This window comes from Salarias fasciatus, chromosome 7 (genome assembly GCF_902148845.1).
Source record: "Salarias fasciatus chromosome 7, fSalaFa1.1, whole genome shotgun sequence".
NCBI classification, from domain to species: domain Eukaryota; kingdom Metazoa; phylum Chordata; class Actinopteri; order Blenniiformes; family Blenniidae; genus Salarias; species Salarias fasciatus.
In genome coordinates this window covers 6,502,020-6,572,259 of record NC_043751.1, presented here as the reverse complement: position 1 = coordinate 6,572,259, position 70,240 = coordinate 6,502,020, and the positions used below count along the sequence as shown (strand labels likewise).

Below are 70,240 nucleotides of genomic sequence, written 5' to 3'. Positions count from 1 at the left end.
AGTCACCCGCACATTGGGAGTTCTACGACAGAGGTTTTGGTGGCCATCGATGGACAAGGACACGCGGGAGTTTGTGGCGGCCTGCGTTGTCTGCGCCCGGAATAAGACATCCACTCGGCCCTGTTCTGGCCTCCTTCAACCCTTGCCAGTGCCCAGTCGGCCGTGGTCCCATATTGCACTGGACTTCGTCACTGGCCTGCCTCCCTCCAACGGTAAAACCACAATCCTCTCTATTGTGGACAGGTTTTCCAAGGCTGCCCACTTTGTCGCCCTCTGTAAGTTGCCATCGGCCAAGGAGACAGCAGACCTGCTCGTCACTGAAGTGTTCCGCGTTCATGGCATCCCTGTGGATATCGTGTCCGACCGGGGACCACAGTTCACATCGGAGGTTTGGAGGGCATTTTGTTCGGCGTTGGGAGCCAAGGTGAGCCTGTCTTCTGGTTTCCATCCCCAGTCTAATGGTCAGACGGAGCGCCTAAATCAGGAGATGGAGGCCCTGCTCCGGTGTGTTTCTGCGGAGGATCCTGCGGCCTGGAGCACTCACCTGCCGTGGGTGGAATACGCGCATAACTCGCTGGTTAGCTCCTCCTCAGGCTTGTCCCCGTTTCAGTGCTCCCTGGGGTACCAGCCCCCTCTGTTCCCATCCCAGGAACAGGAGTTGGCGGTTCCTTCCGTTCAAGCTGCGATGAGGAGATGTGAACGGGTCTGGAAGAGGGCGCGGACCGCCCTGCTCAGGTCTTCCCACAGAATGGAGCAGCAGGCCAACCGCAAGCGGACTGCCGCTCCCACCTATTCCCCTGGACAGAAGGTCTGGTTGAGGGCCAAGGACCTGCCCCTTCGGGTTGAATCTCGGAAGCTGTCCCCTCGCTTTGTGGGACCGTTTGAAGTGGAGAGGATCATCAATCCCTGCGCGGTGCGTCTCAAGCTTCCCTCGTCCATGCGCATCCACCCCACTTTCCACGTCTCTCAGATCAAGCCTGTGGCCGAGAGTGACCTGGTCCCCCCTGTCCGTGCCCCGCCTCCGCCCAGGATGTTGGATGGCGGCCTGGTTTATACGGTGCGGCGGCTTCTGGATGTGCGCCGCCGGGGTCGAGGGGTTCAGTACCTGGTGGACTGGGAGGGTTACGGACCTGAGGAGCGTTCCTGGGTCCCCCGGGGCCGCATTATGGACCCCAGTCTCGTCCGGGAGTTTCATCGCCGCCATCCTGGGCGATTGGTGCGTGTGCCTGGAGGCACACGTAGGAGGGGGGGTACTGTCATGGCCAGCCCCCCGGCCTCCTCATAGGGAGGCCGTTTGTTTGTTTTTCAGGTGGGCGGCACTGGAGCGGGTTTTCGGAGGCGTGGTTCCAGCTCATCAGCCAGATGAGGGTCAGCTGCTCTCGTCCCTATTTAAGTGGCGTCCTTGGCTGGAATCGGCGCTGGATCTTAACCTCTGCTACAGTGTGTTAGACGTGCCTGCTTCGACCTGCTCTCGTGATCTGTGAATTCACCTTTTTTTCCCTCTGCTCGCAGTCTGGGGATCCGCTCCGCCTGCCGCTCCTGCCGCCTGCCTGCTCCTAGTTCCTCCGGACTCGGATCCAACCTTGGACTGAGAATTGCCGAGAGTCATCCCGGACCCAGCTTGGTCCGGCTCTGCTTCTGGGCTCACCTTTTGTTAAAATAAATCCATTTTTGCCCGCCATCTGTTCTCCCGTGTCGTCTGCGCCTGAGCCTCCGACCCCACCCGTAACAATATGTATATAATCAAACATTGTCATCTGTTTTATTTTGAAGAAATAAAGTCGCCAAGTTGGCAACACTGGGTAGATGTTACAAACCAGACAAAAAGCTGTGTTAGACCTTTAATGAGTCTGATTCAAACACTCACTGCCACTAACAGCAGCAGCAGGACATGCCAAAGGAAGTCGGTCACCAGGTTAAAAAGGAAAGCAGTTCATTTGTAACACCGTATTGACCGCTTTAACAGAGCAATGGAACACACACACACACACACGCACACGCTCACGCACACACACACACACACACCATAAAATGCTCAGTCAAAGGCCATGTACACACAATGTAATGTGTGTCAGAAAAATATCTCTTAAATCTGGGTCATCAAACAAATTAAACCACCAGGTGAGAACTCATAATCATCAGTAACCGTGTCAGAGGTCAGAAAATAACAGTTTGACTCTACACTAATGAGGTTGATGTCTCGAATAAGGTCATGTAGCGTTCGGTAAGGAGCCAGACTTTTAGGATACTGTTTTAGATTGTTTGGGTAAATGGCTGTGTTGCGTTGGACATCTCTGCTCCAGTCTCTTTGCACCGGTTGCCAAAGAAAAGTTAATTAAAGAGATGGACCTCCACGAGTCTTTCGTCTGGGAACTCACACAGACTGGATTTATTTCCGTATATTAAAAAAAGCGTCTCAGTGCACGCAGGCACACGTGATGATGTCACTGCGTAAGCTATAACGTGGCTTTGCTGCATGTATTTTCAAAATAAACTTAACAGGCTGAACTGTGAACTTCCCAGATTTATCAAGATTGTCTCCTAGGGGACAAAACTATGGTACCTCATTTAAAGAAATATATCAAAGCTAACAAATAAATAAATAAATAAATCCCAGCTCTACTAGAGCTTTGACGTTCAATGACCGAGTTGCTTGTTTGAACGGCTCTTCCCAATGAACGATGAGAGCTGGTTCACAGCTGTCTGAGAGCCCTTTAAATCTGCCAAAATATCCCATTGTTGGTTGATTACATCAGTTTAATTGTTCAATCACCCCATTATCTTCTCACATGTTGCTGCTTCCATCATCTGAGTCTTCCACATATTCAGCCTGGGGATTTGGGGATCGCTCCAACACTTCAGAATTGTTCTTGCACAGGTTATTAGGCCAGTTTGTAATATTCTAATCAGATATTTGTTTAAGTGAGGTACCATAGTTTTGTGCCCTAGGAGACAGTCTTGGTAATAAATTCACTGTTCAGCCTTTTACCACAAAAATCAAAAATAGTTTCCCAAAAGTCTGGCTCCTTAACGAATGCCACATGACTCTATTCGAGACATCAACCTCATTAGTGTAGAGTCAGACTGTTATTTTCTGACCTCTGACACGGTTACTGACGATTATGAGTTCTCACCTGGTGTTTTAATTTGTTTGATGACCCAGATTTAAGAGATACTTTTCTGACACACATTACGTTGTGTGTACGTGGCCTTTGACTGAGCATTTTATGATGTGTGTGTGTGTGTGTGTGTGTGTGTGTGTGTGTGTGTGTGTGTGTGTGTGTGTGTGTGTGTGCGTGTGCGTGTGCGTGTGCGTTCTTGTATTTCTATCCTTGTCGGGGCCAAATGTCCCCACAAGGATAGCAAAACGTGGAACGACGTGCCTTGTGGGGACCTTTTTCCGGTCCTAAGTAGGAGAAACAGTGTTTTCTTGACCATGTTGTTGTTACTGAAAAAAGTAAAAGTGCAAAAACATTTCTTTAGGGTTAGGCTTTGTTGTGGTGTGGGTTAGGGTTAGGGTAAGGGTCAGGGTTAGGGGCTAGACATGAATGGGAGTCAATGGACGGTCCCCACAAGGATAGAAATACAAGACTGTGCGTGTGCATGTGTGTGTGTGTGTGTTCCATTGCTCTGTTAAAGCGGTCAATACGGTGTTACAAATGAACTGCTTTCCTTTTTAACCTGGTGACCGACTTCCTTTGGCATGTCCTGCTGCTGCTGTTAGTGGCAGTGAGTGTTTGAATCAGACTCATTAAAGGTCTAACACAGCTTTTTGTCTGGTTTGTAACATCTACCCAGTGTTGCCAACTTGTTGACTTTCTCGCTAAATCTGGAGACTTTCCAAAGCCTCTTGGCAACTTTTTTTGTCAAAAGCTACTAACGACAAATCTAGCGACTTCTGATAGTGCTCTGGAGACTGACGTGACAGGACGTCTCGTTCTCAACGGGCAGCGGGTGCTGCCGTGAGCCCCTCCACCGTCCCAAAGCACTCACAAGCGGTCAGTCTCAGGCTGCGTTCACACCACCAAATGATTTCCGCGTTGTGTCCAAATTTAGTTGAAAACAACGGGGAACGCGTGTTCAATGGGCGACGAAACACAACGTGTCAGACAAGTTGTCGCGGCGCGTCGGGGCGTTTTCACGTCGGCGGCTCGATTTGGTGGCCGTCGCTGAAGTTGGGAAATCTGAACTTTTGACGCGTCGCGATTTTGCGGCAAACCAATTGTGGCATGGTGGGGAGTTGCACTCCCCTCCACTAGAGGCAGTGTGGCCGCTAATTACCGGGCGTCTACGAATACCCCTGCTCCACCCTTCCTCTTCCCCTTCCTCTTTCTCCCTCTTCTTCCACAAAGCTGTGTGAATTGACTGGGAGCTGGACTGCCCTGGAGTCTGTGTGGGTGCGGTGTGTTTCCTGCAGCCGCTGCTGTTGATTGGGCTGTGTGTGTGTGCTCCTTCATGCTGCCAGGTGTGTCAACCCCTCCTCAGTAGGAAGGTGTGATTTATTGATTCGATTAATTTCATTAATTTTGGTATGATTTCTTGATTTGTGTTACAGTTGTGCAGTCACCAGCTGTTGCTGCTCCCGGGCTTTACTGCTGTTTTGGCTCCCCTTCTCTGGATGTGCTTGGCACCTGCTCGTCGCACGGCGGCCTCCTCAGTGCACCCTGCTGCCCTAGGGGCCTGATGGACAGTCCTGGCTCCTTAAGAAGTGCGGCTCAGCTGCATCGAGCCTCGGAGCTTGGGCATGCGCCGTGCTCGGGCATTTTTATGAATGCAGACTCACCCTTTCTTTTGATTTTCTTTCTTTTTTTCTTTCTTCTGTTGGATTGCGTTTATTAGTGATTACTTTGTTTCATTGTTTTCTATCCAATTCAGTTCCTTTGGTTTCGTTATTTTGTTCAGTATTTTGTAATGATTTCTGTTTTGTCATGTTGTATAAATTACTTTGTTCTTTTTTCCTTTGAATATCGTTTAGGTATTGGATTTTTGTTTTGGGTTATGAGGGCTGCCATCATTGTGTGAGTTTAATTGTTGATTTTCTTTTCTTTTGGCAGGTGCTGGGGGCCCCGGAGCGGCAGCGGTTCCCTGGTGGTGGTCCTTTTTTCACTTTTTGTTTGCTGTATCACGGGTGCTGTGTGTTTTTGGATCCTTTCCCCTTTCTGTTACCGCTGTCGTGGTAAGCCCCAGCCATGTCCAGTTCAGTTTTGTTTTGCAGGCCTCAAAACCCATTTATTTTGAGCTAGTCTGCTCATTTTAATATTGGAATTTAATAAAGTTTGTTTTTATATTTGAAATCAGCAGAAACCATAGAGCACGTTCTGATTAGATGCAGAACCTTTGAAAGGGAGAGAAGAGTCTTTAAAAGCAAGGTTGAGGACAGGAATGTGATCTTCAGAGTGAAGGAAATTTTAGACAAGCCATCAGATCATGCAGTTGTTAAGTATTTATTTTGAATGTCTTAGGAGGACGGGACTAATGAATAGAATCTAGGTTTTGGTTTTTTTGGTTTTTTTCTTATGTAGCTTGCATGCTACAATTTTTCACTGTTACGTTTGTGAGCCATAACTGTGAAAGTTCATTCACTCATACATCAGGAGGATGGCAGTAATGTGCTTTTATAACCCATGTTTGCCGTATAACAGCTAAAGAAGAAGAAGAAGAAGAAGACGCGAGGTGTGCCCCAGAGACTCTGCAGCAGGTGGAAGCTGCAAGGGAGGACGACACGCACGCACATTGGAGACCAGGAACACGCTGGGACTGCGAGTGCTACAACGCGACGTACACGCAGAGGCAGGGCACTTGTCGTACGAGCTGCACTGAGAGCGTGGGCATTTAGATCAGTTAGACTACCACAGAACGTTAGCTGGAAACAGGAAAAGAGAAACACTCCAATATAACGACTGTAGAAACTCAGGTATACACTAGGAATCACTGCAGAAATCAAAAGTCAACAATAACATTTGCCACTGGCTAACACATTAAAAAAAAAAAAAAACAATACATGAAAATGCAGTTCACATCTTCAATAGCGACAAAGCGTGGCGTCCCGGCGGTGATGGGATGGGCTGGATGAAGACACCAGCACGACTACCAGAGCAGCACGCCACCGCAGGTCACACGGGAACAGCCGTGACGCACATTTCAGGAGGAACCAAGGAGGTGCAGAGGCTCTGATATCGATCTGATATCCATAGGTGAAAGTAAGCCGGAACGCACCGGAACGCCGTGCCGGTAAGAAATATACTGGCCTCTTCTACTGGAACGCCCCGGAACGCCTCTGAAAAGCAACTTTCACTCATGCATACAAAGCGAGCCCTTTCTTTTTTCAAGCAAATTTTACCGAAATAAGTGTAAAATTGATGAATACATAAAACTCATCTCCAGACTACATCTTCTGTGACGTGTTGAACAAGGTTAATGCGCCTGAGGAGCACTGGAGCACTCGCTTACCGTGACAGGTTGCAGCTTGTAGCGGCAGTCTCTCGCTGTAGCGTAACGTTAATCCAATGTCCACTGTGGTGTGTGTTTTGCAGACAACAGGGTCGTCATTTTTGCAAAATAAACAAAACATAAATCCACAAGTAATAAATTGTGAGGGTTCACGCGTCGTAAAATATTCTCCTCTCTCTGTCATGCGAGCAGCATCACTCCTTCCGCAAACAAGCACACGTGGAAGTGAGGTAAACTCAATGCGTTCTTTTCATTGGATGGCTGGTTGCCTAGGTAATGTAAGGACCCCGCCCCCCGTCCCCGCCTCAAGAGACAACCAGGACGGGTCAAAATGCAAAGAAAAATTTAAAAAACATTTAACTTAAAACAACAAATAATATATATTGTATATATTGTTGTGGCGGCAGGCGCCGCCGGGGGCCACCATACTGTTTGGTACCGCAAGGCATCAGGGATTGTTTGGGCCGTTTCAAGATGTATTTCGTGTTAAAATGTGTTAAAATGTACTTTGTTTTGTTATAAGTGTGTTAAGTTATTGTTTTTCTATGTGTTGATGCCTTTTTTCCGGTCTTTTTATGTTAAGTTTCATTTACGTTATGTTGGACCAACAGTGAGAAGGGTCGGTGTGAGAGTGAGGTGGCCTCTGTGCCAGCATTGTTTGCTGTGAGTGACATGCTCCCAGTATACACTAGTTGTTACAACAATAAAAGTTTTGGATGAACTAATGAGTGGCAGTCCTTGTCAAACATTGTCTCCATTGTGAAGAGGTCACCGCCGCCGTCACAATATGCATTGTATTTAAACATTCAAACCATTAAAAAAAGCATCATGCTTTCAAGGATGTCAAAAAAGAGCAGGATTTATCAATATCTGTCTTGTACGATGCCCGCACGCTTTGCACACATACTAAAACATTCTTTTGAGTTGCACAGCTCCTGCAAGAATCTTATCTTAATATCTTAATATCTTAATCTCATCTATGATGCGGAACTGGTACCTGGCATCCACGACAGCAAGGAGAACAATGGAGTGGTCCCCCTTGTGATTGAAGAAGAGAGAGCCAGAGTTGGGAGGTGCTCTCAGCTTCACATGCTTCCCATCCAGAGCACCACAGCACAGTGGGAAGTTCCAACGCTCCTCAAACTCCTCAGCAATGGACCTCCACTCTGCTGCTCCAGGCACGACCATAAACTCCTCCACTAGGCAATCCCAAATGGCTGTCACCACATCTGGGATGATAGTGGAGACTGTGGAGACGCCGACCCTGAAGCTGTTGGCAATGGTCGGGTAGGAATCCCCAGTGGCAAGAAACCTGAAGAGATAATACAACAATAAAGTAGCTACTTTTATTCTGATTCAAAACAGTTCAAAACTTCATATGAACATCGACACCAAAATGTGTCTTATTGGTTGGGTAAAAAAATGATAGAGCCTGTGTGACTTCTCCAAAAAAGGTTTCACAATATTTGATTTCATCACATTTCAGTCTATGACTGAATGTATCCACAAATGAAAGCATTTTGAAGAATGATTCCAAGACAGTTTTTAAACAAATAAATATGAATTGACCAAATGGTTGATTATTATCACTATGCAAGTGCAGTGTAGAACAGTTTAGCCTAGTTTATTCCCAGTATTGTGCTGGTTTGGACAAAAATTAGCCCTGGTTTAAACCCATTGTGGTCCACGACTAGGCCCGATTACGGTCCAGTTTAATCTCGTTTTAACTTTGGTTTCATCATGATTCAGTCCCTGTTTACCAGCGGTGCACAAATTAGATAAGCAAATGTGTTTAAACCCTGTACTTTAGTGCAACTTACCGCAAACAAATGGACAGACGCTCGTCTGCTGTAATGGAGCGCCTGTAGTTGGTGTCCTGGTAGGTGATGCGGGCGCCGACGCGGGCCAGGAGGTCATCGAACTGGGCAAGACTGTCCTCCCCTAGTAAACGACCACAGTGGTCGTTAATTCATGCCTCAAATTACGACCACGGGGTACGTTTTAAAATCAAGCGCCCTCTATTGACCGTATAAATAATGTCACAGACACCACGGATTGGAGTTTGTTTTTTTTTTTGAGCGGAACAGAGCGGAGCGGAGTGAGTTGTACTTAATAATAATAATTACATTTGACTGCAAATACAATTCTCTGCATTGAATGACTTCAATTTTATTTTCAAAACAGAACAAAACCTTTGAAATTGTTTCTGAAACAGATCAGAAGCCACAATATGAACCACAATAACAAACAAAAAGCAAATCTATAGAATGGAGAAAAATTTGTATTGTAATTTACACAGTGCTTCTCTTGAGTCAAATATACTCTTTGTCTTCAAGGTTTCCACTCCATTTATGGATGTGATCTGCAGTTTTTTTCGTTCCTACGTGCCTTCTGACAGCGTTCTCTGAAGAGCTCGCTCCGCTGCGTCCTTGACAACCAGTCGCGGTTGTTAAGGACTCTGACCTCCGACCCGGAAGCAGATGTGCGTCACGGACTGCATTTTTTTTTCTTAAAGATTTAAGTTTTGCTTTTAACTAATAATGATTGCCCACAAATACTCCTCTTTGCATTAAATAACAGACTGTGTGATTATGGTAGCTACAAGCAATCGGAGGTGCGCTCATGTGACCAGGCCGCAAAGAATCATGGGAATTCTATACGTCATTGCTGCAGACGGTCCCCGGACATTTCCGGACATTTCCGACTTCACCAAGATGGCGGAGTGAGCACACGCTTTTGTGGGAGCTGAGCACCAACTAACTGATAACTAAGTGATTCATATTTTATATTACAAACTACTCAGGGTCACTTAGAGCAGTGGTGAGTACAACGTGCTGAACTGGCAAACAACCTTATTCTGTGGAGAACTGTTACCATAATACGTCGAGGGGAGACTCCTGCTAACTTTTTCAAGAAGCTACAAGCAACAACAACATATGGATGCGCCGTTAGCAAAAGAAAACCCGCTTATGCACAACCTACACGACTATTGCATGGCAGATGTACCTGTGTTTTCCATTGTGGACGACGAATTTCCTCCGCTTTCTATTACTCCATCATCTACACCCTCCAAACCCCCTGCATCGAAGAAATTGAAGACACACCGATCGCTGAATATGAATGAAGGGGACTTGGTGAAAAAGATATCTGACATCTTTAGCGCTAGACTGGACAGCCTGGAAAAAAACATGGAGAAGCTCATTTCTGATAATACTCTGAAAATCGAGGGTCTGAAAAAAACAGTTGACTTTGCTTGTGCTGAGATTCAGGAGATAAAAGGAAAGGTGACACAAGTTGATGCTCGAGCTGCAGAGACGGAGAAGAAAATGTCTGTTATGGACCAACGAGTCTCCGATCTGGAGAACTACTCACGACGCTGGAATTTGCGCCTGTTGGGAATGCCTGAAAATAAGGAGCAAGATGTCCGTACGGAGGTATTAGGCATCTGCCAGGCGATCCTGCCGGATTACAAAACAAAACTCCCAGACAAAACAAAACTCCCAGACGCGATTGATACAGTGCATTGGCGCGGTCAACCACGGAAAGATATCACCAAGCCACGAGGAATTAGGGCTGCACGATTATGGCCAAAATGATAATCACGATTATTCATTATGTTATGTAAAACATACCTTTTTATTGCACTTTTTTTTTAAACAAACAAGTGTCAAATTGAAGATGTGTGTCTTCAGCACTTCAGCGAAGTCCGGTGTGCATGCGCACATAATTGAAGATGTTTTAATTAGAATCTAAACAACTATTTAGAACCATGTCAATGTTGTGAACGATCGCTTTCCCTTAGAAACGAACATATAGACGCGCCGACTGTGAGTTTTTACAAACGTTTGACCAGACCTCTGTTCTGAAAAGAGCCGGATTATGACTTTGGAACCTGAACGCCTCACAGCTGAGCGACCGTCACTTGCTGCATTCTAACCCCTGAGAGCAACACGATGATCACTGAACAACAAGATGAAGATAAAACAACAAGAGAACAGTAAACAGCCACGCTAAACCCAGAAATGAAACCTACCAGAACAATGATTCCCTCTTTCTCTCCAAGCCGCCGCTACGCCGCTCACATCCTGAACTGTCCGTCAATAACAGCTTTTCCCGTTCCGTCCCAGACGCTCAGTGTTTACATCTTCTTTCCACCGGTACAGAAGTTGAGATGCGTTCCATCGACTGATGTTTGAGCATGAAGGAATCGTTCAAAGCCAGCTAGTTCATCGGTGGCTAACAGCTAAGCTAACAGCTGACTGAGACACCAGTGGAGTCCATCAGCAGCTACTTTTACGGAGTGTCCCTGAAGGCAGCAGGAGCTACACGGCTCAGGTCGCCCCCTGGTGGTTGGCTGATTGTTGGATTAAAAAAGTGCTTGATTTGACGCAACAGAGCCCGTTTTTTCCATTTAAAAATTTCGACGATCATCTAAATTTAATCGCAGCAGCCAAAATCGTGATCATGATCAAAATTCGATTAATTGTGCAGCCCTACGAGGAATTATCATACAGTTTGCCACCCGCTTCTACCGTGACAAAATCTGGAAGGCTGCAAAGAAGTCAGCATATCTGCAGTCCAAGAACCTGCGCTTCGCTGAGGATTTGTCTCCAGCCTGCAGGGAGAGACGAAGGCAGCTGTGGCCTCTGGTGGCCAAAGCACGCGAACAAGGGAAAACTGCCTACTACATCGGAGGGCGAGCCTTTGCTGAAGGAACTGAACTGATTCCAACTACTTGAAGGTGATAACTACATCGTTGTTTGTAAGGCTTATGCCAAGGAATGTTAGGACATGATTTTCATGGTCCATTTTTTTTTTTTTTTTTTTTGCAGAGTGACTGTTTAAATTGAAAGTTACACCCTATCAGACTGTAGGACTGAACACAGACAACTTTACTCAGGAGTTCTTTTATTTTCATTGCCTTATAATTAATGTGATGTGAAGATAAGCCTGAAAATCTAGGTGCCTTTCTTTGTTTACAGCTTATATGTTTCACTGAATATAGAACCTAAGGTGGATCAGCTCCTGATAAGGAAGTTAATTCTCTTAAAGTTTATCCTATCTCTATACACATTTTGTTATCTCAATTCTTGTTATTATTATGTCTTTATCCGTTGTTACCTTTAATGCTTGGGGGTTGCGAAATAGTATTAAGCGCAAGGCGTTGTTTCTGTTTGCTAAGAAGCACAAAACTGATTTCTGTTTTATTCAAGAGTCACATTCAGTTCCTGATGATGCTAAATTTTGGAGGTCCCAATGGGGTAATGAGCTGTGGCTGGCTCATGGATCTGAACGCTCTGCCAGTGTTGCCACTCTAAAGCATAACTTTTCAGGATCCTTGTTGTTAACTACTTGTGACCCCTCAGGCCATTTTATCCTCCAAGTGATAGATATTGAAAACACCATAATTGCAATTGTTAATATCTATGGTTATAACTCACAAAATGACAATGATGACCTGTTGGAAACTTTAGAGAATCATATTCAAACGGCTTCTAATAACTTTCCTGTCTCAGGTATTGTAATAGGGGGTGACTTTAACATGATACTTGACCATAATCTGGACTGTTGGCCTCCTCCTAACTCAGCTGCGGTCAATGAAAATCTGAAAGTCTTTATGCAGAAATTTAATTTAATTGATGTTTGGAGAAACCAACATTGTAAATCCAGTGTCTATACATGGAGTAATAGAACTGCTACTAGGAAGTCGCGGCTTGATTTTTGGTTAGTTTCTAGTAACTTGAATCCTGATAAAATATTAGTTAATATTATTACAACGCCATTAACTGATCATAATGCAGTCGCCATATCTATTCCTTTACATTCTGCTTCCACAAAGGTAAATAGGAATACTTATTGGAAGCTTAACAGTTCTCTTTTAAAACATGAGACAGTTAAATCAGGCATAAAGAGGATAATAGCTCAATTCTGGAATAAGGCAAATGCTGATGATTTTTACGGTAGCAATTGGGAACTTATGAAATTTAAAACTGCTCAATATTTGAGAAACTATGGCAGTACCTTGTCCAAAAACCAAAGAATAGAAGAAGAAAAAGTAATCTCTAATATAATTTTATTATCTCAGAAAAACCCCGCTGATATGTCACAAAAGGAGCGCTCTGATCTTATTTCTGAACAAACTAAACTTAATGAAATCTATTTGCAAAAGGCAAAAGGTGCCTTTGTAAGATCAAGAAAGAAGTGGATAGAAGCAGGAGAACAAAATTCAGCCTATTTTTTTAGCCTAGAAAAACATCACGGAAAGATTAATTTAATCCAGCAACTCAATATTAATGGTGATCTAACTGACGATCCTAAAAGAATTGCTGACTTTTGCTCCAGCTTTTACAGGGATCTGTACAAGACCAACTACTGTCATCAGTCAGCAACTTCATTCTTTAGTTCTTTGAGTAACACCACTAAAATTACTGAGGATGACAAAGTTATGTGTGATGGAGCTATAACTGTACAGGAAGTCACTTATGCAATAGAACACCTCAAAACAAACAAGTCTCCTGGAGTTGATGGTCTTTCCGCTGAATTCTATCAAACATTTATTGAAGATTTATCTCCCTTCTTACTTAAAGTAATAGTAGAAAGCGTGGAACAAGGAACCTTACCCCCTACATTAACACAAGGCCTGATTACACTAATTCCAAAGTCAAAAAAAGACCACCTACTTATTGATAATTGGCGACCCATCTCATTATTAAACAGTGATTATAAGGTATTTGCATCTGTACTTGCTAAACGGCTTAAGAATGTCCTGGACCCAGTAATTGATGAGACCCAATCGGGATTTATGGGAGGAAGACATATCTCCAATAATATTCGCCTTGTTTTAGACTTAATAGACTACTCTTCTCTGTGCTCTGATGATAGTTTTATCTTTTTCTTAGACTTTTACAAGGCGTTTGATACCATAGAACATAACTTTATCTTTCAAACAATTAAACATTTTGGATTTGGTGATTTCTTTTGTAAAGCAGTTAAAACTATGTATTCAAGAGGCAACAGTTCCATTAGACTAAAAAATGGGATTTCCCCAAGGTTTGATTTACAGCGGGGCATACGCCAGGGCCCACGCCTGCTTCCCCTTACTTATTCATCCTATGTACTCAATTACTTGCAACTCATATAAAAAATAGCTTGTTAAAAGGTATCCCTATTGCAGAAAGAGAAATTGTAATAAGTCAACTGGCTGATGACACTACGCTCTTCTTAAAAAATGCCTCCCAGGTTCCCATTGCTATCCATACAATAGATTTATTTTCTGCAGCGTCTGGGCTTTGTTTAAATCTCAAGAAATGTGAGTTATTTCCTCTCAAAGACTGTGATGAGTCTACAATTTACAATATTCCTATTAGAAACAAACTCACCTACCTTGGAATTACTATTGTTAAAAATCAGAGAGATAGATGTTACGAAAATTTTAATGTGATCATAGACAAGACAAGGAAAAAGCTGAACCAGTGGCTTCAAAGAGATCTATCTTTGAAAGGTAGAGTTCTACTAACGAAGGCAGAAGGGCTATCTCGACTTACTTACGCAGCTACCCCTCTTGCTGTTGAAAAACAGGTATGCAATGCCATCGACAAATTGTTATTTAATTTTATGTGGAAGAATAAGACGCATTATGTTAAAAAAATCTGTTATTATGAACACTTACGACTCTGGCGGCCTAAATTTTCTTGATTTCACTACTCTTAACAATACCTTTAAAGTTAACTGGATTAAGCAGTTTTTTCATAACCCTACATCCACTTGGAACTTTATACCCAAATATGTTTTTTCTGCCATTGGAGGCCTTGAATTTGTTTTATTGTGTGATTATAAAATAGATAAACTTCCCCTGGCTCTCTCGAACTTCCACCGGCAGATGTTGTTGGCATGGTCATTAATCTATAAGCACAACTTCTCTCCTCACAGATGCTTCATTTGGAATAATCAGTTTATTAAATACAAAAACAAATCTTTATTTCTCAACTCTTGGTTCAAGAATAATATAGTTTTGGTTACCCAGCTTCTTAGTGATGAGGGAAGTTTGCTTAATTACACAGAATTTCTTCAAACATTCGGTATTCCTGTTACCCCAAAGGATTTTGCAATTGTAATGGATGCCATTCCTTCCGGTATCCTAACTCTGTTAAGAGGTGCGGGAAAACCAATCTGTCCTTCACTGGACCCCACATTAACACCAGTTGGACATTTGTGTTTTTCTACCACAACGAAGAAAAAAAATTGTCTCATTAGATCTTTATTTCAGACTGATATTACGACTACCGCATGTGTTGTTCAGTACTGGTCCAATCATTTCAATGGGTTAAACTGGGTCCATATTTGGAATCTTCCATACAAATATTTAATTACAAATAAAGTGAGAGAAATATCTTACAAAATAATTCATAAATACTATCCTACCAAACATTACTTGTTGAGGTTTGGGAGAGATATGTGTGTGGACTGTTCTTTTTGTGGTTGTGAGCCTGAAACTTTAATGCACCTGTTTTGGGACTGTCATTATACTGCCACCTTCTGGAGAGAGGTGCTGCACTTTATTACTCTGAAAATTGACAAAGACTTTCTTTTGAAACGGGACAATGTGCTTTTTGGTGTTCATGATGTTAGAAGTAAAAAACAAAAAGAACTGTATGTCATAAATCTAATAATTATATTGAGTAAATATCATATACACAAAGCGAAGTTTAGCCATTCGAATCCCAGTTTTTTTGGATTTCAAAAGGAAACAGAAAAGTACCTGGAAAGTATATGTGACTCTAACAATAAGAAAGCCATTTGTGCTCTTTATTTTCTGTGTTTATTTAGCAGCCTTCCCCCCTGGCTGTTTTGTTGTCTGTATTTTTATACATTGTAATAATTACTGTTATTTGTTGTAATAACTACACTGTAAGAACATTACCGTAAAATGTACAGCAACTTGCTGGCAGCAATTGGCAAGTAAGTTGCTGTAGAATGTTTTACAGTAAGCTTACTGTAAACTTATTCACAGTATCTATGTTGACCTTTACAGTATGATAATTCTCACTGTAAATGTTGCTACAGTAGAAATGATCTTACTGTAAATGCAATCACAGTAATATGGTATTGTATTTGTTGTCACAGCAAGAATGAGATTACTGTAACAAGCATTACTGTTATTTTAATACTGTAAATTAGTTGTAAAAGACACTTGTAAAAAAATTTCATTTATTTTATCAATTCATTCAACTTCCAACATTTTCAATTTTAAATTCATACACATATATACAGATCCATACATTTTGTAAACATCTTTCATTTACTAAACATCTTTCAATTACTGAACATCTTTCATTTCATAAACATTTTTTCATTTCATGAACATTTCTTTCATTCATAAACATTTTTTCATTTAATGAACATTTTTTTTCATTCAATGAACATTTTTTTTCATTCATAAACATTTTTTCATTTAATGAACATTTTTTCATTTCCTCAACATTTTTTAATTTCATGAACATTTTTTCCATTCATAAACATTTTTTCATTTAATGAACTTTTTTTTCATTCATAAACATTTTTTCATTTAATGAACATTTTTTCATTTCCTCAACATTTTTTAATTTCATGAACATTTTTTCCATTCATAAACATTTTTTCATTTAATGAACTTTTTTTTCATTCATAAACATTTTTTAATTTCATGAACATTTTTTTCCATTCATAAACATTTTTTCATTTCCTCAACATTTTTTCATTTCATGAACATTTTTGCCATTCATAAACATTTTTTCATTTAATGAACTTTTTTTTTCATTCATAAACATTTTTTCATTTAATTTTTTTTTCATTCATAAACATTTTTTCATTTCCTCAACATTTTTTCATTTCATGAACATTTTTGCCATTCATAAACATTTTTTCATTTAATTTTTTTTTTCATTCATAAACATTTTTTTTCATTTCATGAACATTTTTCATTTTGTAGACATTTTTCATTTACGAAACATCTTGGAAACAACAATAACACTCTATTTATTAACATACAAAGCCATTCAGTTCCTGGGCTAGATTCCACATCTGTGCAGCAGAAGAATGAAAGTAACTCATGTAGAAATTTTTAGGTGAGATTAATAATCGTATGGACATTTTAGTTGACTTCAATACTTTCTATTAGAATACCACAATATGTTTCTACCATTATAACACTGCATGAAACGGTAGTAGCATAGTATAACAGTAACACAGCAAAAATGTATTCAAAGTCTCACCTAGTTGTTTTGCCAGTCATAGTCAATGAAGTCCCTGATGAAAGATACCACATGGGGATTGAGGGACTCATTTCTCCGCTGGACCATTTTGCCGGTCTTTCTGCTCACTTGGACCTTGGAGCCACACTTGCTCTGTTCAGGGTTGATTCTCACAAAAAACCTTTAAATACAACAGACATCATGCATCAGCTAAGGAGAAACCATTGGTAAAGTGACCTATACTCATTCCCATGAAGAAACATGTAAAGGTGCTTACCGCTGGATAAATTCCAGTGATGTGGCTGCTTCCTCTGGATACTCAATGTTGAAGACATAGTAAGATCCAAAGAGAACAGACAGGGCAGAGGTGAAATCTGAGTGGTCACTCAGCTGGAGAACGACTTTGCCCTCAATAGAGAGCATCCATTTCTTGGCTTCCAGAATGGACTCTCCTGAAAATTAAGTTGACATTGCACGGATTCAACCTCAGTGTTCAACATTTCACATTTCAAAGCAGAATAACACTAAAAAAAACAACCCTAATGACATGGCATGACATAATAAAAAAACAAAATTAGGTCACCTCTCAAACCTTGACTATAGGTCTATCTAAATATCCAGCAGCTGGTGCAGTGGTTGGTTTAGCACTTGACCGCAGGAGCTTCAGTAAAAATCAGCTGGACTTCTCTTGTAGGGTTTTGAAGACACCTTCAAGACGTCTTCAAAAACCTACAAGAGAAGTCCAACTGATTTTTACTGAAGCTCCTACGATTACCATGACCTGTATTCCTGAGACTCTACATTTAGTCCAAGACATCTGTAACATTTCCATAGTTATTGATGAGATTATGACATTCATATTATAGAATATAGTGCTTACTGCTAGTGTTAGACTCAGTGTATGTGCTAGTGTGTTAGTTTTTAAAGACATGACTTACCTGATTATATTAGAATACTCTTACAGGGTTAGTACACACATAAAACTCACCTGTATATAGCAGTCACTGCATGTTGTGTTGAATCCTTGATAAAGACTGTATGGAGCACTTGTGGTAAACTCACAAATCTCAAATTATACAGTCATATCCTCAGGACTTAAAGGCTACGCTGGTTTTTTGACACCTGGACCTTATTTATAGGTGTGTGCATGTTCATATACTCACTCAGACAAACATGGTGCAGCACGGAGTCCTTCACAAGTTATTTAGATCCAACCGATTTAGCGGGGGCCACGGCAAGGGAACTTCACCGTGGGACGTAATCTCTGCAAAATCACTCATTTCGGCTACATTTTTTCATCCATCGCCAGTGTTATCATAAAGTCAGCTTGTCTACTGTCTTGAGGTGGGTCAGCTGACAGGTTTCGCTAACTTAGCCACAATTAGCTCGGATGGCAACATTGCGGAGCTCCTCTCCTCAGCAGAGAAGCACTTTGAGTCGGCCTCGGCTGTCGGGTGGCCGGCGCGTGGGTCCAGTCGCCCTCCTGCAGAGCCCGACCGGGCCTGGAGGCTGGGCCGCTGTGTCGGGGGAACCGTCCACCACGGCGGCAGCGCTGGGCGCCGTGCTGGGTGGGGGGCCCCCGTGGCGGCCCCGGGTTGCCTTTCGGTCTGGGGTTGGATGCTCAAAGCTCTGCTCTGATGGGATCTGCTGCGCTTCGCTCTTCTCTGACACCGTGCTAACTTTGCCACAATTAGCTCGGATGCTGGAGCCTCTCCCATCAGCTGCGCCTGCGCACGTGCCCCGCGGCGCTCCTCGCCCGGCTTGGAGACCTCCAGAGACTCTCGGTGAGGAGAGACTTCCAGAAACGCCCCGCAGCCCGCGCGCAGTGTGCCTCCGCTGGGCACCAGAGCTACGCAGCCTCCCAGCGAGTCAGACGCCCAGGTGCTTTGACAGCCGAGGCCGACTCAGAGTGCTTTTCTGCTGGGGAGAGGAGCTCCGAAACGTTAGCATCCCAGCTAATTGTGGCTAAGTTAGCACGGTGTCAAAGAAGAGCAAAGCGCAGCAGGTCCCATCAGAGCAGAGCTTTGAGCAGGCAACCCGGGGCCGCCACGGGGGCCCCCCACCCAGCACGGCACCCAGCGCCGCCGCCGTGGTGGACGGTTCCCCCGACCCAGCGGCCCAGCCTCCAGGCCCGATCGGGCTCTGCAGGCGGGCGACTGGACCCATGCGCCGGCCACCCGACAGCCGAGGCCGACTCAAAGTGCTTCTCTGCTGAGGAGAGGAGCTCCGCAATGTTGCCATCCGAGCTAATTGTGGCTAAGTTAGCGAAACCTGTCAGCTGACCCACCTCAAGACAGTAGACAAGCTGACTTTATGATAACACTGGCGATGGATGAAAAAATGTAGCCGAAATGAGTGATTTTGCAGAGATTATGTCCCACGGTGAAGTTCCCTTGCCGTGGCCCCCGCTAAATCGGTTGGATCTAAATAACTTGTGAAGGACTCCGAGCTGCACCATGTTTGTCTGAGTGAGTATATGAACATGCACACACCTATAAATAAGGTCCAGGTGTCAAAAAACCAGCGTAGCCCTTTAAGTCCTGAGGATACAACTACAAAATGACACTTGTATTATACTGTGTAACAAGTGTGAGTATTTTAAACATTCATTCAACCTTTGTTTAAATCTTGAGGCAACAATGGAGGCCGGTAAATTTTGGAATCTAAATTTACCATGCCATTTGTAAATACGAATTTCTTTGCCAAAGATTCAAGGCAGCACTGCTTAATACAAACAGTCTTTATAAGTGAAGCAACCCTTTCAGGTGAAGTAACCCTTTAAGCCAGTGTGTGTTGTGTATTGTCTAGTGCTGGAATCTTACCGAGCATGATAAGCCTTGGAGTGCTCGGCAGAGAAAGCTGGGCCTCAGCATCTGCCCGGGTAGAAGTTTCCTGCAACACAATGTAAACAAAAAGCACAATTACAAATTACAGGCCTAAAAAAAAAATCCCCCCAAAATCTGATGTGGTGGTAATACAAAAAAATTACTTACATCAGCCAAGAGGAAAAGGGAATCTTCCTTTTCTTTGAAGTGTGCAATCATGACCAGTATTGAAGCAAGTCCAAGATCCACGTCCTCCATCTGTCTTTGAAGGTGTTGAAGGACTGTCTTCACTTCCTTTTTCCATTTAAGAAGCTGACTTTTGAAATACTTCAGCACTCTGCTCCCTTTTGCAGCAAGTGATTCTCGTAGTCTTAATTCAATATCAATTCCCGTCAGTGTGCAAAAGTGCTGTAGTAAAAACTTCTGTACAAACAGGAATGGCCATTCTTTCTGTAAGTCTGACATATTCGGTGGAGGAGTTGCATTAATATCACGACGCTGTTGCTCATACAATAATGTCATGAGCTCACTGACTCGCCTGTGATCTGCACCTCTTTGTCCTTCTTGGGAATAAATAGTCAATAGCTCTCTTTTTTTTTCAAGAAGAGAGACTCTATTTTCTCCTTCTGGTAGCTCTGAGGGCTGCCAGTTCACACATCCATAGCTATCCATTTTGGCACATTTTTTTGACGGTCCTGGTAGGTCTTCATCCAAGGCATGAACCAGTTGTTTTGGTTTTCGAAGTCTGGCTAGTGTGTTGTCTCGGTTTAAAAACTCAATCCTTGTTCTCAGTTGTTTACTTAAGGTGTAATATCCATTGCCCATTCGTTCTCCCTCTTCTGTTCTGTCTTCAAAAGACTCGGGGTATTTATCTACAATGATCTTAGCCAGTTCAGCACACTGCCTAAATGGGGGGTTCAAACAAATTTCTCTTATTGCTTCTGCAATAACTCTCACCATATGCCGTCTATCTGCTGCTTCAGGTCTCTTCCCCTGTGCAAGACAGTGTCTCAAACTCTCATGTGTTTTCTCCCATGGCACACAAAATGTTGATACCCAGGTGCTGTTCTGCACAGAAACAGGGCTTGTAGGTCCCAATGAAAACTCTGAATTGGATGTGGTCTTAGGATCCAGTACAGGCACAAGAGTCAAAATTACATCATGTTGAGAAGTCCCATTGGTACAGTCAGTTTGTTGAGTGTTGTGTTGTGCATCTGAAAAAGAAAGAAAGCACACACCAGCTGCTGCCATAATCCAAGGCTACATAGTTAAGAAAGCATATACATCTTATTTTGATTCACGGGTATGAAATTCAAATTTGGAGACAGCTGTATTTTGTTAAATAGCTTTGGGTACTCAACTGATATTCTTAGTACAACATAGTTTACCTCTTCTCTTGAATGAACGCAATAGTTTCCTGCAATCCACTGGTGACAGGAGATGTGTCAACTCATCTTCATTTATGAATTCCATGTCATCAGCTGTTCTCACCCCCATCTCTGACAAATGTTGCAGAATCATCTCGAGTGTTTCATTTTCCAGATAGGGGAGGATACTTTTAATGGCAGCGTCCATTATACTTCCCCTGAAAAAACAGCATGATGCAGTACAATTACATCAAGCTGACACAGTTTATACAGGGGCAGTGGGTAATAGTCAACAAGGGCATCCACATCAACACAAGCATAATGAGCCTGTGTGTTATTCTGCAGAATGTGAACACCAAGATCCAATGCTGGCACTGACTGACATTTTTCACAAACAAAATAAACTTTCTCATGGCTGACCAGCAGCAGAACAATCCTACCAAGCTCATAACCACTGTCATTAACACCGAGGACTACAGCCATTCCTTTCCGGTATGTAGTACCTTTGTATGTGACAGAACCTGTTTCTACTGCATTTTGTTTTTGAACCCCTCTTAGTCTAACAGCTTCTTGAATGGCTGCATTGTAGACTTGATCATCAAATTCAGTGCCATGGCTCACTTGAAGAATCGGGGGGAACAAGCTCCCTGTGTGTAAATAGGCTTGTAGCAATTGATGCCTCTCTGCCAAAGTGCTACAGGGGTTTTTGAAATTATGGAGTTTCCGTACACACTGTTTAAAATATGTGTGTTTACTTTCAAAGCGTAGAGTCCAGAGGCGAATGAGCGGGCCAAACTTTAGTATGAGGTCTGGGTAGTGGAGGAGGAAGTGATGCTTTGGCCTTAACGGTTGGTCTGGAAAAGCTGCTGCTCTCGACTCCAAATATTCCTCAACAAGTAACTTCAGATAGGCTACTTGGTTGGTGCTGATCTTGGGAGCACACACAATTTCAGCTATCTCCCTTAGCTTGAGACACAACTGCCAAACTTGGTCTTCAAGAGGATTCTTGATACGAGTACCGACAAGGACAGGGAGAAGACGTAGCAAGCACCAATTCTGTGCTGCACTTCCTGCCAACTTTTTTCCATCAGCTCTAACCACACAAGGGCGGTTATTAGCATCACGACCCTTGAATTTTACCTGAGAGATCCTCCTGTTTAACTGCACAAATGTAAAGTGATTCCCAATGGACACAAGATGTTTGAGATACAGTTGAAGATCTACAGACACAACACCCTCAAAGAGATCATGTCCGACACATGGTGGAAGCCCTGGTTGACAGACATGGTAATGTTCCAAAGAATTAAAAATGGAGTCAAATTTTACTCCGTCTACACTGTTTTCAGATCCCTCAGACAACTTCTCCACACTGCGCCTGTAGTTTTCGACTGTCCTTGCTGGGCCTAGCTTTGTAGGTTCATGTGTAAATCTGTCCCTGGTTATAAGGCAGTATCTGCAAAAGTTTACACTCCTGCTAAAGTTCTCTGTGAAGCCTCCAAGTGAATGTGATCCCAGGTTGTCACCTACAATGGCAATTACAACCCCCTTCACAGTCTCACCTGTTTGCAAGGGAATGCCAGACTGCTCAATATCTTTTAAATCTCTCACAAGGGAGGAGAACACTTTTTCTTGTCCAAAAAACTGATAATCAGACTCCCTGCAAAGCAGGACTAGCTGCATTGGGTCAGTGGATGACCGGTTGTGAGGCAATATCTCACCCAATGTCATGTACACAGCTAAGAGTTTGTGTTTCTTTTTGCCAGATCCAAGAGGATTCACAACTTCAAAGGCATCTTGATACAATATAACTGATATTGGGGAAGGCAACTCTTTTAAAAGGGTGTTTTCTTTGAAAGTCTTACCATCCCTCACATCCTCCAGCACATTTGGATCTTCTGGTATGTGCTTTTTTGAGACATTATATTGGTCTCTCACTGATGGAAGGCTCATCAAAGCTTTTAAAGTCTCTTTAACTGGGACATACTGGAAAAACTGCTCTTTACCAGCAGCATCCAAACCTAGACGAACTTGTATGGGTTCAATATAACAGAAATTTTTCTTAAAATATGTCTTTCTTGTTGTATCTGATCTGAACAAACCTTCATTGTACATTTTCAATAGGTTCTCTTTCGACAGTCCATCTATGATATGAGAGACCGTTTCAACAGGTATTTCAAGCTTTAGCAGCTCTTCCCGAAGTCTAACAAACATTTGTGACATTGTATTTGTGCATACTTCTTGAAACTCTTCTATCAGAGTGGATATTGTGGATGCAGGTAAAAGCATTTTTGACTGCATTCTCATGTAAAAGAGTGCCAAATTGGTAAGAAAAACATCTCTGTCTTTCTCAACATCACCTAAAGAATCCCAAGCCTCAGGACATTCTGCAGTCTCTGTCATGTCATCATCAACAGCGTCATCATGCCAGCCTACATCCTGTTTGTCTGTGACTCCATCTTTACCAGCCACAAAGTCCTTGGCATGTTTCCTGCTTATGTGTGACGTGAAGGAAGATATGACACTGAAGCACTTCTGACAGGCACTGAAAGGGCAAACGATTTTGTCTCCATTCCTCATATGCGACTTTAAATGCTCACAAAGACTTGAAAAATGCGAGGATTTAAAGGCACATTTCTCAACCTCACATTTCAAATTGACACATTTGTTTGATCTGGCTGGTTTGGTTTTTTTGTGGTGTCGGTACATGTGTGTCTGTAATGCGCATAATGTCCTGAATTTACAAGGACACTTGGAAATCCCACAGGGAAACCTGAAGTTTGCCTGGTTTCTGTGCACTTTGATGTGCTTGATATATGGCGTGACTGTGTCGGTAGAGAAATGACATTGTTTGCATTGAAAAAGCATGTTTTTTGAAAATCACTGTATTTCTGTATATAGTCAAAATAAATGTTTTGTTATTGCAGCTACACATCCTTTAAAAACATGGCCAAACGACAAAAAAGAACCATCAATCTTAACACAGTTTCAAATTCTAAAGTTAAAAATCTTAATACTGTTAGATTGAATTTGCTGCCGCAAGTCAGGAGAGCACACGTCACGGTGGGTAAAAAGTCTTACCGTTCCATGTTTTGTTTGGCCCGCTTCGGTTTTTAAGTTCTCTCTCAGCCGCTGAAAACAGAAAAAGAGTAATGAACAGTGGTGCCAACTCCTCACTAAGCAAAGTAGCTGTCCTAAAAGTCGTAATTGTAAATGTAACAGGGGTTTTAAGAGAGGAATAAGCCGTGGGAGAGACAAAAAGGCGAGTAAAAACCCTAAATATGTGTGGAACTTGAGGCTGTGAGAATCAAATGCAGTGATTTTAGTTTGACAGTGAATACATTAACATTTTCTATACTAAATAAGTTGCAATTAATATTTTAACATATTTGTAACATTTACATCCTGCTCTGTAAGTTGGGACTGGATCAACAACACTTCGCAAATGCGCAAATCATTTGCCGTCTGGACGCTGACGGGTGACGGCCCGAACGCACTGGACGCGGAAGCTGATCGCCTCCCATGTTACGCCGGGAACGCACTGGACGCGGAAGCGTAGCGGCGCTTGGCTGTTCGCACTGGAGGCGCCTGCGCTCTCCGCGCTGGTCACACATCGGCTGCACTCGGCTCGCTCCGTCAGCTCTCGGTTTTCACGTTTGTTCCCTGTTCCCTCTGTCTCGCTCTGCCAGTATGGATGTGTGTGTTTTGGTGACCTGTGGAGAGACTTTTTCTCCTCCTGTCCTCTTTTTTTCTGCATCACGTGAATGTCTGTCGCTGTGTGTGTGTGTGTGTGTGTGTGTGTGTGTGTGTGTGTGTGTGTGTGTGTGTGTGTGTGTGTGTGTGTGTTTGGGTGCGTACATGCGTATGTCTGTTTGTGTGTCCATCTGTCTTGTGATTAGACCCAAGTGACAAATTATAGACGGACGAGCAACACCGTCCGTAACTAATCGTCATTTAATTTGTTATATTTTGAAAATTGACCGGATTCTCTTGCCTTTTCTGTTTCCGACTTCCTGTCTGGTCCGATCTGCTTGATCCAGCTTGACATATGGCGCTCCCGGCGCTCGCGGCTCGCGTGAAAAATAGAACGAAGCGGAGCGGGCGCGCTGCAGAGCGCGAGCCGCGGCGCGCGCGGCGCTCCACTGCGCGTTCGGTGCGGCCGGTCAGATAGGTTAACATGGGAGGCGATCAGAAGCGCCGTGCGCGGCGCTTCCGCGTCCAGTGCGTTCGGGCCGTGATCCAGCTTGACATATGCGGTAGCGCCGCGCACGGCGCTTCTGATCGCCTCCCATGTTAACCTATCTGACCGGCCGCACCGAACGCGCAGTGGAGCGCCGCGCGCGCCGCGGCTCGCGCTCTGCAGCGCGCCCGCTCCGCTTCGTTCTATTTTTCACGCGAGCCGCGAGCGCAGGGAGCGCCATATGTCAAGCTGGATCAAGCAGATCGGACCAGACAGGAAGTCGGAAACAGAAAAGGCAAGAGAATCCGGTCAATTTTCAAAATATAACAAATTAAATGACGATTAGTTACGGGCGGTGTTGCTCGTCCGTCTATAATTTGTCACTTGGGTCTAACCACAAGAGAGATGGATACACAAACAGACATACGCATGTACGCACCCAAACACACACACACACACACACACACACACACACACACACACACACACACACACACACACACACACACACACACAGCGACAGACATTCACGTGATGCAGAAAAAAAGAGGACAGGAGGAGAAAAAGTCTCTCCACAGGTCACCAAAACACACACATCCATACTGGCAGAGCGAGACAGAGGGAACAGGGAACAAACGTGAAAACCGAGAGCTGACGGAGCGAGCCGAGTGCAGCCGATGTGTGACCAGCGCGGAGAGCGCAGGCGCCTCCAGTGCGAACAGCCAAGCGCCGGCGCGGAGACGCGCGCGGCGCGCGCGGCGCCTCCGCTACGCTTCCGCGTCCAGTGCGTTCCCGGCGTCAAGCAGATCGGACCAGACAGGAAGTCGGAAACAGAAAAGGCAAGCGAATCCGGTCAGTTTTCAAAATAAAATAAATTAAATGACGATTAGTTACGGTTTTGCTCGTCCGTCTATAATTTGTCACTTGGGTCTAATCACAAGAGAGATGGACACACAAACAGACATACGCACGTACGCACCCAATCAAACACACACACACACACACACACACACACACACACACACACACACACACACACACACACACACACACACACACACCACAGCGACAGAGATTCACGTGATGCAGAAAAAAAGAGGACAGGAGGAGAAAAAGTCTCTCCACAGGTCACCAACACACACACATCCATACTGGCAGAGCGAGACAGAGGGAAAAAACGTGAAAACCGAGAGCTGACGGATCAGCCGAGTGCTGCTGATGTGTGACCAGCGCGGAGAGCGCAGGCAGCAGATACGCCTCGCTTCTCCGCTAACATGGGAGGCGATCAGAAGCGCCGTGGCGGCGCTACCGGGTCCAGTGCGTTCGGGCAGTGAGACTGCAGCCCTTTGGGACAGGGAGGGGCTCATGGTAGCACCCGCTGCTCCAGACCGATACGTGCTATCACATTACGGTCTCCAAATCACCAGACAACGTGTCTGCACTTATCGCTAGTCGCCTTTAACACAAGAAAGTCACCAGGATAATTAGGACATTTGCCATATTTAACGAGAAAGACGCCGAGTAGACAACAGTGAAATTTACCGTATGGACAGAGCTAACGGTGCTAACGAGCTAACGCGCGCGCGCGAACACGGTTTAACGCGGTTAGCACGCTTAAATCTAACGTTTATCCAGTAACGTTACTTAAGGGCTACTCTCTTAAATTTATCAATGACTGTAAAAACCGAACTCAGCAAAATTTCATTAGCAAGTAGTTTGCTAAAGTTCAATACGCTAGCTTACTGGCTCAGGACCGCATATCTTCCCTTCTCTCTCGGTTACTGTTGGACACACCAGACAATTACCTGAAGAAACTCGATATAAAATTCTAAAATATTGAATTGACTTACCTGCTGAAGTCACAGACCAAAAAAAAAATTAGATTAATTCCAAGTAAGGTCCAGAAAACGACTTTGAACTTAAAATTGGCAGCCATCAGCAGACACCTGTTAAACTCCGGAGAATCGTAAAATGGCGCCGACTCCTCCTCCTTTGCGTGACTCAGAAAATTTGAAAAATTAAAAATGCTCAGAATTACTGTAATGTGATTCACAGTAAAAAGTTATTTACTGTAAATTTATCCTCTCAGTAAATTTTACTCATGATGCATTGCAGATGTACAGCAACTTACTGTAAGCACGTTCTACAGTAGCTATTTGGTCACTTTACAGTAATATTACTGTAAAAACTACAGAACCTTGTTACAGTGTAATGTTATTTGTTGTAATAAAGGCAAAAAAAAAACAAAACAAAAAAAAAAAAAATTCCGGACATTTCCGCTATTCCTTCAGGCATTATTATGCTATTCAAAAGTTCAATCTTGCCCACGCCACTTTCTGTTTCCCTCCCCAAAGTCATTGAAACACAAATTGGAAAAATTTTCTTTTCTCAAAACAAAAACTGCAACAAAAACAGAGTGTTGTTCCAGAAAGAACTTGTATCTATCCCTCATGTTGTTTCATACTGGAATCAATTTGTTGATGATATTTTATGGAAAAAGGTCTGGTCCATCCCAAACAAGTTTCTTTTAACAAACAAGGTGAAAGAAGTATCTTTTAAAATGATTCACAAATATTATCCTGTAAATTACTTCATGACTAAATACAAGAGGGATATCGATGTGAACTGTGCTTTTTGCTGTATTCATCCAGAGACTGTTCAACACCTATTTTGGACATGTACACACTCAAAGACATTCTGGAAGGACTTCTGTAACTTCATACACAGAAATATTTTGAAGGACTTCATCTTGAAATGGGAAATTGTGGTATTCTGCTTGTTTAGAGAGCATGAAGATAAAGACGCTGTATTTATGATTAATCTATTAATATTATTAGCTAAATTCTATATTCATAAATGTAAATTCTCAAACACTAAACCCAATTTCAAACATTTTCACAGTGACACATTATTTTATGTTTCAACCCTAAAAAACTCTATTAACAAAAAAGCTATGACTACTATTAATATTTGTGCAAAACTTCACATATTTGACATTGTATAATGCAATTTTTTACTGTACACACCCCCTGGCATTCACTGTACTGTTATGTTTAATTTGTATACTCTGTATACTGTTTTTTGCTAATAAAAAAAAAAAAAATTCCGGACATTTCCGTTCCAAACACGCTCTTCCTGGAGGCTGACCGTTTTCCAAAACATCACCCGGAGCTCTCCACACACTCTTTAACAGAGCTGGTAGAGTTTTAATATAATACACAAAAGGTACGAAGGGAAATTTAAAAACTATTATGATCCAAAGCACATTTTCTCAGATTTGCATACACGTGATACCGTTTTTGAATTTTCTTTAATACATATGTATTTATATCTATTTTCCAATTAATTTTATTTTATAAGAATAAAAATTTACAGTCAAATGGAAAATATACAGTATCTCAAAGCAATATTTTTTTATATTTTATTATTTTATATTGCTTTCATATTTTTTTTCGAACTATCATTAAATGCATATTTTTCTTATAACTACATATCCAGTGCATACATTTTTATTTATTTATTTATTTATTTATTTATTGCATAAACTAAAATATTTTAAGTCTTTTTTGCTCATTGATTTCAGTCTCTGAAGTCTCCCTTTGCTTTTCTCATTTGCCATATACGGTATTTATCAATGGTTTTCCTTTTATAAATGTAGTTTTGTTACTCTCAAATTCTGGCGGCTCATTGTCATTGAACTGCCTGATTTCTTCTCTCAGCTGGGCTGGGGAGCATCTCTGCAGCTTCAGCAGCTCGTTACGCTCCTGATGTTTTATACCAACAGGTTTCCAACACAAGCTCTTCATTTCTTCACCACTCTTGCAGGAATGATGGTGGGGGGCTACCTGTGGGGCTACCTGGCGGACCGTCGGGGGCGCCGCAGGATCCTGGTGGTCTCGCTGATGGTCAACGGCCTGTTCGGGGGTCTGTCCAGCGTGGCGCCCTGGTTCTGGCTCTTCCTGCTGCTGCGGTTCATCAGTGGTGTCGGGTGAGGAGCAGTTGTAAACTTTTTAAAGGGGAACGGTCGTTTTTACAATCTGGACCTTATTTCACATTCGTCACAACAACATTTACGCACCCGTTTGACTTTCGTGTGATTTGCAGTTGGTTCGGAGATAATTCGATGCTCCCATATCCGTATAACGGCAGCGGGCGGGGCACCGACATGCAGCCGTTACAGACGCTCTTTTCTCTTATGTTTGTTGTGGTGTGGTAGATACATGTAAATTTATTAAGTCAGCATCACTTAGCGCTATTGGGAAGTCTGTAAACCGGCTAGATTGAGCAACTCTCCGGGAACTCTGAAGCGATGATGTCATCACACTGCGCCATGGCGCACTGTGTTTGTTTACATGGAAGTAGCGTCTCTGCTCTGCAGTCAGACCACGGCATCTCGATCGGCTTTTTTAGGCAGTCAGAGTTTATTTTCAGCTGGTTGTAACTTTGGTACAATGGTTCCAGTGTGCATATATCCTGGCTGTGAAAGTAAAATGACAAGCTGGACGTCACTGAGCTCACAGGCTCCCACTTCGTGACCGCGATTTATTGAAGCTATGGCTAATAGCGCTCAACACGGACCCCAGCATCAAAGTTCCAACTTTACCACATTTGGATTATCGGGTGTGGAGTGCCCACTTCACATCCGAGGACTTCTTCCCAGTTCAGGAAAGAAATGAAGGCCAGAAGATCCAGAGAATGAACCTCAAAAAGAATGCCATTCCAGCGGCTGCAGGAGGAGGACAGGTCGAGGTAACGTGAAGCTATGCTATTCATTTTTTTCTTTACTAATGTCTAGAGGTTTTACTGTTTAGTTCATTTGAGCAACAACAAAGGATGATACAAGTATATCTGTCAATGACAAGAGTTGTACATAAACAGTAAAATATTCTGTACACTGTTGCTCAAAAGGAGTAGGAACAAGTTTATAACATTCTAGCCAACTCTAGACATTAGTAAAGGAAAAAATGAATATTATTAGCATCACGTTACCTCGACCTGTTCTCCTCCTGTAGCCGCTGGAATGGCATTCTTTTTGAGATTCATTCTCTGGATCTTCTGGCCTTCATTTCTTTCCTGAACCGGGAAGAAGTCCTCCGATGTGAAGTGGGCACTACACACCCGATAATCCAAATGTGGTAAAGTTGGAACTTTGATGCTGGGGTCCGTGTTGAGCGCTATTAGCCATAGCTTCAATAAATCCCGGTCACGAAGTGGGAGCCTGTGAGCTCAGTGACGTCCAGCTGGTCATTTTACTTTCACAGCAGGATATATACACACTGGAACCATTGTACCAAAGTTAAAACCAGCTGAAAATAAACTCTGACTGACTAAAAAAGCCGATCGAGATGCCGTGGTCTGACTGCAGAGCAGAGACGCTACTTCCATGTAAACAAACACAGTGCGCCACGGCGCAGTGTGATGACATCATCGCTTCAGAGTTCCTGGAGATTTGCTCAATCTAGCCGGTTTACAGACTTCCCAATAGCGCTAAGTGATGCTGACTTAATAAATTTACATGTATCTACCACCCCACAACAAACATAAGAGAAAAGAGCGTCTGTGACGGCTGCATGTCGGTGCCCCGCCCGCTGCCGTTATACGGATATGGGAGCATCTAATTATCTCCGAACTAACTGCAAACCACACGAAAGTCAAACGGGTGCGTAAATGTTGTTGTGACGAATGTGAAATAAGGTCCAGATTGTAAAAACGACCGTTCCCCTTTAAAGAGTGGGGGGTCGGGGGGAGAACAGCAGCAGGTCTTGGATATTTCGTATTTGTTGAGTCCAGTCTGGTCTGTCTCTGGTGGATTCGTGGCCTTTTAGGTTTAGTTGCTAAGAAACATGTTTAATTCAGATTCCTAAGCTATATTTTATTGAATAGTTTCTCTCTTGTTGTTAAACTTACATTTACTCAGGACAGCTTGAGTAATCAGCTCCTGTCGTCCTCATGATTTTCCACATCATCGACTTCGATTTTATTTAGATTTTATGGCTGAGAAATTGTGCACAGGAAAAAGTGCAACGGTTGTCGTGGATTTTATCAAAAAATATCCTCGGCCAGTTGCGATGCAAAAAACCCACAAACATATTTTCCAGAAAATCTTCAATTATATCCATTCTTGGTTCTCCTCGGAAAAACAGACACGGAGTCGGAGTCAGAAAGTAGAAAACTTTATTTCTGAAGCTCCCGGCAGCCAGCTTGACCATCTGAGACTGGCGCAAAGACACATTTCATTCCTGCCTCTTTTATACCGTTTCTGGAGGCACAGCTGCATCTCAGTTTTGTTATTTGACTGTGTGACACTCCGTCCTGACTGTACACTTGTTGGCACAGCTGCGAACCTATTGGTTCTCATTTTTCTTTTTTCTTAATGGTGCCCGGTCCTTGACCCCATCCCCGTCCTTCTTATCAGGACCTTCAAACTCTCCATACATCTCATTCGCGTGCCAGGTACTTTCCAGCATTACATATGTTTTACACTGCTTGCCAAGTTGGTCCCATTTGTGAAAAAAGAAAAAGAGAGGCAGAGATGCAGGCAGGTGGCTCTTGCTTTTGGAAAAAAGAAAAGAGACAGGCAGACTAAAACTTGATTTTTTTTGTCACACATAATACATCTTTTCCACACCTGTTTACACAAACACACTATAACTAAACAGAGACATGAATAATATGAAAAATACAAAATAACATGTTATAATGAATACTAGATAAACATGATATGAAGAATACTGTATAATTATTCAACACAGCTGACTGTTCTAGTCTTTCACCAACTTTTCAGGTCTCATTAACAAACTTCAGAGAAGTTATTATTTAAAGATTGCCTTGTAAAAAAACATATTCAATGGAAGTGATTGGTCTACTGATTGATCTTCTCATTTAACTGTTAGTTTCATCCATATATCAGTTCTTCTAAAGTAGTACATAGTTTCTAATAATACTTTTGATTTAAAAACTCCACGAGCCAATTAAAGCTTTTGCCAATTCATTCTATGAATATTTTCTAACAGTTGTATTTATGTTTAATTCAAATTTTATTAAAAAAGAAAACCTTTCTGATACTTTTCATAGTTTATTTCATTCGTATTGAATGAGGCGAGGGAAATATTTTTATTTACCAGGTGTCGCTCCTTAAATTTAAAGCTGCTAATCTCTGGAGTGCTTAAAGCTCTGTGGTGGAGTTATTTTAGTCGTTTAACACTTTTGAAACACATAAATCTGCAGTAGCAGCCTCACTGCAGCGACTATCTGTTGTTTTGCGACCTCCAGTGGACAAGCTAGGAATAGCTCTTCCTTTACCCGAAGCTTCAGGGCCAAACTAAGCCTGGTGATAGACTGTTTTGGGGTCAAGGGTCACATGTTTGACTGTGGTATTCTTAGAGTCATGGCCCCAGATCCAACTTTTGGAACCAAGACTTTAGCAAAACTAATACTTTCCTGATCCAGTTCCTGTAATATGCTTTAATGGTCTCTGCCTGTCCTCCCTCATTCATGGATCACAGTAAGGTTTTTAGAAAAGCTGCTGTGAGTGGAGAGAAGCTGCAAACTCCATATTAATCCACAGTTTGTTTTTGTATCTTGTTCTGGAAAATGACAAGATTTGTGATCGATCTGTAAACGTTGTTGCATGACTCAGCGTTCTGTTATGAAAAGGTATTAATATAGCTCATGTTCTCCCCTGCAGGGTTGGCGGTTCGATTCCCGTTATCTTCTCCTATTTCTCTGAGTTCATGCCCCGCCTGAGGAGAGGAGCCATGATCAGCGCTCTGGCCACATTCTGGATGGCAGGAAACATCCTGGCAGCAGGTATAGAGGGATTTTAATAGATTTAATGTGTGCTTCCTCTGTAAACTCAGCGATAGAGGAAACTGACAGTAATCTGCAGCCAAACACAGACATTCAAATAAAATGAAACTTTTTTTTTGTGTTACTGCATAAATGAAACATAAAAAAGACACGTCTGAATAAATATTGTTTTAAATAATATCTGTCAGTGTAAACAGTAAAACCCTGACAAAATGATCAGCAAAGTTTAAATGTCTGTACTTCTGTCTTTAATTTTTGAAAAAGATTTATTGTCATTTCGACCTGCAAACAATATATCAAAATCATAGGCTGGACAAATATTCAGGAAAAAAACATGTAAAAATACAGAAAAGTGTTTAAAGAAATACCCTTTTTAATACAGGGAGAAAAAAAATACAAATATGTGGAAAAATATGAAAAAAAAACAAGGAAGAATGAAAGAAAATGTTTGAAAAAAGCAGAAATATGTGTAAAAAATGTTAAAAAGATGCACAAGACTCAGACACTGAGCACAGAGCAAACGTTCAGGCCTCTCTTGTCCCCGCCCCTCCCTGCAGGTCTGGCCTGGATGGTGATCCCTGCCTCCTGGGCTCACTTCTCTGTGTTCCAGCTGCACTTCCAGAGCTGGAGGCTGTTCGTGCTGCTCTGCCCCGTCCCCAGCATCACCTCGGCCCTCCTCTTCAGGCTGCTGATGCCTGAAAGCCCCAAGTTCCTCATGGAGGTCCTGAAAACACCGGACCGCTGTGTGTCTGTGACCCCTGTGGGCTGAGGCTGTTTTTATGGTGTGTTTCTGCCAGGTGGGCCGAGAGAAGGAAGCAGTGCACGTCTTCAGACTGATGTTTGGACTCAACACGAGAAGGAAAGAAAAGACTTTCCCAGTAAGAAAGTCAAACTGCGCATGAGTGGACTGACACAGATTTTTTTTTTTTTTTTTTTTTCACGTCTTAACAATATGAGCCAGTGTTGTGTGTTTTCTTTCAGTGAAGTGTGTAATAGTCTACTGTTGATCTCTCCCAAAGGAGTTTTCCTTATGTCCAGCCTCCAGGCACAGAGAGGACCTGGAAGACACCAGCAGTCTCAGCAGCATTTTAACAAAGGTATCATTAGAGCACTAAGAAACAGTTTTATAACAGTAAAGCATCATGGTACATTTAATTCCCCGCTGTATCATCAGCTTTAAAAAATCCACTCTGACCTCTGACCTTAACAGACCTTCTCCTTTGCTTGTCGTCTCTTTTCCCTCTCAGGTCTCAGTTCCTGTCAAACAGATGTTCAGCAGCTCTCTCAGATCCAGGAGCGTCCTCCTGCTCATCATCTCCTACTGCATTTCCTTTGGGTGAGATAGAAACATGCTGTTTTCCTTAAAGCACTTTCAGAAGGAGTTCACTTTATTGTAGTGCAATAATAATAATTAAAAAAGCACTTTGAAAATGATTGAATGAAAAATTCATGAGGATAAAATGAACACTTTAAAGTCATTCCAAGATTTGTTAAAATACATTTTTGTGCTTTCACCCACTGTTCATAGATTGAACTGAAAACTGACCAAACTCAAAATTTCAAGGCTGCATTTTTGAAAATTCACTCTTCATACTTTTACCTATTTATTATCTCACTTTAATATTTCCAAAAAAGAAAGTATTTCTTCATAAATGTTATAACTGTGTGTGTGTAGTTACTACGGCCTGTGGATGTGGTTTCCTGAGCTGTTGAAGAAAGTGGAGGTTGGCGGTTCACCGTGCGCCAACGTCTCCTTCCAGCCTTCGGTCCTGAACCAGAGCTGTGAGCCGGTCGGACCAGCAGAATCCGTGTATCATTCGTTCAATTGATATTCAATTAAGAATCAAAAAACAAAATATTGAAAAATGAGTCGTTTTTCCTTTTTTCGTTTTTAAAATGAAAACAAATAAATGAAAATTGGTTTGTTTTTCAATATCCCGTTTGTTAAGACAGATCAAATAAAGGAAAGTTGAAATGCGGCCACAGAGCAGACTTTAATGTGATTTTTCAATTTCTTCGATCTCCGTGACCCGGAAGTTCTATCGTCTGTGTTTTGGTTTTTGTCGGCGGGAAGGTGGGCGGGTCACGGGACCCTGTGGGTCAGTTTAAGGCCAGCACACACTACTATACACTACTACAGAAGGATCAGGCCGAATTTTGCCCCGATCTTCTCCTCCCGACCGAAGCCGACAAGGTCCGACTGTCGGGAGTATGATAATGATCTCGGGTCTGATCTTCGTGTAGTGTTCGGGGGGTTCAGAGAGATGTTTTCCAGTCGGAGCCTCTCGGGAGGCGTCGGAAGGGGAGATCGTAAATAATGAACATGTTTAATATTTCTGATCGCAAATCCTGTGGTGCGTGGAGCTCTGAGAGGCGCTGATCAGCTCCGAGTAGAGCTGTCCACTCCCTCGAAATAAAGCTTCCTGATTGGCTGGTGCTGCTGCTTAAAAAAAAGTCCCCTCTCAGCTGTCAGAGATGGAGACATATGTGAAATATATTCACTATATGACAGTGAAAGAGAAAAGTCAGAACTCCTAAACTCAGCAGTGAAGAAAGTGATGGTTAATCCTCAATACCTGGATCGCTCCTGGATTAACTGGATTTCCTCCATTCAGACCCAAACTCTGATCTGCTCATTCATCTGCATCGCCAGTCCTGCAATAATCCCGATGTTTGAATTCATGTCCACTATTAACCATCATGGAAAAAAAAAAAAAAACAACTTTCCCTGCCTTCAGAGAGACGAGCGACGCATAATGAAATTTACCTAATCGCTTAAGAGCAGTAGCAGACTCTGACAAAGCTACTTTTTTAGATCACCAAATATCTTAAATCATTCTTTTTGTCCCCATATTGGATAGTTTACACCAGAATAAAACCTCGTTGAGCTTTGATTAGGTAAATTTCATCATGCGTCGCTCTTCTCTCTGAAGGCACGGAGTCAGGATATTAAAGTTGTTTTTTTTTTTTTTTTTTCATTTATTTTTTTCCTCATTCTTCCGTGGTGGTTAATGTAGGACTTGCGATGCAGATCAGAGTTTGGGTCTGAATGGAGGAAATCCAGTTTATCCTGGAGCGATCCAGTTATTGAGGATGAACCATCACTTTCTTCACTGCTGAGTTTAGGAGTTCTGACTTTTCTCTTTCACTGTCATATAGTGAATATATATCACATATGTCTCCATCTCTGACAGCTGAGAGGGGATTTTTTTAAGCAGCAGCACCAGCCAATCAGGAAGCTTTATTTCGAGGGTGTGGACAGCTCTACTCGGAGCTGATCAGCGCCTCTCAGAGCTCCACACTCCACAGGATTTGCGATCAGAAATATTAAACATGTTCATTATCTACGATCTCCCCTTCCGACGCCTCCCGAGAGGCTCCGACTGGAAAACATCTCTCTGAATCCCCGGAACACTACACGAAGATCGGACCCGAACTCATTAGCATACTCCCGGACCTTGTCTTCGGTCGGGAGGAGAAAATCGGGGCAAAATTCGGCCTGATCCTTCTGTAGTGTGTGCTGGACTACAGGTTGACGTGACCCGCCCACGTTTCCCGCCGGCAAAAACCAAAACACAGACGATAGAACTTCCGGGTCACGGAGATCGAAGAAATTGAAAAATCACATTAAAGTCTGCTCTGTGGCCGCATTTCAACTTTCCTTTATTTGATCTGTCTTAACAAACGGGATATTGAAAAACAAACCAATTTTCATTTATTTGTTTTCATTCTAAAAACGAAAAAAGGAAAAACGACTCATTTTTCAATATTTTGTTTTTTGATTCTTAATTGAATATCAAATGAACGAATGATACACGGATTCAGCAGGTCAGTTCATTCAACTATTTATTGAGGTGGAATTCATCTCCTCATTTCAAGGCGTCACCCGTCTCTCAGAAAGTCGTTCAGCTGACTGAAGCCTGGCAGTAAGTCTCTAATCTGATGTCCGTCCACATGTCGGACCCGCAGTGTACATGGAGGGCTTCGTCATCGCTGCGTCCAACCTGCCCGGAAACGTCTTCACCATCCTCGTCATGGACAGCACGGGAGGCAAGACGCTGCTCTGTGAGTCTGAGCCGCCTCTTCCGGGCAGAACCAGAGGGCGTCGCTGTGCGCCTGCTCTTTAACCCGAAGACTCTTTTCCTCAGTGATCACAGTCCTGACGTGTAGCACCTCCAAATGCAAGTGGAGGACATATAATCCACTTTCTGTTATCATCTAGACTTTGATTGGTGAAGTTACCTCGGTCCCTTAAATAACCATACAGAATGTTTATTTTTTTATTTTTTATTTTTTTTATAATCCTATGGTAAATGATTAGATTTTATCTTTAACAATTGTTGTCTATTATTGGTATTGAAGTCTATATATATGGCTGTTTGGTGTCGGATTACTACTTACTGTATATAACCATCATGCCCATTTTTTCCCCAGTTTAAATACATAAATAGACACAGTGATGTGCTTGGAGAGAACCTGCAGTGTCTGAAACTTCACCCTGAAATAACATTTAAAATACTGGAGAGACTCACAGACTTTGTTTCTGTGTTTTCTGGTTTAAAAAAAAAATGGAGAAATGTTGTTTTTCTTCCGGATTTTGTCAATTTCCTCCAAAAAAACACGTTGAGGACATTGGTAGGATGTGTTTTGTATTTCACAGAAAGAGGGAAAGGTGCTCTCTGGTGGTATTATCAAGAGGAAGCACCAACATTTCAGCAGGGCTCTTGTAACTTCTGTTGAGATGAAAATGAAAAAGTGAGATCAGACTGACTGAACGTCACCAGACTGACGTCCTCTCGCTCTGCGCCTGTTGTTCCTCCAGCCTGCAGCCTGCTGGTGTCCAGTCTGAGCGTCTTCTTCATCTACCTGGTTCAGACCAAAGCTCAGAGTCTGACTCTGTCCTGCATCTTCAGCGGCGTCTCCGTCGTCGCCTGGAACGCCCTGGACGTGATGGGACCCGAGCTCTACCCCACCAAGCTGCGGTGAGTCCCGTCCAGACTCTGGAGAACTCTGGGAAAATCCTGGGAATACTCTGGAAATCCTCCCAATCCAGGCCTTGTTAGTTTAACTCTACAACCACATGAAACTCCTCAGAAAATGATCAATGCACTGAACTGGTTTGTACCATCTGTGACCACTAGATGTCACTGCATGACAACAGAAAGCTGCTACAGCATCACAGTTTGTCACTGTTAGTTCAAAGGTTCCAGGAAAAACAGTTTTTGATGACCTAAAATGTGATCTGAAGACTCGAGGGTAAAAAATGAATGAAGGTTGTGGACAAACGTGTGGTGAATTGAAGTGTATGAAGTTCTGGTCTCTGCTGCCTCTGGTTCTCCTGCAGGTCCTCGGCTCTGGGCTTCTTCACGGGCGTGGGCCGAGTGGCGGCCATCACGGGTAACATGGTGTTCGGGCGGCTGGTGGACACGGACTGTGCCGTCCCCGTGCTGCTGGTGTCGGCCCTGCTGCTCACCGGAGGACTGGTGGCTCTGCTGCTGCCTCAGACCAGACAGACAGAGCTCACCTGACCCCCACCTGACCTCCACCTGACTCCCACCTGACCTCCACCCCACCCCCACCTGACCCCCACCTGACCCCCACCCGCCTTTTCACCTGAACCATTGACGTTTTCTCTTCTTGTCTGATGTTCGCCTCTCAAATCTCGTCTTCTCACAGCTTCTGAAGAGCATCAGTTGAATTAATCATGAGGAGAAAGTTCATCTGGAAATGTTGATTCTCAGACGTAGAACCTCCAGCTGTTCTGCTTCAGAACTTTAAGGATTAAAACTCTCTTTTTTAAAGAGTTTACCAAAAATTTGAGAAGAAATGTTTTGGTTTTTTTTTCTACATGAACAAATCACAAAACCAAAGATTTCAAGGTAGAAGCTTCAGTGACTGACTCGTACACAAAAAACAAGTTTTGTTTTGTTTTTGTTTTGCGTGAAGTTTCTGTGATATTTGTTTGATCTGTTTTACGTTGAAAAATTAAAATAAAGAAGTTAAATCCTGAAATTGTATTAAAATTAATATATTATTCAATATGATAAACAGTCAAAAAAACCACAAACTTTGTTATTGCTAAGTTCAAACTTTGATCATGTTTCCATTAAAGTGTCTTAAAATCTGACTTAGAAGTTACACCTTTTTTAAGAAGCCTAAAAATATCAAGTTTTCTGTAGAATCATTTCTTTCTTCATACTCATCTGTAGTTTTGAAGTTGAGTTTAGAGCCAATCTTGTTAACTTCAGAAAATAAATGCACAATACTTGAATTGTTTCAGCTGGTTTTGGTTAGTTGGTTATTTGGTTCGTTAATTTATTTCCTTCGATTGTAAAACAGGGAAACAAGCTTTTTCTTAATTTTCCTACTTTCATAAAGTTTGGAAACACTTTTGTAAAATGTTTATTAAATTAAATGCGTCATTTATGTTTCATTAAAATTTTTTATGATACAAAAGTTTGGAGTTGGTCCTGGAGTGTCTGGGTCTGGTTGAAAGAAACATTTTAGAGCTTATTTAGCATGTTGGAGCACTTTGTGTGTGTGTGTGTGTGTGTGTGTGTGTGTGTGTGTGTGTGTGTGTGTGTGTGTGTGTGTGTGTGTGTGTGTGTGTGTGTATTGTAGCGACTGCGCGGGTCGCTTGGTGCGCCAGAGGGCTGCTGCCCTGCAGACTGTGTTGTGCTGCAAGGCACCCTGGGAAACGGGACTGAGTTTGGGGGCGGTTTCGGGCCTGTTATGTGTGTTTTTGGGGTTGTCTGCGTTTCCTTTTGTTATGGTTGTGTTTTGTTTATTGTTGTGTGCCGTTTGCCACCTGTTTTGTGTTCTTTTACTTTATTTCTGTGTGCACTGTGGGTCAGGGAGACCTTTGAGGAAGGGGCCTGGCCTGCACGCCTCCGGGGAGGGCGCTGATGTGCACAGGGTTAGTTGTTCTAACAATAAACGCTGATGCTTGTGAAACTATAGAGCAGATTCAGTCCTCCGCTGACTCCGCCGCTTGTCGAGATCACCAAAAATATGTAGGTTTAAACAAATATTTGCAAATGTATTGCCTGAGGTTAAATGATATGACGTGTTTTGTGTTCTCACATTTGGAATATAATGTTACGGTCGTCACCTGTCTTACTATCTGGATGATTTTTGGTCAAGTAGTTGATCATTTTTATGACTACTAAGTGACTGTTTTCTGTGCCTTTTTATGGTTAGGAGGCATGGTTAACTATTTATTACGATTTGGAGTCACTGAGATGTGTATTTTTGTATTCTGAATAACAATGATAATAATAATAATGCATTGGTTTTATATGGCGCTTTATTGGACACTCAAAGACGCTTTACATTGCATTATTCATTCACACCATACTGGGTGGTGGTAAGCTACTACTGTAGCCACAGCTGCCCTGGGGGAGACTGACGGAGGCGAGGCTGCCAATCTGCGCCATCGGCCCCTCTGACCACCACCAACTCTCACACAACTTTCATACTTGGGCAAGGTGGGTGAAGTGTCTTGTGACACAACGACAGTTTTACGCCTGCGGGAGCGGGGATCGAACGGCCAACCTTCCGGTTATGAGACGACCCGCTCTACCATGTGAGCTACTGTCGAAATAAATGATTCAGCTGTTGTTGTACATTTTGGAGGTGCCTTAAAAAAAGGCAACCGATTCATATCTCTCTTCTTCAAGCCGAGTGTTTCAGACTCCTTCTGTCCATCTTCAAGGCGTTTAGCTGGAACAGCAGTGGAATGTTTGACTACGTTTCATAGTCCTTCAGTGAGATGTTAAACACAGGAAGTCACACCATTGTCTGGAATGAAAGACGAATTGCCACACAGAGTCCAGCTGAGCAGCAGTGGACACCAACTGGCCTGATGAGAAGAGTTTTATTGGCATGAAGTAAATTCCATTCCCTCCTCCACTCAGCCTCATTATTAAAATCACTATGAGGCTCCTCCATCCTGTTCTTCCTCCACCACGGTCTCACCCTGATCCAGCTCCACCCGTCCCTCCACCTCACCATCAGACGTTGGACAGGACGACCCGGACAGCCGGCTGGACCGGGACGAACCTGTCCCCGACTCCACCACAGCGTTGGCCTGCTCCACCTGGTCCAGGAAGATCACCACGGCGCTGTTCATCCCCGCCACCGACTTCACATTATCGTAGCCCACCTTCTCCCCCACAGCCACGTCCTCCACGCCGCAGGGGGCGGGGCCACAACCCGGACACCGTGTCTGCGGCTGAGCTGTCTGAGGTTGGTCGTGGCTGCAGCCAGACCCCCAAACGGACGGCAAAACCCACCAAGAAACCCGAAAACGATATAAACTAATAAATGTGCTCTGTGATCAATAAACTCCAGTGAAAGTGAACATTAACAACTTAAACAAACAGAAAATACACGCAAAAAGCAACGCCACACACACCACGCTCTCATACACTCCTACTACCAATCACTCCCAGCATGCACTGCGAGAGAGAGAGAGACAGACAGAGAGAGAGAGAGAGAAGAGTTTGATGATATGGAGGAAGAACAGGGAGTTCAGGAAAAATAAGCAGGTTTTTAACCAAAGCGGAAGGTTTTGATGTGATTGATTCCCTGAGAGGGATTCCCTCTGCAATCTCAAAATTTAAATAATCTAGAAATTATATTGATTTAAAAAATTGAAACCAAAATAAAGCAAAACAATGAATGTTTTTAAAAGGGGGAATTCATTTAATCAAAATGAATTCCTGATTATATTAACATTTGGTCACAAGAAAGACAAACTGTCTTGGCAGAGTTTTTCCATTGTTCATCTGAGAAAAGGCTTAAACGCAGCATTGTATCAGACGAATCAAATAAGATGGCTGCTGCTGACAACACAGTAAAACATCCATTGGTTAAAAGAAATAATACTCTGAGCAGTTTATCTAGAAACATACAATGTACTTCTAAGTAGTTTTCTGACACCAGTACTTTTACGTGCAATTGAGCATTAATCAGTGGAGCAGTATTTGTACTTCAACACTAAATTTTCAGAACTCTTTCCACCTCTGGAAATTTGTCAAAATAAATTTCGATTTTTTCATCTTCAGTAGTTGAGCAGTGGCCAGATTCACCTGTCAACCGTTTCCTGGATAATGCTGCAATGCATGTGATTCAGGCCTGTGCGAGAAAACTGATTTGCCCAAGACTGCCAGCTGTACAGGGTCAGAGGTCACTGCTTGAGCCATTGACAGTTTTGAGGAAAACCCTTAGGATGATTACTCAGGGTTAAAGAAATCAGACAACCTGTCTAATTTTTTGAAAAATGTTAAACTGCATGGTGTCTGTTTGAAAATGACTTGAAAGAGCAATTTTTCTTCTTTTTTATTTTATTTTATTTTTTTTTTTGACAAATGGGGCTGAGACTGCAGCGTCATTTCCAAACTGAGATCTGATTGGCTGCTGCCGATGTAGGCGGGTAAAGCTAAGGCTAACAGTCGGAAATCAACATGAATGAAGCTCGTCAAAGTTTATCTGAAAAAAGAACCGCCGTGCGCCTTTCTTTAAAGTGAGTCCGCAGCTTTGGTGAGTGAAAACATATTTAGATACACACTAATAGACCGCATATAAGAACTTTTTGAATTTGTATAAATCTATGCACATGCTACCCAGCGGAGCATGCGCAGAACAGCTGGGTGTCTCCATGGCAACAGACTGTTGGCGTCATCAGAAGTTTAAATTTCCCTGAGGTTCTCTGAGACCAGGGGAGAACAGGGTCATTCTGTCCGTCTAGCGAGTCCAGCGAGTCGAGCAGCGTAGGTTTGGTGTGTTTCTGTGTCTTTTGAAGACTTTTCTCCAACTATTATGAGCCACTCATTTCTCCTGAACATGAGTTCAACCCAGCCTGGTCAGGCCTACAGGCCACTGGTAAGACAAGAGCATTCAGTTCTTACAAACACAATTATTACATGTGAATAATTACTTGGAAATAAACTCAGAACTGCTTTATCTTTGAAGAAACTCGACCAGCACTCTTTTTCTGAGTGTCACATTTCTTCCAGACTACAGAATGCATATTTATCTCTCTGTTTTCCCTCTGCAGAAACGGTTGGATGAGGACATCCACCTTGGCCCACAGCGTCTAGGGTTTTGGGCACAGGGATGCCGTGGATGGGCTCCAGCCGGCAACTCTGGTAAGGTCTCCTCCATTTCTCTCTTTTGTTGAATCGGAACACATGCTTTAACACTAGGTTTACCAAGCAGGGGCCGGTTTGGCCCAACCTCTCCCAGAACCCAGAGAAGGGCCACAGTGGTCCAGTGCTTTTGAATACACAAGTCGTTGTCCTCCAGCCAGCCACCTTTCATTTGTAAATGCAGCCGCTACGCCAGGGGTGGGGAACCCTGGTCCTGGAGGGCCACAAACCTGCATGTTTTCCATGTCTCCCTGCTTCAACACAGCTGATTGCAATGAGGCTCGTTATCTGGCTTTCTGCTGGACTTGGCCATGAATCTTGATTCGATTCAGGTGTGTTGAAGCAGGGAGACATGGAAAACATGCAGGTTTGCGGCCCTCCAGGACCAGGGTTCCCCACCCCTGCGCTACGCAATGCATCATGCAGGAATGTGGCCCAAACAGAGGGAGAAGTGGAGCACACACGCCAATGTTCAGCTGATGCTTCTAAAACTCTCTTCATGTGATAGTTTGTATCAGTTTGACACAAATTAGCATTTTCAGAAGAGAAAACTTTGTTGTGGATGTAAGGTATCAGTTTGCACGAGAATTGGGGAGTTTGCACATTTTATTAGTGTGTGTATTTCATAGTTACAAAAATAAGAGATATTTCTTCCAGTGTATTTATGGGTCCTGTGTATGAAAACAATATTTGTTATAACATAGTATGTACAGTGCCTTGAAAAAGTATTCACCCCCTTTGAGTTCTTTGCCCTTTTTCTTAAATTTCATACTTTAAACATAAAGTTATAAAATTGGCATATTTTGTGAGGAACCAACATCAAATGGGACACAATTGTGCAGTGAAATGAAATTTATACAATATTATCAACTTTTTGTTAGGAATAAAAACCTGAAAAGTGGGATGTGCAATATTATTCACCCTCTTTTCTCATAGTGGCTTCAAAAGTTGTCTGATTGTTTCCTCAATGATCAAATGTTGAGCTAATGACTAAACAGAGTCTATCTGAGTGCAATCCAATCTGCCAATTTTATATATTTATATTTGCAGTATGAAATTTAACAAAAGGTCAAAAAGTTCAAGGGGGATGAATACTTCTGCAAGGTGCTGTATGTGCTTATAGAAAATATAACACTGAATCAACATCTAATGTAAAACTGAAGTAAGAGGTCGATGCCGTTTATGTTTTTCATTTCTTCCTGTGACATATTGATGATGCACAGAATTCAGTCTGCTTGGCTGATCAGGGCAGCTCCCGACGAATCTTATTCATTGCAGGGTTTCCCCCAGAAAACTTGCTAAGCCCGGTGGTTGGACTGACAGAGAAGCCCACCGTGTTTATGTGAAAAAAAAAGTTAGGTTGACAGAAATTTGGAAATTCTGACTATTTTGTGTTATTGTAAGTATTTATGAACATTACTGAAATGCAGAATCTTCCAAAAAGGCATAATCTTAAATAAAGTTTTAACAAACACAAAAAATACAATTAAAATAAATATCAATTGTTTTCAATTAAGTTAAATCCTAATGCATCTTAAAACAAGGCATTGCTGTTCACATTTAAAGGTAAAATAAATTAACAAAAATAAAAAAGTGCAAACATGATCAAGGTGTAAAAACAGGGCACTCGGGCTGAAGAGGTATCTGCTGGACTGTCTGAGCTCGTCTACTTTCTGAATGAAAAACTAAAGAAAAACTATTAGATTGCTTACAGTTAATAATATTCTTATGTTCTTTGAGTATTTTTGTTGTTTATATGGAGTTCACAGCAGTGCAGCAGTCCAGCAGTACCTCCTTCAGTCCAGCAGAGGGCGCAGTGTTACTGTTAGATGTATAGTGCCGTGTGAAGCAGTAGAAGAAGAATGTGCATGAAGGGAATCCCCAGACTGATGAAGCATGTTGTTCGTGGCTGCTTTATTAAACAGAAGCACCGCAGTTCCACCTTTTGGACAGTGAATCATTTTGAGGATAGAACACGAACCATTTTGGATTAAATCCGCTAGTTTGATGTTTACCATCGCGATTCACAGAAGGCTGCTCTGACGACGTGCTAACATCCATGCTAACTCGCACCGACTCTGCCTCATCAACGAGCTGCGGCTCTCTGATGAAAACACGCCTCACCTCGGACCCCCTGTGTGTTCACGTATCGACCAGAAGGTGTCGCCATTGCAACCGTATCTCCAGATGCCATTAAACGCTCTGGAGACCGTCTTTGGTATCGCTGTTTTGGCTCATAAAAAAAAACATATTTACAATTTAAAAAAAAAAAAAAACACCAACGCTTAGCCTGGCGGGGGAGCAAGTAAAGCCTGGAGGCCCACCAGGCTTATAAAGCACTGGACCATCTTGGCCCATCTGGGTTTCCGAGGGAGGCCAGAAAATCCTGGTATTCCTAGTGTTAATTAGGGCTGTCAGGTTTAATCACATTAATTGAAATTAGGCCTGGGCGATTATATGATCGTGATTGGTGATCGCGATTAATTTCCAGTCGATCACGGTGATCAGCTGTGAGCACATTTACTCGATCAGACATGGCAGAAATGTGCGTGACACAGTCGACTTTTTCCTGCTCAACTTCCGCCTGCAAGTTGTCTGAGAAGTAAACAGAGATGGAGCTGAACGTGGAGCAGCGAAGCAGATGAAGTCAGCCATGTATTGGCGTTATCCTCTGAAGATGAGGCTGCTGCTGACAGGACAGGCTGCTCCACCCGCACCGCTGCAAGCTCACCGCTGCTAACTCACCGCTGCTAGCACACCGATCCGCAAAGAATCTGGTCTTTTGAGTCCAGGAACTACTTGTGATACAGTTTAACTAACGATCGTTCAGTTCTTCTCTTTTACTGAAAATGACGGTGCATCGCATCATTGAACATATCACCACTTCTTGCCGCAAACGCTCTGTTTCTAACAACATGCAGAGAGAGCCTGCAGCGGCTGCAGCGCCGGTCTTCTTCTGTGGTGTCTGTGTAAAATAAGGTTGAACATGCAAACAGCACACCTAGTGGCATGAAGTGCAATTGCAGTCATGGCGTCGCCTGTGGCTGTGGTCTGAATGAGGATCTCCCTGGGGCTATTCCAGATGTTTCAGAAACCAGAATATTTATCTTAACACGAATATTGACTGCACGTAAACGTAGCCAGTGCTGTCTTTTCAGGCCACTGCACCATACGAGCAACATTGTAAGAGGAGAAAAATGATTAATTTTGTCTATATTTTTATTTTATTGTAGTTTTGCACCGTTACATTTTAAATCTAATCTGTCCAATCTAGATTATTTAAATTTTGTACATTTGATGCAAGCATTAATGATGGCAGCAGCATATTTAGTATCATAACTTGAAAATAATGTTTACATTCTAAAGCACCTTCATTATCCCCAGGCGGTTTCTTTAGTTTTTTAATCTTTTATAGCAACAAAAATCCTCAGGGCTGTAAACTGTCACACTTTAACTAACGATCGTTCAGTTCTTCTCTTTTACTGAAAAAACGATGCATCGCAGGATTTTATTGTCTTGGTGCTAGATTTTTTTTCCCATTTACTGCACTGTTAAGTCAGATTGTGCTTATATTTTTCTATGTTTATATTATTTAATTTGCATTGCTATTTGCTTGATTTGTTAATAAAATGTTAAACTATTACGTAGTTCTAGTTTTCAGTGCAGATGCTTTAAAACTGGTTTAAAAACAATATAGCATATCGTGATTTTAATCGAGATTCAATGGTATGAAAAAAAAAATCGTGATCATTTTTTTTGCCATATCGCCCAGCCCTAATTGAAATTAATTAATTTCTGTCTTTTTTTTGTGATGTGCTGCTGCATGTGAATGGTGATAATGAGGCTTTTCCTTGATTGATCTCTTGCAGAATCAAGAGTTTCCCAGGCCGCTGGCCCCAAACCAGACCCCGTGGATGAAACCATCCAGCTGCGCCCACAGGGTCTAGGGTTATGGGCTCAGGGATGCCGTGGATGGACTGTGGCTGGCGACTCTGGTAAGGTCTCCTCCTGAGCTAAGGAAACTCATCATGGAAGGAAAACCTTTTTTTCTCTCAAATTGTATGTAAAATTGATTTCTTCCTTGATTTCTCTCTTTTGATGAAGCAGAACACGTGCAGAGACCAAGAGAGGCCAGAGCGAAAGCGGCGATGGCACGAAAAAGAGTGGAGCCAGGTGAGCTGACGGTGTTCGATACCAAACCTGCACGACGCAAACACACATTTCAATTTGATTGTTTCCTCAAAATCAGAGAAGATCAGAGCAGCTTGATTTGCTGATTGTTATTTTAAACAGTGTGTAAAAACCCCTCAAACTCACTACTGTGACTCTACATCTTTTGTTGACAGGGAAAGTGGTTCAGCCGGTGGAGCTTGTGGATCCGCTGGAGGCTGTCAGACCAGTGGAACCAGTGCAGCCATTGGTACCAGCGCCACAGGTGGAGCTGGTGGAGCCTGCAGCACCAGTGGTTCCACTGGAGCCGGTAGAGCCTGTTCAACTGGTGGAGCCCATTGAAGGACGTCGTGGAGGGACTCCAGCTGGCGACTCTGGTAAGGTCTCCTCGATTTCTCTCTTTTGTTGAATCAGGACACATGCTATCATTAGGGGTTTCAGTTTTAATCGCATTAATTGAAATTAATTAATTTCTGCCTTTTTTTGTGATGTGCTGCTGCATCTGAATGGTGATAATGAGGCTTTTCCTTGATTGATCTCTTGCAGAATCAAGAGTTTCTCAGGCCGCCGAACCCAAACCAGACCCAGGGGATGAAAACATCCAGCTGCGCCCACAGGGTCTAGGATTATGGGCTCAGGGATGCCGTGGATGGACTTTGGCTGGCGACTCTGGTAAGTTCTCCTCCTGAGCTAAGGAAACTCATCAAGGAAGAAAAATCTTTTCTTTTTCTATCAAATTGTATGTAAAATTGATTTCTCCCTTGATTTCTCTCTTTTGATGAAGCAGAACACGTGCAGAGACCAAGAGAGGCCAGAGCGAAAGCGGCGATGGCACGAAACAGAGTGGAGCCAGGTGAGCTGACGGTGTTCGATACCAAACCTGCACGACGCAAACACACGTTTCAATTTGATTGTTTCCTCAAAATCAGAGCAGATCAGAGCAGCTTGATTTGCTGATTGTTATTTTAAACAGTGTGTAAAAACCCCTCAAACTCACTACTGTGACTCTACATCTTCTGTTGACAGGGAAAGTGGTTCAGCCGGTGGAGCTTGTGGATCCGCTGGAGGCTGTCAGACCAGTGGATCCAGTGCAGCCATTGGTACCAGCGCCACAGGTGGAGCTGGTGGAGCCTGCAGCACCAGTGGTGCCACTGGAGCCGGTAGAGCCTGTTCAACTGGTGGAGCCCATTGAAGGACGTCGTGGAGGGACTCCAGCTGGCGACTCTGGTAAGGTCTCCTCGATTTCTCTCTTTTGTTGAATCAGGACACATGCTTTCATTAGGGGTTTCAGTTTTAATCGCATTAATTGAAATTAATTAATTTCTGCCTTTTTTTGTGATGTGCTGCTGCATCTGAGTGGTGATAATGAGGCTTTTCCTTGATTGATCTCTTGCAGAATCAAGAGTTTCTCAGGCCGCTGAACCCAAACCAGACCCAGGGGATGAAAACATCCAGCTGCGCCCACAGGGTCTAGGATTATGGGCTCAGGGATGCCGTGGATGGACTTTGGCTGGCGACTCTGGTAAGTTCTCCTCCTGAGCTAAGGAAACTCATCAAGGAAGAAAAATCTTTTCTTTTCTCTCAAATTGTATGTGAAATTGACTTCTTCCTTGATTTCTCTCTTTTGTTGAAGCAGAACACGTGCAGAGACCAAGAGAGGCCAGAGCGAAAGCGGCGATGGCACGAAACAGAGTGGAGCCAGGTGAGCTGACGGTGTTCGATACCAAACCTGCACGACGCAAACACACGTTTCAATTTGATTGTTTCCTCAAAATCAGAGCAGATCAGAGCAGCTTCATTTGCTGATTGTTATTTTAAACAGTGTATAAAAATTCCTCAAACTCACTACTTTGACTCTACATTTTCTGTTGACAGGGAAAGTGGTTCAGCCGGTGGAGCCGGTGGAGACAGTAGAGCCGGTGGAGACAGTAGAGCCGGTGGAGAAATTTGAGCCGGTGGAGACAGAAGAGCCGTTGGAGACAGTAGAGCTGGTGGAGACACTTCAGCCGGTGGAGACAGAAGAGCCGGTTGACACAGAAGAGCCGGTGCAGACAGAAGAGCCGGTGGAGACAGAAGAGCCGGTGGACACAGTAGAGCCGGTGGAGACAGAAGAGCCGGTGGACAAAGAAGAGCCGGTGGAGACACTTGAGCCGGTGGAGACAGAAGAGCCGGTGGCCACAGAAGAGCCGGTAGAGACAGAAGAGCCGGTGGAGACAGTACAGCCGGTGGAGACAGTAGAGCCGGTGGAGACAGTTGAGCCGGTGGAGACAGTACAGCCGGTGGAGACAGTAGAGCCGGTGGACACAGAAGAGCCGGTGGACACAGTAGAGCCGGTGAAGACAGAAGAGCCGGTGGACACAGAAGAGCCGGTGGACACAGTAGAGCCGGTGGAGACAGAAGAGCCGGTGGACACAAAAGAGCCGGTGGACACAGAAGAGCCGGTGGACACAGTAGAGCCGGTGGAGACAGAAGAGCCGGTGGACACAGAAGAGCCGGTGGAGCTGGTAGAGACAGTAGATCCGGTGGACACAGAAGAGCCGGTAGAGACAGAAGAGCCGGTGGACACAGAAGAGCCGGTGGACACAGAAGAGCCTGTGGACACAGTAGAGCCGGTGGAGACAGAAGAGCCGGTGGACACAAAAGAGCCGGTGGACACAGAAGAGCCGGTGGACACAGTAGAGCCGGTGGAGACAGAAGAGCCGGTGGAGACAGTAAATCCGGTGGACACAGAAGAGCCGGTGGAGCTGGTAGAGACAGTAGATCCGGTGGACACAGAAGAGCCGGTAGAGACAGAAGAGCCGGTGGACACAGTAGAGCCGGTGGAGACTGAAGAGCTGGTGGACACAAAAGAGCCGGTGGACACAGAAGAGCCGGTGGACACAGTAGAGCCGGTGGAGACAGAAGAGCCGGTGGACACAAAAGAGCCGGTGGACACAGAAGAGCCGGTGGACACAGTAGAGCCGGTGGAGACAGAAGAGCCGGTGGACACAGTAGAGCCGGTGGAGACAGAAGAGCCGGTGGACACAAAAGAGCCGGTGGACACAGAAGAGCCGGTGGACACAGTAGAGCCGGTGGAGACAGAAGAGCCGGTGGAGACAGTAAATCCGGTGGACACAGAAGAGCCGGTGGAGCTGGTAGAGACAGTAGATCCGGTGGACACAGAAGAGCCGGTAGAGACAGAAGAGCCGGTGGACACAGAAGAGCCGGTGGACACAGTAGAGCCGGTGGAGACAGAAGAGCCGGTGGACACAAAAGAGCCGGTGGACACAGAAGAGCCGGTGGACACAGTAGAGCCGGTGGAGACAGAAGAGCCGGTGGACACAGTAGAGCCAGTGGAGACAGAAGAGCCGGTGGACACAAAAGAGCCGGTGGACACAGAAGAGCCGGTGGACACAGTAGAGCCGGTGGAGACAGAAGAGCCGGTGGAGACAGTAAATCCGGTGGACACAGACGAGCCGGTGGAGCTGGTAGAGACAGTAGATCCGGTGGACACAGAAGAGCCGGTAGAGACAGAAGAGCCGGTGGACACAGAAGAGCCGGTGGAGACAGTAGAGCCGGTAGAGACAGTAGAGCCGGTGGAGACAGAAGAGCCGGTAGAGACAGAAGAGCCGGTGGAGACAGTACAGCCGGTGGAGACAGTAGAGCCGGTGGAGACAGTTGAGCCGGTGGAGACAGTACAGCCGGTGGAGACAGTAGAGCCGGTGGACACTGAAGAGCCGGTGGACACAGTAGAGCCGGTGGAGACAGAAGAGCCGGTGGACACAGAAGAGCCGGTGGAGACAGAAGAGCCGGTGGACACAAAAGAGCCGGTGGACACAGAAGAGCCGGTGGACACAGTAGAGCCGGTGGACACAGAAGACCCGGTGGAGACAGTACAGCCGGTAGAGACAGAAGAGCCGGTGGAGACAGTAGATCCGGTGGACACAGAAGAGCCGGTAGAGACAGAAGAGCCGGTGGACACAGAAGAGCCGGTAGAGACAGAAAAGCCGGTAGAGACAGAAAAGCCGGTGGACACAGAAGAGCCGGTGGAGACAGAAGAGCCGGTGGACACAAAAGAGCCGGTGGACACAGTAGAGCCGGTGGACACAGAAGACCCGGTGGAGACAGTACAGCCGGTAGAGACAGAAGAGCCGGTGGAGACAGTAGATCCAGTGGACACAGAAGAGCCGGTAGAGACAGAAGAGCCGGTGGACACAGAAGAGCCGGTAGAGACAGAAAAGCCGGTAGAGACAGAAAAGCCGGTGGAGACAGAAGAGCCGGTGCAGACAGTAGAGCCGGTGGAGACAGTAGAGCCAGTGGAGTCAGTTAAAAAGTCGAGCCGGTGGAGCTGGTGGAGGAAGCTGTTCATCTGTTGCAGCGGGAAGAGCCGGAAGAGCTGGAAAAAGTAATTTCTGTCCAGTTCGCTCAGTAGGACAGAAATTATGAAATCGAAAGGAAACTGGGGACGGAGAAAAAGAAGACAGAGGGAAAGAAGAAAAAATTCACAACAAATTTAGGATATAAAAGAAAAAAAGAGGGCTGCATTCCAGGCACAATTTGGTTAAACCAAAAGAAAAAAAGAGCTAATTTCTAGGCACAATTCAATTAACCCCCCCCCCCCAAAAAAAAAAGGTGTGTGTGTGTGTGTGTGTGTGTGTGTGTGTGTGTGTGTGTGTGTGTTCGTGTGCATTGATTAAATGTGCAAATAAAGAATAAAAAAAAGAACATTATAAACTGACCAAGACTGCAGGATATTTTGTCCAGAGTTGTTGCTCATATTCTACGTATACAGTAGAGTTGTACAGTCTGACAGACAAACCAAAGGCTTCCTGCACCCATTCATGAATTACAGTGAGAATGTGTGTGTAGCTGCAGTCCATCAGAGCAAATATCAGATGTGTAGCTGCTGATAGAAATGCAACAAAGAAAAGGTGTTTTCATATCAGAAATAACAACAGAATTATTACTAAATGAAGTTTAATGCATATTGTTATGAGTTATGCATTTTTTAGCTTCGTTTAACCAGGTAAGTTAATTGAGAACTGCTTCTCATTTCCAATAAAGACCCGAAGGCCCAAAGTGCCAGGTACTTTCATGGTCATGTTTCTTGTTTTAGTTTGTCTACATTCGTGACAGTTTGAGGAAAATATGAGTGATCAGTCACTGCAAATCATGACTATGTTGTGCTGCAAATAGGCTGTTTAAGTTGCTCATGTGTGACTCTTGTCCCTTGTGTCCTTTTTGAAACTGGAAACACAAGAGCAGGATCCCCAGTGTTCTGGCCTCAGCTGGCTTTCCGGTCCAGGTTCAAGAATCAAGAACAACTTATGTACTTAAAGCTCGGGTTGGCGATTTGAATGAGATACATTTTTTTAAATACTGGTTAAAATGATCTTTATGACCCGATAGGAAGCAATTCATGGCGTGTTCTTAAAGTAGTTTTAATCCCTTCGCCGCTCGACCTGCCCCCTGCGCGTACATGTCAATGGCATGCACTGACCCTGGTTCAGTGCGTGCGTAGAAGGACGGAGTGTCGTTGCAGAATGGCGGAGAAGAATGTTTGGGGCTTTACTTACCGGTGAGTGCGCCATAACTTGGCGTAGTCCAAATAAAGAAAAACGGAGAAACGAAGCGCTGAAGACAGGTTACGCCAGGAACGCACTGGACGCGGAAGCGCTGCGCGCACCGCGTGCGGAACGTCTCCGCGTCTCCGCTCCCAACGGAGCTCCTCCAATGGGGTGGGAGCTAGGCAGAGCCTTGGGGAGATGCTACATTCGTGCTACATGCTAGTTTTCCAAGATCGCCAACCCCAGCTTTAACCAACATTTGAAATATGCAAAAATATCTGTGAAAATGAACCTGTGTGTGACCTGTGCTAGTTTTTGCACCCATGCGCCTTACTATTTCCTGGGGCAAAACTCCCCAGGTGGCATTGTCTGCACATGTAAACTAAAAATCCCCTGCCCTGCCACAACTGTAACTTATGTTCTCAACACAGCTGATTGTGATGAGTGGTTTCTGATCAGGTTTCCGCTCATCTCGGTGACGGAAACTTCATGGGACTCAGGTGTGTTGAAGCAGGGAGATGTCGGGACCGTAACGCCTCCTCATACACAGCCACAGGTTTCACGACGTTCACTGAACAGGAGCAGAGACGGTTTCCGTACTTTTATTTGTATAATAAATAAACTTGTAATACCTCAGGATCACATTTCACAACCACACACAGGGTATGATAGAGCGACTTTTGGATATTTGGAAGCGGATGACACGAGGCCCGGCGTGAGCTGTGACGCGGTGGATCTTTAACCCGGCGGTTTCTCTTTTACATCGACGGCAGAACACCTCCGGCATGAAACATCGGAGCCGAGAAGTCAGGTGGTGGAAGAAAAATTGGCCAGCAGTCATCCTACTAGAGTGTGTCACTTACATTTTTCAACAGAAGATAAAAAGTTAAGAAACATGCAGCTGCCGGACGCAGCAGGGTCCAAAAAATGAGCTTTCGCCTGTAATCAAGGGAAGTGAAGGACTGTCAGTCACACTTTACTTCAAATTTTAGAAGTCAGCACAGTTTCAAAACAAAATTTGATGAAATTCTGACCAGAAATTTGGAAGAAGCTGCCATTCATAAGGCGAGATAGAATCTCAGAGATCAGCTAATTTTCCTATGAGGAAGTTCCCTAGGAAATGTTCATTTAAGTTTTTCTCATGTTATGTGGGTGAAATGATAGAAAACTACCATAAGGGGATGATCTGTGCAATTCCTTGCTGTGAATTTATGTGTAATTATAATAAAATATTATACAGTAACAAAGCTGAAGTTTTTTTTTTCCCTCAGGCAACAAAAGTAAAAATTTGATCCGATAACTTCTCATTCTGATGACAATTCATGACAATTTCAAGTAAGGTGTGAGAAAAACAAAAAAAATAGCTATTTCATGTTTGTCAGTGTCATCACTCACACACACACACACACACACACACACACACACGCACACACACACACCACATCTTATATTTCATGTTGCAATACAACATTTATACACGCTCAGTTTTGACTGTGATGGACGTGTGGACGGTCTCCTCTGGGTTCAATCAGCCGTTCACTGCATCTGTTGTTTCAAAGTGGAGGATTCTGGGAGCCAGCAGAGTCGTGGAGACTCCCAACGAGACGTTCAGGACTGATCTCAGCTGGATGTGTTTTACAGTCACCTGCTTTCAGGGGAATATATCAACTCTTAACATTTTAAAATAGAGGGAAAAATAATATCTAACAAGCTAAAACTTAACAAAAAAAGGAGGGACTGATTTCTAAAAAGCGGAAGCGATTCATCACTTTAAATTTGAGTTTCAAACTTTAATTTTGACTGAATTAAACTGTGAGTGCAAAGCTTTCAGATTCTCCTCAGCAGATTTAGTTGCTCATTTGTTGCCTAACAGATCAATTTGAGATAAAGATATTTTATTACGTGGCTTTAGTATTTGTCCTTCGAATACCTCGTGTCGCTTTAGTTCTGGCTTTTGTTTTTTAGATGCAACGGTTTCAGATTGGGAGAGAGACATGCAAGCATAAAAGCGCAAACGCTGATTCTGTAGGTTGAATAAAAAAGCGTCCAACATGTCACAGCCCAGTGTCCACTTCTATTCATTCTCAGTGACTTAAGTCACCACCTTGTGGTGCAAACTGGTACTGTAAGGTTAAACAGGCTGCTTTTGCAACAACAGCACATCACAAAGCTTTTCTTGTCTCCTTCTGCCCACAATTTCAAGTTATGCTGATCTCAGTTAAATAGAATTATCACATGTCGTGCAAACATTCAAATTCCGGAGATGTTTTGCTGTTACCAGTGAGTTTAGGCATGAAGTTAGTACCAAAATAAAGAACAGAGATTATTTAGACGTGTTCATACTGTCAGTTTGTGATATTTTGTTAAATTAGAATCAGTTTTTTTAGCATTAGTTCCTAAATGGAAAGATCATATGCTCATTTTGACAAATGAGCAACCAAATCCTCTGAAAACCCTGAAAGCTTCAGAGCAGGGTTGAAGTTTGGATGTCGGGGCTTCTGAACGAACTGCTGGTTTTGGTTTCCTAGTCTGACCCAGTAAATCCCGCGGGATGGAACAACGTCAGAGCTGCGCTCGTTCTCCTGCCCTCCGGCTCCGAACGCTCTGGAAATTTCCCGACGGACGAAGAGGAACGCGGGCGACGCTACACGGACGAGGCGAGGGGGGAGGGGCGGGGTCGGAGGCGGGGTCACTGCGTCAGAGCCAGCAGGATGTCCTTCACCAGCATGGTGCCGATCACCATCTTCTCGCAGTTGACCGTCAGCTGGGCCGATCCGTCCTCCCCCGTCACCACGGTGACCAGCACCAAGCTGCTGCTGGTCACCGTCCTGCCGGCGAACCTGTAGACAGGATGAAGAGGAGGAGGAAGGGGAGGACTGAGGTCAAAGCAGCAGATCAGAAGTCGCAGAGTAAAGGAGGAGAAACGGGTCAGATCGTCTGATGAACACGTAAAAACAGGGACCAGTCGTGACGATCGCACGCCTCACCTGCACTCCCGGTCAGAGCCGCACGGCACCCTGCTGAGGTTGGCGGCGGCCGTCACTCTCTGAACGATGGCGTGTTCGTTCCGGCACTTTGCATCGAGCGTGAGCTTCTCCGTGATCTCGTTCATCCCCATCAGCTGACCTGCGAGCAGAGAGAGCGAGCCGGGAGCGGAGACGTCACTGACGAGGAGATCGGACAAGCAGAGTACCGGAGACGAACTGCAGACCTCGGCTTCTGCTTCACTGACTCCACCAATAACAGTGAATGTGCTGATGCTTCCCACCGAACACACGAGTCAAGACACTGCTTCTTTATCAGCTCTCAATGCTGCAAACATCTGGAATATTTGCTTAAAGTATTGTTCCACATTTTTTATGCACAAATATTAGTAGTGACCTACCAAGTACCAATACCACTTCTTATTAAATATCAAAATGTCTAATTTGAATCTCCAATTCGTTCACATACATCATGTAATGCTCGTCGGGCTGAACAGGGAGCTACTCCCTGCAGTATCACACTCTCAGAAGAAAGAGAAAGTCTTAGAGTTATCAGTAGAAACGTCATCCTTTCAAGAGCAATGAGATTGTAGATCTTGTAATTTGACACCAGCTTCACCACCTTGCATGCTCCTCATGGGCTCCACATACTGTATTCAGAAAGAACTACTGTGTGCGGGGCAGTAAATCATTAAAAAAATTAAAAACTGGATTCAGAATGTGGGAAACATCAGAACAGTAAAATACTTCCTGCAGCGGACGGTTTCAGACAGAAACAAAAACAGTGAACTGTTGCTCTCACAGTCTGGTTCCTACTGAGCGTCGAGAGACAAACCCCCAAAATATCCGTTCCTTACTTTCTCTGAATTCTGACATTAATGTCAGAAGTCTTTATGTTTTTATCGTTTCATTTTTTTTTAAATCTAAATTATAAATCTGATCTCACAATGCTGAGGGAACAAATTCAGAAATCCAAGAAACAATTTGGAATTCAGACTCTGATTTCAGAAATAAAACAGTCTGAAATCTGAGCTGTTTCGAAGAATTTTGACATTTTTCCAAAATTCCGAGATTCTAACTCAGATTTCTGAGAAAGAAACTAGAAATCTGAGAATACCTTCAGCAAGAAATCACTCAGAATTCTGACTTTCTGAGCGAAAAGCTGCAATTAAGATTAGGTTGTCTGATAATTCTGATTTTAATCTGAGAATTTAGGACAAAAAAAGTCAGAATTCTGAAAAAAAAAGTCAAAATTTAGAAGTAAATCTCAGATTATTGGTTTCAGGAGATTTTTCTTTTATCTTGTGTTTCTGAGAAATAAATCAGAATTAGGATTTTTTTTCCTAAGTCCACTGTAGAACCTCGTCGGGCTGTGAGAGCAGGCGGAGCGGTGCAGCTGTGAGCTGGAGTTTCCTCTTTAGGTGCTCAAGAAGTGAGTCGGGATCGGTGGCCGGGCAGCAGGTTGGAAACGAGGAGGGGTGGGGGGCCAAAAGAAAGAGATGGTGGTGGTGGGGCGGGGGGTGGAGGGACAGGTGGACGTACAGACGGAGCTATAGAGGAAAACTTACCCAGGTTCTGTAAAAGCTTCTCTATGTGGGGGACACGACAGTAAAGAGTCACCATGTTGGAAAAACCAACATCACATCAGAACACATGCTGCCCACCAGTTTGGAGGATTTAGAAATTAAAAAAAAAAAAAAAAAAAACAACACCAAAATAAGTGTTGGAGGATTGGGAGCGCCTGTTTCAAAACCTACTGAGAAAATACTCATTTCACTGACACCCAGTGGAAACTGCTCACTTTTTCTGGGCCCCTCTGGACTGTGTGTTGAGAGAGCGAAGAGGAAGAAGAGAGCAGGTTCCACTGGATGGAGCTGTTATTTTCTTTTTTTTCTGTATTTTGTACGAATCTTCTGAACTTTCTCAAACACTTTTGAAAAATAAGGAAGAAGCTCAGCAGGCTTTCCGTTTCCACCCGTGCCGGCCTCACCTTGCTCCTTCTTAAACTCGTTCTCTGTGAGGAAGACGGAGTGCATCAGCTCGCCCACCGGAGGCTGGATCGACACGAAGAACTTCCTGGTGTGGGTGCTGCGACCAAACCGGAACATTCCATCAGTCAGATGAAAGCTTTTCACTGCTTAACAGACTCTTAAATCGAAAATACATCAAGTCCAGAAGTGAGTCGTTCTCACCACAGCTGGAAGTTTGCTGCTTGCGTCGAGTCGCAGAAGTCGATGCCCATGACGGCCGTGGCGGTCTCCCCTGCAGGCAGCAGCTCTGTGGAAAGCCCGGCGAGTTCTCAGAGCCGTCCAGGTGTCAGGTTTCAGGACTCGGCGGCCGGCGTTCCTCATCACTCACCGATCTCGGGGAACTCCTTGACTCTCATCCCCGACTGCAGCTTGGCGTCCTCGATGTGCAGGTTCTTGGTGTCGGCGGTGGCGCTGTTGGTGAACTGCATCTGCACGGCCACCATGTTGGCGTCGGGGCTGAAGGGCTGGCGGCTGAAGCAGTACTCCACCGACAGCCCCTCCCCCGTGATCCGGTGCAGCAGCTCGTAGTTCTTCAGCGCGCTGGACGGGGCGATGGTCTGGGAGGGGAGAGAGACGGCCGTCAGTCCGAGCAGAGCCGAGGGCGAGAGGGGAGGCGGGGGGCGAGACGTACCGCCGGGGAAAGGACGGAGTCGGACAGGGACAGGCCCTCCAGGTCCGTCACCAGGCTGTTGGACAGGAAGCTGTTGACGGGCGTGACTTGAGGGGAGGGAGCCGGTTCGACTGAGGAGGGGCAGCAAGTCAGAGAAGAATCAGGAAGAAACGGTTCACTTCTCTGATCCCAAATCCAGCGAAATGTCCCAGAAGCTAAACTAGAAGGGACCGGAGACGAAGACACTCACAGTCGTCCAGGTCGAGCAGAGACATCTCCTTCTTCTCCTTCTTGTTCTCTTTCTTCACAGGTTTCGAAGGAGGTTTAGATTCAACTGGCTGGAAAGAGATCGACCAATCAGGATCATCACTTCATAAAAATCGGTTTTTAACATAATTTTTCTCGTTTGTAGTTTCAAGCTGCAGTGGTGCCACGGGGTTCCTTCTGTCAGGCTTCATCCGTACCTTCTTCTTCTTTTTCACCTCCACCTCCGACTCGGAGTCTTCGGACTCCGACTGGCTGCTTTCAGACTCGCTCTCCTCGTCGTCGTCCGACTCCGACTCGCTCTTCCGCTGTTTGCTCTTTGGCGCGTGCTTTCGCTCGTCCTCCTCGCTGCTCTGCTCACTGAAACCCAAACACAGCGATCAGATGGAGTGAGACAGACGGAGGAGTGGAGAAGAGGAATTCAGCAGCGATGGGTCATGATCTGGATGTGAATAAATCTGGAAGACGTGATTTAATGTGCTCTCTTCAGAAAACTCCCCGGGCGTTGGTTCTGGTTTTGTTCTACCTTTCACTCTCCTGAACGGGCTTCTTCGTTTCTTTCTTCTTCTTCTTCTTCTTCTCCTCCTCGTCTTCCTCCTCTTCCTCGGAGTCGGAGCCTTCCTCGCTCTCCTCGCTCTCTGATCCCGAGCCGCTCTCCTCGCTGCCGCTGCCGCTCTCCGAGCCGCTGGCCGAATCCGACTCTGAGGGGAAGGGGTGGAGGGGTCAGAGGTCAAGGGGGTCAGGGAGGCAGGAGTCAAACATGAAGCGACTGCTTCGTCTGCCAAAAGCCGAGTTTTCATGACACCCGGGACGTAGTCCACACACTCCCACTTGGCTCTCCCAGAACCAGCTTCCCCCCCTCGGCCCCCGGCCCTTCCTGCCCCCCCCACCACCACCACAGTTACCACTGTCGGCGGACTCCGTCGGCCCGGACTCGCCCTCCGAGTCCGAGTAGAACGGCTTCTCCACCTTCTTCTCCTTGCGTTTCTCACGGCTGCTGCACTTGGTCCACTCGGGCACCTGCAGAAGACATGGCAGAGGGTGAGGGGGGGCCCCGGGCCAGCGGCCCCGTCAGACACAAGCAGAGACGCGTGGGCAGATAACGGGAGCGCGGCCATGAACGCCTCTGCCTGGTGTCCGTCAGCCCAATGAAGCCGGCAGGCCAGTCAACAGCGCTGACTCAGCACAAACTTCTTCGGTTTGTTTGTTTGTTTGCTTGTTTGTTTTGCACCAGGTGTTGCCTTCATGACCAGTTGCAGAAATTCTTTTTTCTTTTTTTTTTTTACTTTTCTTTTTCAAACAGTGAGCAGTTTCCATTAAGAGAAGCGATGTCTTCGAGGGAGTGGACACCGTCCACCCACAGCAGTGCACGTGCACGTGCACGTGTAGGGAGGACGGCCCTCTCCCGCAGCAAGAATCACTTCTTTAATGGTGGAGACCGGGGGAGAGGGTGCCGTGTTTTCAGGTAGCTTTGGCTGAGCTAAGCACAGGACAGCGACTACAGTAGGCGGGGGTTCAAAAGCACTTGGGTTCATCTTTTTTTTTCTTTTTTCTTTTTTTTAATTTGCAGCTACATGGGTTGGAGGCTCAAGGACGTGTGGCTTTTCGCCGCTAACTGACTCACACTCGTTAATGTTGGTAAATGGTAAATGGACTACACTTGTATAGCGCTTTTTACCCTGCTTGACAGAGCCCAAAGCGCTTCACACTGCAATATCACATCACCCTTTCACTCCATACTGGGTGGTGGTAAGCTACTATTGTAGCCACAGCTGCCCTGGGGCAGACTGACGGAAGCGAGGCTGCTAATCTGCGCCATCGGCCCCTCCGACCACCATCAACCATTCACTCTCACAACTTTCATACTAGGCAAGGTGGGTGAAGTGTCTTGCCCAAGGACACAACGCCAGTTTTACGCCTGCGGGAGCAGGGATCGAACCGCCAACCTTCCGGTTATGAGACGACCCGCTCTACCAACTGAGCTACTGTTGTGACTCGTTCAAGCAGCGCAAAATCCTGGCAGACGTAGAAAAGAAAAAGATTGGGATGGAGGTGAGATGAGGAAAAAGGAAGGAAAAGGTTGGTTTCAGATAAAAAAGTCAGGAAAGCAAGAGAAAACAACAGGCACAGGAAGGTTTTTACAGGGTCTCAAAAAATAAGAATGCGTGAGAACAGTTGTTGCATATCACAGAGACAGAAAATCAACCCCAGATTTTTATCACAGCATCGTCATCTACCACCGCTGACGTACAGTCAGGGTAGGCAGGGTCGGCACTGCCTACCCTGGGCTGATAGGAAAAAAATGAAATCATTCCATTTTAATAATTAGTTTTTCTATTTTTTTTCAATTGCTTTATTATTATTATTTTACATATAATTTTTCAAATTTTAATTTCCGATATAGTACTATATATACTACCTTTCCGTTTGAAAGTGACAGCATTTAGTGCTTTTCACAGCCCAGTAAAAATGACTCAACACAGACTCCTCCTGGCCAAGCAGAGAAGCTGCACAAGTAACTTCCCCTTGTGCTGTATTACAGTGAAGGCCACGCCCTCTCCTGAAGGCACAGCGCTGCTCTGCCTTTATCTGTCATATCGTAGCAATAGGTGCGTTCACGATGGCAAAGCCAGAGGTAGACGGAGCTAGACGAAGTAGACAGCGCAGCCGTGGGGCGGAGTTATAAGTCTGCCTCCAACTCGGACAATGCTATGTTCTCCATGTTTGTGTTTGTCATGACTCCCACAGTGGGGGGGGTTCACAGACGCCCCCCCCCCCCCCCCCCCCCCCCCCCCCCCGTCAAAGGGGTAATTTTTTTTCTTTTTAAAAACAAAAGAATTCATAATTTCTTTCGTGTGCCACATTGTGTCAATTCATATTCAGTTAACTGAAATCAAGAAAATTAAAAAAAAAACAAAATAATTTTAAGTTAGATGTGACGCGTGCGTGCTGCTGCAAGTGTGGACCCGGCGTCAAGGGGGGTGCAGACTGCCTCGCCCCCTCAGTCAAAATATAGCATTTCATTAAAAACATTAAGTTTTCAGTCTATTATGTCCTTAAAAAACAACAGCAAACTCTGCTGGCTTGCTCAGATCAATATGAAGTGTTGTGCTATTCAAAAGTCAAAAAAAAAAAAAGAGGAGACTCCAGCTCTGCTAAAGGTGAGAGCTGCTTATTTTATCATTTGTTTTTTTTTTGTTTTTTTTTTACTATTTGTGCTTTTTAGCAGTGCGGTTAATGATCATACGTTGTTGGACATGGTAGAACAGCGCCTCTGATCTGTGGATTCCGTTTTTGTGCTGCTGCGTTACTTTTTCGGCACCTATGCCGCCAAATCTACACTGGGCTGGAGCTCTACACGGGCTGGAGCCGGGACTGGGTGTTTATTTATGCAAATAAAGCGTGTTGTCATCAAACTGATGACGAGTGGGCTCGGGTCCAATCCCATGCCTGTATGAAACAGAGGGGTGGGCCAGGTAGCCGCGGTGAGTTGCTCTGGAGCAGCTCACCGCGGCTACCTCTGTGACCGATCTCGTTTGGGTCTTGCGAGTTTTCGATGCCCTACGTAGGTCCTACGTGTCAGTGACGCCGGGCCAAATCTGGGCGGGGCGGCTCAAAAGTCTCAAAAGTCTGCCTCTGGCTTTCTCATGTCAAACGCACCTATTGATTTGAGTTCGCGGAGGCGCAGTCAGTTTCACCATATAAAAATCAATCACTACTCTGCCTTTTTTACGTTACTCTGCTATCCCAATGCTCTACGTACGTTCACGGAGAATTAGTGAATCGGTCCTTTTCAGGTGACGTCACCCTGTTGCATTGTGGGATTGAATCGCCATTTCCCAGGCCACGGTCTCACTCTGTGATTCACGTCTTTGAGTGCGGCATTATTTCTCAGAAATGGGAAGATCGTGTTGCGTGATAGGCTGCCATAATAAGTCGCATCGACGGAATGGGAGCAGGACAGAAGGCAGGCTCCGCTTTTTCCAGTTTCCCACCTGGAAAAGAAATGACGGGGAGCAGACTGAGGAAATAAGGAAGAGGCGTCAGACGGCGGGGGTCGCAGCAGTGACATGAAAGAGCATCACTTTCCACTCCATATCTGCCAACATGGTTGTTTGCTCTCGACATTTTCATAAAGGCAAGTAAGCGAGTTTATTTGTTTTTAAGCAGTGTTACTGAAAATGTGGTTTCTCTCTGAATGAAGTCACGTTAGCCGCTATCGGTTAGCGCACCTGCTAACTAGCTTCACCCAGCTGCGAACCAACTTCACTTGTGGAATCCAGTCAGCGGAGGAGGGCAGTGGAGAATCACTTCATGCTACATCTGTTAACTGTGATAACTGTGTGAATGGCATGAATTCGGGGCGAGAAGAGCAGCACATGTGTGCAGTAGAGCTTTGAGCATAAACCTATTTGTTGTTTTTGGTTGTTGCTTTCAGGTGTTCTTTCATTAAATGTGTGTTGGGGTGTGGGCCCTGTAGAGAGAGAGACATTTCAGCACCGCAGACAGCTCCGCGTCCGAATTGTCATTTTCTCACTCATTTTGCGTCTCGATCACAAACAAGGAATGCGCTGTGTGGTCATGAGATATAAAGTTAAATGGGAGAGTCTTGGGACTGCTATTAAGTCATTGTTGAAGCTTTTTTAATGGTGTGATGCGATCTTGATTTTGTTAGAGTAAGCTGGCACTTACCTGCCCCCACATGTAAATTGTCATTGGTGTGTCTGTCGCAATTTGCGACTGTCTGCCTACCTAACCCTGGAGCTCACGGCACGTGCCTGGTTACTGCTGCAGCTCTGTTCCGCGTAGGGTTCCAGAGTGCAGACCCAGCCGGGAGAGAGCGAGGCGAGCAAACGGGTGTGTGACGTCATACATACACACACGCGCCAGAGCAGAGGAAGACGCCACCTTTGGTGGGACCTGGCACGCGTGACCGAGGGATTCCCGGACCGGATCCCAGGAGCAGCATCGAGTACCTTGGAGCTTTGAGACCGGCGTTTGTTTTATTTTTTTTATATATATATATAGCCCAAGTTTTATTGAACTTTTAATTAACTGAATTTTATTTCTGGCCAGAACTGGTTTTAATACAAACTACTAGGGCGACTTCCTGTGTTGTGTCCTCCTTGGCAAGTGTGCTCACACCTGGTCAGATCCCTTTCATTGACCGTAAACTTCACCCAGGTCAAACTTTTCCATTATTCAACCTGTCCTTAGCCCCACCTCACACTTGTTCACAGGTTTAGTGACATGGCAAAGGAAGGCGGAATGAAAACAAAGCACTGAATTATGCCCAGTGGAAGTAGGCTGCAGAGGCTTCGTAGCCACCTCAACATCTGGGCTACTTAGGGAGATGGGAGTGCGGGGTCAGGCTCACAGGCAGGCTGTCAGGGCTGCTGAGAAGGGGAGTCAGTGGCTATGGAGTAGGGCTGAATGATATATTGCATTTGCGATAATTTCACGATATTGCAAAACGCGATTTGCACATCGCAAGGTGCGCGATAGGACAGTCATGTGACGCAAATTTACATTGGAGGGGCGCCATGCAGACTGCTACAAGGTGCCGCTGACAGAAGCGCCGTGATCACCGAGCCCAGTTTTGCACAATGGCAGCGGATTTATAAAAGATGTGGAACAGCAACACGTCCTCTGCAAGGAATGCTGTGCTCCGTGCGCGCGTGCGTGTGTGTGTGAGAGAGAGAGAGAGGGAGAAAGAGAGGAATATCCCGGTCGAAAGGCACATTAAATACTGTTCTGCGCACGTTCAATCTGCAAGGAATCTTGGTCTTTTGAGTACATGAACTACTTGTGACACAGTTTAGCTGCTACTAAGTACATAAAATGTGTGGAAAACGATTGTTCAGTTCTTCTCTTTTATTGAAAAAACGGTGCATCGCATCATTGAACATATTACCACGTCTTGCCGGCTCACACTTTTATTTCCTCACAACATGCAGAGAGAGCCTGCAGCGCCCTTCTTCCTCTGTGTTGTCTGTGTAAAATAAGGTTAAACGTGCAAACAGCACACCTAGTGGCATGAAGTGCAAATGCAGTCATGGTGTCGTCTGTGCGCCGCGGTTTGAATGGGAATATCCCTGATCATGTAAACAGAAATAACTGTCTGTTTCAGCAGGTAAATGGGTTATTACCTCCGCCTTCATTTTAATTTGAAAATTGACCGGATTCTCTCGTATTTTCCGTTCCCGACTTCCTGTGTGGTGCGATCTGCTCTGTCCAGTTTTACAACTGGCGGTCCACGGCGTGCGCCACTACGCACGCGGCGGTCCCCCACGTCTCCTGTATGAACCAATAGGTTAACAGGGGCGCCGATCTGACAGTCGGTGCGCGGCACTTCCCACTTCCGCGTCGGAAGCGGCGCGTCCTGTGTGAACCAGGCGTTTGTCGCCCCCTGTCGGCGGGCCTGCCCAACCATGTGAAAGACTCCCTATCTCTCAATGATAAAGACTCCTTTAAAAAATTCCTGGATCCAGACAGTGATCCGGATCATCACCAAAATTTAATCAATTCTAAGTTAGCCCAAGACCCACCTTTCCACAAAGTTTCATTGCAATCCGTCCATTACTTTTTCTGGGATCTTGCTAACACACCAACCAACCAACCAACAAACCAACAAACCGACATGATTACATAACCTCCTGACGGAGGTAATTATGTTGCTTTTCGGTTTTCCTTTTCAGATAAACAGACACACACAGGAAGAGAGGGCGACAGGGCGACAGAGAGAAGCACCACATGCTGCAGCGCTCTGCTCCGATCACACCCCCGATCACAATGTTGTGTGATTATATATGGTGTTCTTATGGTTGTTGGTGACTGATTTGAGCTGCGGCGGAGGTCTGCGCTCTCTGAGTGCCAAATTCTCGTTCCAAATGTTTCAGAAACCGGAATATTGGCCTTAATCCGAATATTGACTCCATGTAAATGTAGTCAGTAGTGTGTTTTATGATGATGACAAAAATGTGTTATTCGTATTTATATTATAGAAAGAGTCTCAGGGGCAACAGGATGTGCAGGAAGCTGGTGGGACACTTTTCCCACAGCTGGAAAAAGAAGACAGCTCTGACTGAGGCGCAGAGGGATCAGCATCCCTGAGCAGAACCTCGTTACAGAGAGCCCAACAAGATGGGGATCAAAAGAGAAAATGGTCTCTGGAGTGCTGGAACAGGCCAAAGCCATTTCACAGGTGCTTCATTCCACGTCTCTTCAGTTGTTTTTTCAGTGACTTTTAAATTTTGAATATACAGATTTTGTTCTGTATTTTAATGAGTTTTCTAATAAAGTTCAGTTTGTTACAAGTCATATGCCTTTTTATTTAATTCTCACAAATCGAACTACCCTATGGGAAAGAAATGTTTAAACTTTGAAACAAATATTTAATTTAGTCTATTTTTTTTAATTATCGCATTCTATATCGCAATCGCAATACTGAGGGGAAATATCGCAATTCAATATCTTCCTCATATCGTTCAGTCCTACTATGGAGCAAGAGGAAGGACTTGACCTGGGCCTCCAAATGTCTGATGGCTGATGGGGGTGAACCTGGGACGCTGGGATTCACTGCTGAACCCTCTGAAGGTGTCGTGGGCCTGTCAGCGAAACACCTAAGAAGGAGGGCGCCCACTTGACAACCCAAGGGATGCTGTCACTTATTTGCCTGCCACAGTGTCTCATCGGTGCCATAGGTATCTACTGAGGGATAATAACATCTAGTCCTACATAACTAATCTTTATGCATATTAATTAACATTTATCTTTCTACTGTCACAGATCTTTATGCACAGTATTTTTAAATTCAGAATGTAATGAATGACACTGTTTTCAAAGTAATCAAAAGTATAAATATGTATTTCTGTCAGGATCACTTTGTCAAAATTTATTGCAATCAGAGCATGGGAATGAAATGACAAGATTTGCAAGATAACAACATAATAACAACAGCTGGATGTAAAACATGACGATTACGTGCCTGGAAACGACGACCAATGGAGATCGAGCTAAACGTGGCCAATATGAACTTTGGCGGTGTGGCTCTGTTCTGGGACCTCCCTCCCCTTCCCCACGCCTGTGGGAAAACCCTGAGGCAGGGAGAGCAACCTCCCCACCTTCCAAGTGCCGACTTGGACGAGCATGAGAGAGGGAGAGCGGTTGCAAAACCCCCGGAACAGAGCAAGCACAATTTCAATTCAAGTCAGCTTACGCAGTGCCAATGACAACATGGTTGATTCTGGACCCCTTTACAGAGCAACCCAACAGATCCACATGAGCAAGCATAAGCGACTGTGGAAAGGAAAAACTCCCTTTAACAGGAAGAAACCTTTGCAGAACCAGGCTCAGAGGTGGCGGCTTTCTGCTATTCTGGTTGGGTGCAGGAACAGAAAGAGAAGGAGATAGACGGATACATGGCAAGTCACAACACCAGGAGGAGCTGGGGAGGAGGTGGGTACCAGCAGCGTGCAGATGACGGCCAGACGCTCGGGTAGACTGGGGTGGTTCAGATACACACCCAATAGATCAGCTGATCTGGCTGGGAGGAGACTGATCACCTGACGTGAGGTGTAAGGCCGCCCCTGAGCATGGGAACGGCCAGCAGCTTGACTCCGTGCCTGTCAGAACTAACGCTCTGCTCCATTTAGCTGAAGTGGTAGTTTCAGAATTGGAATGCTCTTTTTTTCCTTATACAGTGTATAATACGATTGGGTAGTTTCTTCAATTCAGTGCAGGCACAACATATTTTGAAAGACTTCAAAAAACTACAAAACATTTCTGAACTCCTTCAAATTCTGTACAAAGCAGGAATAAGACATTCAAATAGAAGTCATTTGGCACAAAACAAACAAACGTAACAAAGTAAAAGATGACTATAAGCATTTCATTTTGTGAATAACACATGTTGAACATACAAACACATGTGTACAGGAACATTACTGAATTGTCATATACAATCTCAAAATGAAGACTGTCCTGAGTTTCAAAACAGATTCATTCAATCAATTGGAATGATTTTTTTTTTCAGTCTTTAAAGAGAGACCTCTCATATTTCAGGGCAAAGATAAAGAGTCTTATATCTTCAGGATTTAAAATCATGGAACGAAACACAAGTCAGATAAGCTCTTCTCCGCTGCTAAGGGCAGACTGTGCGTGATGCACAAACAAACGGAAATGTTTCATGGCACTTTGCATCGTTCCACTTCTTATTCGCACTGTAGTTCGTTTCAACGCATGACTCTGCTCCTTCATAGTTGCTTGGCTCTCCCGTATTCCAAAAGACAAAGTCCACCCTGGATCCATCAGACCACATCCATCTAAAATTCTTATGAAGGTCGGTGAGTCCAATCCAGGTGCGTCCTTGAACCGGGTCAAAGTTCTGAATCAGTGATTTGACAAAGTTCTGTTCTTCCTGACTGTGGATGGACACCAGGTTGGCTCCCAGTGACACACAGTGGAATTCTGCATCAGCCCAGGTCATCTCTGTGGCAACATACCGATAGCAGCGGCCACTGAAGCTGAACCAGAACGGTGCACAACCGCCACGCTGGAGCTTCGTGTTTTTCTCCTCCAAGGGAGCCGCAGCACCAAGAGCGAGGAAACACAAAAAGAGGAAAAACATCATGTTGAGGCTTCAAATGTCTCTGAGTGAGAAGGCCTTGATGTCTTGCTGGAGCTGTTCAGAGCCGTTTGAGGAGACTGAATCTCACAGAGGAGAAAGTGTTTTATATCCCTGAGAGAGGCGGAGCCGCACTGAGAGTCTTATCAACAGCTTTGTTCAGGTCAATAAAACTGGTGATCAAATTTTTATTTTTTTTTTGACTCGTCGCCAATTTCTCGGCCCCCATTGATTACTCTGATGATACGGTCATGGTGATTGGACTCACAAACAAAAGGTCAAAATACTAGGTCAAAGCAAGCAGTTCCAGGACAAGTTGCTGAAACTAGCTCAGGGGGAATCTGGATTAAAATATTCATGGCACTGCCAACAGAAAAACCACAGATTAATTACACAAGTGTCCCTTTAAGAGTTCTCTCTTCAAAATATGAATGTCTGTCTCAGTGAGATTACTTGTACAAATAAAGTCAAATAAAAAGAAGAAAAAAGAATCGTACAGGAGGAGAGTGTGGAAGGCTTCCTGAAGCATTGAAAATGAATGTATCAAAGCAAAAAAACAATTTGATTAACAGATGACTGTCCACAGCTTCTACTTTCTAAATGACAGACATCCATTCTTTCGTTTTTTTTCTTGAATTGTTAAAAGCAGTGGTGTATTCTTAAGGACAATTATACACTGGTTGTATTTAAATTAGTTAATTACTTATGAACCTATAAAACCCTGCTTCAGTTGACATCTCTTCTTTACACTGTGCCTCAAATCCCTATAAGTAACTACACGAAATGCCCACTTTTAGTAAAAGAATCAACTTCAAGATAACTTAAAGAAGTGGATCACAGTTGATTTATTTTGCAGATGTAAATAAAGATATCTCATCAGCAGCGGCGGCTGGTGACTTTTTTTTTTTTAGGGGGGCGCAACTTAATTTAGAGGCAAGTTGATGCTGCAAACCTAGCCACTTTAATGTCCATGCAGTTACAGAGTTAGGAGGAAAGAAAAAATGAGTGTATGTATATAATCAAACATTGTCATCTGTTTTATTTTGAAGAAATAAAGTCGCCAAGTTGGCAACACTGGGTAGATGTTACAAACCAGACAAAAAACTGTGTTAGACCTTTAATGAGTCTGATTCAAACACTCACTGCCACTAACAGCAGCAGCAGGACATGCCAAAGGAAGTCGGTCACCAGGTTAAAAAGGAAAGCAGTTCATTTGTAACACCGTATTGACCGCTTTAACAGAGCAATGGAACACACACACACACACACACACACACACACACACACACACGCACAGTCTTGTATTTCTATCCTTGTGGGGACCGTCCATTGACTCCCATTCATGTCTAGCCCCTAACCCTGACCCTTACCCTAACCCTAACCCACACCACAACACAGCCTAACCCTAAGAAATGTTTTTGCACTTTTACTTTTTTCAGTAACAACAACATGGTCAAGAAAACACTGTTTCTCCTACTTAGGACCGGAAAAAGGTCCCCACAAGGCACGTCGTTCCACGTTTTGCTATCCTTGTGGGGACATTTGGCCCCGACAAGGATAGAAATACAAGAACGCACACGCACACACACACACACACACACACACATCATAAAATGCTCAGTCAAAGGCCACGTACACACAATGTAATGTGTGTCAGAAAAATATCTCTTAAATCTGGGTCATCAAACAAATTAAACCGCCAGGTGAGAACTCATAATCGTCAGTAACCGTGTCAGAGGTCAGAAAATAACAGTTTGACTCTACACTAATGAGGTTGATGTCTCGAATAAGGTCATGTAGCGTTCGGTAAGGAGCCAGACTTTTAGGATACTGTTTTAGATTGTTTGGGTAAATGGCTGTGTTGCGTTGGACATCTCTGCTCCAGTCTCTTTGCACCGGTTGCCAAAGAAAAGTTAATTAAAGAGATGGACCTCCACGAGTCTTTCGTCTGGGAACTCACACAGACTGGATTTATTTCCGTATATTAAAAAAAGCGTCTCAGT

The 70,240-nt window shown here is 44.3% G+C and overlaps 4 protein-coding genes across 4 annotated transcripts; 1 reads left to right on the top strand and 3 right to left on the bottom strand.

Annotated features, from left to right (window-relative positions):
• The first annotated feature begins 28,875 nt into the window (after positions 1–28,875).
• LOC115391524 (synaptic vesicle glycoprotein 2B-like) lies at positions 28,876–38,504 on the top strand. The gene is made up of 10 exons (XM_030095796.1): positions 28,876–29,036; positions 32,736–32,857; positions 33,415–33,578; positions 33,655–33,735; positions 33,877–33,954; positions 34,105–34,193; positions 34,533–34,667; positions 36,819–36,922; positions 37,680–37,839; positions 38,202–38,504. Exons 1-10 carry the CDS (start codon positions 28,876–28,878, stop codon positions 38,383–38,385), a joined length of 1,278 nt encoding a protein of 425 aa, XP_029951656.1. The 3' UTR covers positions 38,386–38,504.
• A 16,850-nt stretch (positions 38,505–55,354) lies between these two features.
• On the bottom strand, positions 55,355–58,917 carry LOC115391423 (AP-3 complex subunit beta-2-like). The gene is made up of 8 exons (XM_030095673.1): positions 58,813–58,917; positions 58,599–58,686; positions 58,370–58,479; positions 58,067–58,295; positions 57,901–57,985; positions 57,699–57,796; positions 55,712–55,850; positions 55,355–55,564 (listed from the first exon to the last, which is right to left on the bottom strand). The coding sequence occupies exons 2-8, from the start codon at positions 58,621–58,623 to the stop codon at positions 55,414–55,416; spliced, it is 837 nt and encodes a 278-aa protein (XP_029951533.1). The 5' UTR covers positions 58,624–58,686; positions 58,813–58,917; the 3' UTR covers positions 55,355–55,413.
• Positions 58,653–63,316, bottom strand: LOC115391523 (AP-3 complex subunit beta-2-like). The gene is made up of 6 exons (XM_030095794.1): positions 63,305–63,316; positions 60,237–60,266; positions 59,518–59,632; positions 59,139–59,313; positions 58,813–58,972; positions 58,653–58,682 (listed from the first exon to the last, which is right to left on the bottom strand). The coding sequence occupies exons 1-6, from the start codon at positions 63,314–63,316 to the stop codon at positions 58,653–58,655; spliced, it is 522 nt and encodes a 173-aa protein (XP_029951654.1).
• A 4,438-nt stretch (positions 63,317–67,754) lies between these two features.
• On the bottom strand, positions 67,755–68,305 carry LOC115391424 (lactose-binding lectin l-2-like). Its single transcript, XM_030095674.1, has one exon. It carries the CDS (start codon positions 68,241–68,243, stop codon positions 67,755–67,757), a length of 489 nt encoding a protein of 162 aa, XP_029951534.1. The 5' UTR covers positions 68,244–68,305.
• Between the last annotated feature and the right edge of the window lie 1,935 nt (positions 68,306–70,240).

What these genes read in the sequence shown, in the direction of transcription:
- LOC115391524 (XM_030095796.1), top strand. Translation starts at nt 28,876, where the DNA reads ATGATGGTGGGGGGCTACCTGTGGGGCTACCTGGCGGACCGTCGGGGG. An exon ending in TCAGCAGCATTTTAACAAAG is followed by an intron (nt 33,955 to 34,104) that starts GTATCATTAGAG and finishes TTTCCCTCTCAG; the next exon opens with GTCTCAGTTCCTGTCAAACA. An exon ending in GGGAGGCAAGACGCTGCTCT is followed by an intron (nt 36,923 to 37,679) that starts GTGAGTCTGAGC and finishes TTGTTCCTCCAG; the next exon opens with CCTGCAGCCTGCTGGTGTCC.
- LOC115391423 (XM_030095673.1), bottom strand. Translation starts at nt 58,623, where the DNA reads ATGTCTCTGCTCGACCTGGACGACT. An exon ending in TCTGCTCGACCTGGACGACT is followed by an intron (nt 58,480 to 58,598) that starts GTGAGTGTCTTC and finishes GCCCCTCCTCAG; the next exon opens with TCGAACCGGCTCCCTCCCCT. An exon ending in CAAGGAGTTCCCCGAGATCG is followed by an intron (nt 57,986 to 58,066) that starts GTGAGTGATGAG and finishes GGCTTTCCACAG; the next exon opens with AGCTGCTGCCTGCAGGGGAG.
- LOC115391523 (XM_030095794.1), bottom strand. An exon ending in GACGGAGTCCGCCGACAGTG is followed by an intron (nt 59,314 to 59,517) that starts GTAACTGTGGTG and finishes CCTTCCCCTCAG; the next exon opens with AGTCGGATTCGGCCAGCGGC. An exon ending in CCCGTTCAGGAGAGTGAAAG is followed by an intron (nt 58,973 to 59,138) that starts GTAGAACAAAAC and finishes TTTGGGTTTCAG; the next exon opens with TGAGCAGAGCAGCGAGGAGG.
- LOC115391424 (XM_030095674.1), bottom strand. Translation starts at nt 68,243, where the DNA reads ATGATGTTTTTCCTCTTTTTGTGTTTCCTCGCTCTTGGTGCTGCGGCT.